A 72,089-nucleotide genomic window follows, 5' to 3' on the forward strand; every position below is an offset into this window, starting at 1 on the left:
CTTCCTAACTCAGGAGTCAAACCCAGGTCTCCCACATTACAGGCAGATTCTTTACCAGCTGAGCCACCAGGACAGCCCCTGGTGGAGGTACAACCAAAGCACTGAGTTTTAATGTCCATGAAAATCCTCCATATGATCTTCTAGTTATGGCTGTATGTCACTATACATTGATCCAAACCCACAGAATGTACAGTACCAAGAATGACCCCTAAGGTAAATGCCAACTTTGGGTGGCTGTGCTGTGTCACTGGAGATTCATACTTGGTAACAAACTTATGTAACATTTTCATGAGTGATGGTAATAATGGGCAAGATGATTCATGTAGGGAGTACTTGAGGTTATATGGGAAATCTCTGTACTGTCCTCTTAATTTTGTTGTGAGCTTAACTCTGCTCTCTAATACACCGTGTTAAGTGAAAGTAGCTAGCCTCAAAAGGCTACATACTGTATGAGTCCGTCTTAGTGTCATTCTGGAAAACAAAACAAGAGGGTAGGAAAGTGGCTAGAGATGGGGAGAGGGGTTGGTCACAAACAGGCTCAAGTGAATTTGGGGAGATGATGGAAATGTTCTATGTCTTGATTGCAGTGGTAGTTGTGTGACTGTATGCATTTATCAAAACTCATAGAACTGTACTCTATGGTGACTTTTACTGTATATAAATTATACCTTTATTTTTTTTTTAATGTGAAAAACAAGCTAAAAACCCTAAAATGACCTCTGACCGAGTGTTAGCATGGTCACTGTTGCTGAAGACTTCTGGCTCCTTAGCTCTCTAAAAATAGGGTCACCAGCTAATCCCATGAATATTTGTGACTCCAGGTCACAATAGTTGTGCAATGGTTTGTCTCTTATCTTGTAGAGAGTTGCTGACTGATGATGAAAGACAAGACAGGGAGAACTTTCTTTCTTTCTCTTCTTGTTCTTCCTCCATTTTCTGCTTTCCACTAGCTCTTTTCCTTCACTTCTTTTCCCTATTTATCAGTCTGTGTGTAGCTGAAAGGGATCTGCTAGAGGCTATGGTGAGTGGGACAAATGGAAGCATTTGCTCTGGTCAAAAGTGTATTAGTAAATGATTAACAACCAGCTTTGTGAAGCACACATATTAACACACATGCAGATTTATTTTAAACTCTACTGATATAAAGGGTATAGAACACATAGTTTGCAAATCCTAATAAAATTTACATCATTCTTTAGTGTCAATTCCATATAACCAGTTGATTTCCATCAAATGTTTCACTGATTTTTGCTGAACTTTGGTATCTGTAGGTTTCCCTAGTAGCTCACTTGGTAAAGAATCTGCCTGCAATGCAAGAGACCCTGGTTTGATTGCTGGGTCGGGAAGATCTGCTGGAGAAGGGATAGGTACCCAGTCCAGTATTCTGGCCTGGAGAATCCCATGGGGGAAATCCACGGGGCCGCAAAGAGCTGGACACGACTGAGCAACTTTCCCTTTCTTGTCTGTAGCCAACATGCCATTGTAAATAATAAACAAATGTGGTTTTGCAAGAATCTTGGCTGATATTTTCATTAACATTAATGATTGAGATGAAAGTGAAACAAGAAGAGATATGTGTTGGATCCTGACTTAATCAGGTCATTAATCAGTGACCTGAGTGACTTGGATTCATTTGATGATAGTTTTTGAGTACTGGAGGAATAGTTCCTTGAACTTTGTGCTGGTCACAGTGCAACAGTTATAGACACAACATTTTAAGAATTTTATTCTACATTGTTAACATTTTCTCTGTCACTATACAATCAACAAAAATATGTGAGCCCAAATTTGGAGCTTTCTTCTGTTTCCATGATTTAAATACTCTCACCCTGAAGGATTCCAGACTACCAAGGTGAAAACACTGGATGAAGAGACGTCCTCCAGCACACCATTATACCCCATTTCTGCAATGTAGATGCAGTAGACAGAAACAGCATCAGGAACACAGACGCCAGCAAAATGTAAATGATTAAAAATGATGACTTGTATGTATTTATGACCTTTGCTTTGAATAGAATTTATTTAACTGAAAGCGTACATCCTTTAATTTTTAATAATGACTTTGTTTTAGAGCTAGCTCACAAAACTCCTGAAATTTAACAATCAGTTCTCTGGCACTTCTTTGAGTTGGCTCCAGTTCATTAAGGATTCAAGTGCAAGGCCACGAGCCCCCCGCCACCCCCCTACCACACACACACAGATTCCACAGCAGCAGAGGCAGCGTGAAGGGAGAGCGCGTGCAGACATATGTTGCTTCTCTGAGCCCTGCTACCCTCAATGTGCTGCCAGGGCTGCTCCAGCCTTATGTGATATTTTCCTGAGCTACTCAGACTGATTGTCAGGGCTAAAATATCCATTGTCATAAGCTACACTTTATATGAAAAATGGATATGAATTTCAGTGGAATAATGGTTTGACATTCTTCATTAAATTTCATCCATTAAAATATTGTGTCCTTAATGAGAACTTGTTGTTGAAGGAAAATATTGTTATTCTGAAATTCCTCTTATTTTTAAAGCCAAATCTGAAAAGATTTTCATCAAAATGTGAACAGTTATCTTGGATGGTGAGATTTTATTTTTCCTTCTTGTGATTTTCTGTAGTTTACAAATTTTCTATAATAAATATGTAACACGATGGTAATATGTAAAAAGAACTGAGACAAATCTTTGTTCACTTGATATGCTAAAGTGCATTGATGTTATCCTTTTAAAGACCAAAACAATAAATCGCATTTTCAGTAAAAAGAATGCCCTGGGAAACAGACATTACTATGTTCAGTTTCATTTGAAAGCCAGATGTCCAGGAATTGGATATGGCTAATTATCAAATTCTACCCAGATGGAGTGTTTTCTTTTCTTTTTTTTTATCATCAGATGGAAAAGCAAGTATCTCTAGCTGCTTACTTTATTACATTTAATCACTTTAGTTGGAAAACTTTAAAGAATAGATGCAGCTTAGAAAAAGGGCAGTTTATTCTATCATGAATGAAAAGTTGAAATGGGTACAAGAAATAGAAGAAAAAGAATTAAAATGTGTAATTAGCTATGTGATAAAGAATTTTAAGCTTGTTCTTTGGCCAATTCCAGCAGTGTTAGAAATGAAATTGATCCCATCTCTTTTGGGGTTGGTCTTCCTGAATTAATCTATTGCTGTGTAACAAATTACTCTAAGACTTATCAGCTAAAAACAATAGCGATTATTTCACAACTTCTGTAGGTCAGGAAAATTATGACCAACCTAGATAGCATATTTAAAAGCAGAGACATTACTTTGCCAACAAAGGTCCGTCTAGTCAATGCTATGGTTATTCCAGTGGTCATGTACAGATGTGAGAGTTGGACAGTGAAGAAAGCTGAGCGCTGAAGAACTGATGCTTTTGAACTGTGGTGTTGGAGAAGACTCTTGAGAGCCCCTTGGACTGCAAGGAGATCCAACCAGTCCATCCTAAAGGAGATCAGTCCTGGATGTTCATTGGAAGGACTGATGCTGAAGCTGAAACTCCAGTACTTTAGCCACCTCATGCAAAGAGTTGGTTCATTGGAAAGGACCCTGATGCTGGGAGGGATTGGGGGCAGGAGGAGAAGGGGATGACAGAGGATGAGATGGCTGGATGGCATCACCAACTCGATGGACATAGGTTTGGGTAGACTCCGGGTGTTGGTGATGGACAGGGAGGCCTGGCATGCTGCGATTCATGTGGTTGCAAAGAGTTGGACATGACTGAGTGACCAAACTGAACTGAATGGAACTGATAGGTTGGGAAGTTGAGCATGGTTTATGAATTAGTTGGCTGCCTATGACTCAGGGGGCTTCCCTTGTGGCTCAGCTGGTGAAGAATCTGCCTGCAATGCAGGAGACCAGGTTCGATCCCTGGGTTGGGAAAATCCCCTGGAGAAGGAAAAGGCTACCCACTCCAGTATTCTGGCCTGGAAAATTCCATGGACTGTATAGTCTATAGGGTCCCAAATAGTCAGACACGACTGAACGACTTTACTTTCACTATTATTCAGGGTCTTTCTGTGAAGACCAGGGCTGTGGTAGCATCTGAAGGCTTGATGGGAGAAGATCCATTTCCAGGCTCACTCACATGATTGCTGGAGGGATTACATTCCCTGTGACCTGTTGCACTAAGAGCCTCAGTTCTTTGCTGGCTTTGGCCAGGAGCCTCCTCTGTTCTTCGCTATACAGACCCCTGCATAGAGCCTCTCGCAGCGTGGCAGCTGGCCTCCTTGGAGCAAACAAGCCAGAGAAACGTCTAAGGCACTTGCTTCCTACCTTTCAGGCTCATTGTCCTCCACCGCCAGGTGTCCAGCACCTCAAAACAAGCGAAAGGCCAAAACCATCGCTTCACACACTTCCCCAGCTCGGGGCTGTTTAAAGCTGGAGGGTGTGCCTGCTACTTGCTACTTCATCTTATCCAGAAGTGGAAGCGTCTGAAAATCACGGATAATTCTATCATAGTTCTCCGCTAGAAACAAAGTTAATGTCTCATACTTTTATTTTCATAAGCATAAGGTAATGTTTTAAAATTATTCTTATTGATTAAAGAAAAATTACTAGCACAAAAAGTCACATTTGTTAGAAATCAATGTTGAAATGAGACAGACTGGGGACATTAATAGAGCATTAATAAATGTTAAATTATTCTTTTGCTTGGCATTCAGGGCAATGAATCTCTGAGAAATGCTTGTTCCTCTTTGGTAAAGTGGTGAGAGAGCTATTGTGAAAATAAAGTTGACCAAGAACCAGTATGTATAAGTCAGGATGCCTTCTCAGGTAAATCAGTTTTAGAGAGAAAGTCATGAAATTTGGTGATCTGAGAATCAGTTTCTTAAAACCATGCCTTACATATACTATTATTTCCCACATGTGCCATGACATAAAAATGGTTGGGGAAAAAAAAATGGTTGGGAAACACTAGTGTTGACAGTGCTGCATCTCCCATTTCTTGTAACTATGACTAGCAAACCTGTATCTTTGCTAGACTTCTCCAGGAAGCACTAGCAACTACCTCTGCTGTGATCCTTCACCGCAGTCTTCCTGTCTTTCTGTTCTGGGCTGGAGTGTTTGCTCCACCTTGTTCTTCTCTCACTTCTTGTCTTACAGGTATCTGTCAACATCTCTCACAAACTGATGGAACACTCTCCCATTCTTAACATTCATGGATGTACTCCCTTTTATGAACACTTATTGGCCCCAGGCTTTATCTAGTTGCAGTGAGCAGGGGCTCCTCTTCACGATGGTTTCTCTCTTTGCAGAGCACAGGCTCTAGGGGTCACAGGCTTCAGTAGTTCTGGCACGCAGGCTTAGTTGCTCCATACATGTGGGATCTTCCTGGACCAGGGATCGAACCTGTGTCCTCTGCATTGGCAGGCAGATTCTTAACTACTGGACCACCAAAGAAGTCTTCTCCCTTTCTTTTCCCAGGGAATTACAGTGACAAGTTCAATTTCTTCAATGGTTATAGGGCTACTCTATTTCATCTTGTTTGAGCTTTGGTAGTTTGTAGAATTGGTCTATTCTAAGTTGTTGAATTATAAGTTTATGATATTCCCTTATTAAAGATTGCAGAAATTATAATGATAAGCCATTTCATTACTGATATTGATGATTTATGTCTTTTTATTTTCTATTTTGCAGTCTTGCTAGAAGTCTATTAACTAGTGTTTTATTGCATTTGTTTGTTTTATTTTGTTTTCTAATGTCATTGATTTCTGCTCTTTTTTCCTAACTTCTTGAGGTTATTGATATGAGACTTTCCTAATGTAATATGTCACATTTTTCTGAGCAATATTTAATGTGTAAATTACCTTCTTAGTACTACTTTAGCAATAACCCAGAAATTTTGATATGTTGTATTTTTGTTTTCATTCAGTTCTGTGGGTTTTTATTTTTTGTTTATTTTTAAAAATTTTCTTTCGGTCTTCTTTGACAAGGTATGTGTGTGTGTGTGTGTGTGTGTGTGTGTGTGTGTGTGTGTGTGTGTGTTTCGGTGTGGTTTGTGGGATCTTAATTCCCCAACCAAGGATTGCACCTAGGCCCTTGGCAGTGAAAGTGGAGTCCTAACCAAGAGACTGCCAGGAAATTCAAACAAGGTATGATTTTAAAGTGTGGTGTTTAATTTCCAAGTATTTGGAAAATTTCCAGTTGCCTTTCATTGATTTTTAATTCAATTCCATAAGGGTCAGAGAACATACTTATGTCAATTCTTAAATGTGTTAACATTTGTTTTCTGACCTAGCATTTGGTCTATTATTGGTGCTTGAAGAAAAAACATGTGCATTCTGCTGTTGTGGGTAGAGTGTTCTATAAATGTCCTTTAGATCCTACTGTTTGATTGTACTGCTTAGGTCTTCTATATCTTTGCTCATTTTATGATTTTTAGTTCTATCAGTTGCTGAGAGAGGGATTTTGAAGTCCCCAGTTATAATTTCAGGGGTCCATGCCTTATGGGAGATGAATTTTTCTGTCCCTATTAAGAGAAAAAATATAAAATGTGAATACAAATTTAAGTATGAAAGTTAAGTATTTCTTTAGAATGAGGAAAGAACCACAACAAATTACACATCTTGGAATGCTAACAGAAAATCAACAAACATCACAAAACCCAAGAAAGAACATAATAGGTTTATTATTTTACTACCTGATACAATTTCTATAATACTTTTTTCTTACACTTTTTGTCTAGATGCTCTTTTCTTTTCTTTGCATGTGACAGTTATTTTATCGTATTTGTATCAACTGAACAGATCATTCAGTTTTTCTTCAACTATGGTTGATCAAAAAAATTTTTATTGCTGATAGTTTTCATTTTTCCCCCCAGCTTGACAACTTGTAATTTTTTTTTAAGATTGTAGTCACATTTGGGGATGCTTCTATTAGGTTTCATTTATAGGAATTATAAAATTTGGAATAATTTCCCACAAATAGCTTCTGGCTCTATACATACTTCTGGTACAGATAACATAGGCTGTGTTCGTATTGCCACAGAACCTCTGGCCCTGCACCTTGGTGTTACAATCCTGGGAGAGCAGACAGTGGGCTGGAGGCAGATAGCTGGAAGCTATTCTTCTACAGCAATGGTTAACAATAAAATGCTACTTACATAAGTGACTGTGAATCATATAAATATCCTCCTACTCAATTCTAACAACTTGTATTTCAAACTAAACTTCCCTTTAACTGGAACCTCAAAATTACTCCAACCACTCTAATACTATCAGACACAAGGAGAACTGTGATAAAGGAGAACAATACAAACACATGAACATATTACTAAGGCACCTTCCAGGGCCTTGGAAAGGGCATGTGTAAATGGGGGGCTTTGAAGCTTAACCCTCATTAGTTTCATTGAAATTAAGCCCTGCTGCTGACATTTTACTGGGATGCATAGAGAAGGATGTAAACACTTGTACTTAGTTGGCTATCTTGAAGCAGAAGTTTCTTGGATGTCCTTTATAACACTTTTTATTATGAAAATTTCCAATTATACACCAAAGCAGTGAGAATGGTATAACAGATATTCATGGTTTACATCAAGTTCTAAAATGATCAGATTTTGCTGATCTTGTTTACTTGGGTGTGTCCAGTTCCAGAAATTTTTAGGGGATAGATACAAAGAAGAATGAGTCACAGGCTCTGCCCTCATGTATGTATCTGATGAGGAAGATGTGGCATGAGTCCAGCAAACCCTGTCACTGCCCACGGGAGACCTCAGATCTGGGAAGGAGAGAACACCCTCAACCAGGAATGACCAGTAATGGATTTGAGGAGGAAATAAGCTACTTAGCAAACAAGTACCAAGCTGAAACAGAATTGAAATATCTGAAATACATATTCTGGTTTTCACTCTAGAATCTTCCTCTCAGCTTTGGAGAAAAAGTTCAATCTCTTTGCTATTTACCTAAATCTTTAATACTCAAATTTATTCAGATGTAGAACTTCCCTTTCACTTTCATCAAGAGGCTCTTAAGTTCTTCTTTGCTTTCTGCCATAAGGGTAGTGTCAACTGCATGTCTGATGTTATTGATATTTCTCCCAGCAATCTTGATTCCAGCTTGTGCTTCATCCAGCCCAGTGTTTCTCATGATGTACTGTGCATATAAGTTAAATAAGTGCAGTGACAATGTATAGCCTTGATGTATTCGTTTCACTATTTGGAATCAGTCTGTTGTTCCATGTCCAGTTCTAACTGTTGCTTCCTGACCTGCATACAGATTTCTCAACAGGCAGGTCAGGTGGTCTGGTATTCCGGTCTCTTTCAGAATTTTCCACAGTTTGTTGTGATCCACAGAGTGAAACGCTTTGTCATAGTTAATAAAGCAGAAGTAGACAATTTTCTGGTATTCTCTTGCTTTTTCGATGATCCAGTGGATGTTGGCAATTTGATCTCTGGTTCCTCTGCCATTTCTTAAAACCAGCTTGAACATCTGGAAGTTCACAGTTCACATATTGTTGAAGCCTGGCTTGGAGAATTTTGAGCATTACTTTACTAACGTGTGAGATGAGTGCAATTGTGCAGTACTTTGAGCATTCTTTGGCATTGCCTTTCTTAGGGATTGGAATGAAAACTGACCTTTTCCAGTCCTGTGGCCAATGCTGAGTTTTCCAAATTTGCTGGTATACTGAGGGCAGCACTTTGACAGCATCATCTCTTAGGATTTGAAATAGCTCAACTGGAATTCCATCACCTCCACTAGCTTTGTTTGTAGTGATGCTTCCTAAGGCCCTCTTGACTTCACATTCCAGGATGTCTGGCTCTAGGTGAGTAAGCATACCATCCTGATTATCTGGGTTGTGAAAATCTTTTTTGTACAGTTCTTCTGTGTATTCTTTTTTTTTTCCTTCTGTGTATTCTTGCCACCTCTTCTTAATATCTTCTGCTTCTGTTAGGTCCATACAATTTTTCCTTTATTGTGCCCATCTTTGCAAGAAATGTTCCCTTGGTATCTCTGATTTTCTTGAACACATTTCTCGTCTTTCCCATTCTTTTGTTTTCCTCTATTTCTTTGCACTGGTCACTGAAGAAGGCTTTCTTATCTCTCCTTGCTATTCTTTGGAACTCTGCATTCAAATGGGTATCTCTTTCTTCTTCTTCTTTGCCTTTAGCTTCTGTTCTAGTCACAGGTATTTGTAAGGCCTCCTTGGACAACCATTTTGCCTTTTTGCATTTCTTTTTCTTGGGAATGGTCTTGCTCCCTGCCTCCTGTACAATGTCATGAACCTGTGTCCATAGTTCTTCAGGCACTCTATTAGATCTAATGCCTAGAATCTATTTCTCACTTCCACTGTATAATCGTAAGAGATTTGATTTAGGTCACAGGAGTGGCTGCAAGGAGATACACCACGTCCAGGGTCAGAGAAACCCCCATAAGACAGTAGGCGCTGGAGCGGCTATGAGGAGATACCTCACGTCGAAGGGCAAAGGAGAAGCCCTAGCAAGACAGTAGGAGGGGCAAATTCACGTTTAGAATCAAACCCCGTTCCTGCCAGAGATGCTCAGAGGGCTCAAACAAACCTTGTGCACACCAGGATACAGGGATCCCACAGAGACTGAGCCAGAACTGTGTTTGGGCGTCTCCTGTGGAGGTACGGGTCGGCAGTGGTCTGCCGCAGGGACAGGGGCTCTGGGTGTGGGTGTGGTGTAAGCCCTCTTGGAGGAGGTCAGCATTGACTCCACCACAGAGCTGTCAGAACTCACACAGGACTGGGAAACAGACTCTTGGCGGGCAAAATAGAGCCTTGTGCACTAGAAACCAGGAGGAGGGAACAGTAACCCCACAGGAGACTCTCCTCTGGGTGTCCCGGAGTCTCTGACAGAGGCATGGGTTGGCGGTGGTCTGCTGCAGGGCTAGGGGCATGGACTGCAGCAGTGCATGCATGAGATTTTTTGAGGGAGGTCACCATTATCTTCATTACCTCCACCATAGTTTGGCCCCAGGTAAATAGCAGGGAGGGAACACAGCTCCACCCATCAACAGAAAATTGGATTAAAGATCTATTGAGCATGGCCCTGGCCATCAGAACAAGACCTAGCACCCTCTCAGTCAGTCTATCCCATCAGGAAGTGTTCATAAGCCTCTTATCCTTCTCCATCAGAGGGCAGAGACTGAAAACCACAATCACAGAAAACTAACTAATTTAATCACATGGACCACAGCCTTGTCTAACTCAATGAAACTATGAGCCATGCAGGACCATTCATGATGGAGAGTTCTGACAAAACGTGGTCCACTGGAGAAAGGAATGACAAACCATTTCAGTATTCCTGCCTCGAGAACCCCATGAACAGTGTGAAAAGGCAAAAAGATAGGACACTGAAAGATGAAGTCACTGAGTTGGTAGGTGCCCAATATGCTCCTGGAGATCAGTGGAGAAACAACTTCAGAAAGAATGAAGAGACGGAGCTAAAACAAAAACAACACCCTGTTATGGATGTGACTGGTGATGGAAGCAAGGTCCGATGCTGTAAAGAGCAATATTGCATAGGAACCTGGAATCTTAGGTCCATGAATCAAGGCAAATTGGAAGTAGTCAAACAGGAGATGGCAAAACTGAACATCGACATTTTAAGAATCAGCAAACTAAAATGGACTGGAATGGGTGAATTTAACTCAGATGCCCATGATATCTACTACTGTGGGCAGGAATCCCTTAGAAGAAATGTCATAGTCAACAAAAGCACCCGAAATGTTTGGGCGCAGTCTCAAAAATGACAGAATGATCTCTGTTCATTTCCAAGGCAAACCATTCAACATCACAGTAATCCAAGTCTATACCCCAACCAGGAATGCTGAAGAAGCTGAAGGTGAACGGCTCTATGAAGACCTACAAGACCTTCTAGAACTAACACCCAAAAAAGATGTCCATTTCATTATAGGGGACTGGAATGCAAAAGGAACAAGTTACTCCAAGTTACACCTGGAGTAACAGGCAAATTTGACCTTGGAGTACAGAATGAAGCAGGGCAAAGGTTAATAGAGATCTGCCAAGAGAAAGCACTGGTAATAGCAAACACCCTCTTCCAACAACACAAGAGGAGACTCTACACATGGACATCACCAGATAGTCAACACCGAAATCAGATTGATTATATTCTTGGCAACCAAACATGGAGAAGCTCTATACAGTTAGCAAAAACAAGACTGGGAGCTGACTGTGGCTCAGATCATGATCTCCTTATTGCCAAATTCAGACTTAAGTTGAAGGAAGTAGGGAAAATCATTAGACCATTCAGGTATGACCTAAATCAAATCGCTTATGATTAAAGAGTGGAAGTGAGAAATAGATTTAAGGAGCTAGATCTGACAGACAGAGTGCCTCATGAACTATGGACGGAAGTTCATGACATTGTACAGAAGACAGGGATCAAGACCATCCCCAAGAAAAAGAAATGCAAAAAGGCAAAATATCTGTCTGAGGAGGCCTTACAAATAGCTGAGAAAAGAAGAGAAGCCACAAGGAAACAAGAAAAGGAAAGATACACCAATTTGAATGCAGAGTTCCAAAGAATAGCAAAGAGAGATAAGGCAGTCTTCCTCAATGATCAGTGCACAGAAACAGAGGGAAACAATAGAATGGGAAAGACTAGAGATGACTTCAAGAAAATCAGAGATACCAAGGGAATATTTCTTGCAAAGATGGGCTCAATAAAGGACAGAAATGGTATGGACCTAACAGAAGCAGAAGATGTTAAGAAGAGGTGGCGAGAATACACAGAAGAATTGTACAAAAAAAGATCTTCACAACACAGATAACCACCTTGGTGTGCTCACTCACCTAGAGCCAGACATCCTGGAATGTGAAGTCAAGTGGGCCTTAGGAAGCATCACTATGAACAGAGCTAGTGGAGGTGATGGAATTCCAGCTGAGCTACTTCAAATCCGAAAAGATGATGCTGTCAAAGTGTTGCACTCAGTAGGCCAGCAAATTGAGTGGCCACAGGACTGAAGAAGGTCAGTTTTCATTCCAATCCTTAAGAAAGGCAATGCCAAAGAATGCTCAAAGTACTGCACAATTGCACTCATCTCACACACTAGTAAAGTAATGCTCAAAATTCTCCAAGCCAGGCTTCAACAATATGTGAACCATGAACTTCCAGATGTTCAAGCTGGTTTTAGAAACGGCAGAGGAACCAGAGATCAATTTGCCAACATCTGCTGGATCGTCATAAAAGCAAGAGGGTTCCAGAAAAACATCTATTTCTGCTCTACTGACTATGCCAAAGCCTCTGACAGTGTGGACCACAACAAACTGGAAAATTCTGCAAGAGACGGGAATGCCAGACCACTTGACTTGCCTGTTGAGAAACCTGTATGCAGGTCAGGAAGCAACAGTTAGAACTGGACATGGAACAACAGACTGGTTCCAAATAGGAATAGGAGTACGTCAAGGCTGTATCTTGTCACCCTCCTTATTTAACTTATATGCAGAGTACATCATGAGAAACCCTGGGCTGGATGAAGCATACGCTGGAATCCAGATTCCTGGGAGAAATATCAATAACATCAGATATGCAGATGACACCCTCCTTGTGACAGAAAGTGAAGAAGAACTAAAGAGCCTCTTGATGAAAGTGAAAGAGGAGAGTGAAAAAGGTGGCTTAATGCTCAACACTCAGAAAACAAAGTTCATGGCATCCGGTCCCATGATTTCATGGCAAATAGATGGGGAAACAGTGGAATCAGTGGTAGACTTTATCTTTCTGGGCTCCAAAATCACTGCAGATGGTGACTACAGCCAAGAAATTAAAAGATGCTTACTCCTTGGATGAAAATTATGACCAAGCTAGACAGCATATTAAAAAACAGAGACATTACTTTGCCAGCAAAGGTCTGTCTAGTCAAGGCTATGGTTTTCCCAGTAGTCATGTATGGATGTGAGAGTTGGACTATAAAGAAAGTTTAGCACCAAAGAATTGATGCTTTGGAACTGTGGTGTTGGAGAAGACTCTTGAGAGTCACTTGGACGGCAAGGAGATCCAACCAGTCCATCCTAAAGGAAATCAGTCCTGAATATTCATTGGAAGAGCTGATTTTGAAGCTCAAACTCCAATACTTTGGCCACCTGATCTGAAGAGCTGACTAATATGAAACGACCCTGGTGCTGGCAAAGGTTGAAGGCAGGAAGAGAAGGGGATAACAGAGGATGAGATGGTTGGATGGCATCACGGACTCAGTGGTCATGAGTTTGAGAAAACTCCAGCACTTGTTGATGGACAAGCATGCTGCAGTCCATGGGGTAGCAAAGATTCGGACATGACTGAGCAAGTGAATTGAACTGAACTGAGTGCTTCCTTGGTGGCTCAGATGGTAAAGAATCAGCCTGTAATGCAAGAGACCTGGGTTTGATCCCTGGGTTGGGAAGATCCCTTGGAGGAGGGCATGGCAACCCACTCCAGTAATGCATCACTAGCTGCATTTCAGCGCCACAGGCTTAAATGATATTTTGGATGCAAGTGTACCTGCTAAGTCATCACTTAGCAGACATCTCAGACTCTTTTGTACGCCATGGGCTATTGCCCATCACGCTCCTTTACCCATGGGGTTTTGCCAGAAAAAATACTGGAGTGGGCAGCCCATCCTCATCTCTTTCCTCTGCTTCAAGCACTGACAGTTTCTTTCCTTTACTTCACGGCCTCACACACACACACACACACACACACACACACACACAGAGACACGAAGAGAGAGTGGGGTGTATTAGACTTTAAGGCCGCTATAACAAATTGCCATGAACTGAGTAGCTTAAAACAATGGATATTTATTGTCTCACAGTTTTGGAGCCTCTACATCTGATATCAAGTTGTTGACACGACTGTGTTTCCCCTGAAATCTGTAGAGAAATCCTCAATTGCCTCTTCCTCAGTTTTGGTGGCTGGCCAGCAGTCTTTGTTGTTCCTTGGCTGCAGCTGCACGACACCAATCTTTGCCTTTGCCATCAAACAGCCTTCTCCCCGTGTGTCTCTTCCTCCATTTGGCTGACTTCTTAGAAGGACCCTAGTTATTGGATTAGGGGTCCACCTACTCCAGTATGGCCTCATTTGAACTTAATTACATCGGCAATGATCCTATTCCCAAATAAGCTCATATTGTTGAGTCCTTGAGGTTAGGAATTCAACATATCTTTTGAGGAGTGGGAGAATATTCAACCAGCAAAAGATGGTAACCATGAGGAGGGCATCCCACAGAAATCAAAGACATTGCCTTGATTAAAGAATTTATTCCAAGAAGGGGTCCTACAACAGTGGGGGTAGAAGATCGAAAAACTTTTGAAGTATGTATTCCCACCTACTATTTGGTTTGCTTATGGACTAACTGGGTTTGATTGACAGGTGTATGCTATCATGAGTTAATGATATTAAAAAAACTGAATGCCTTCATATAAAGGCTGAATGACCCTGGATACAGGATACCAGCCCTATCCTTTCTCGTAGTTTCCCCCAGCTATCCTGTTTGGAGGGAAATGATGGTGTATAATTTTGATGAGCAAATGGGATAAGTGATTGTTGTGATGAGGCTGTCACTCTTTGCCAGAGAACTGTCTTTGATGTCTAAAGTATTACTTGGGACCTAGATGAAAGAGTCATAAAATAACAAGCCTAACCAAGGGGATGCAGCTAGCATTTAGGAAATGCACCCATTTCTCTGTATCTCCTCTTTTCCTTTGATCAAACGTGTACACATTATTAATAAAAAGAAATACAAATTTTAAAAAGACATGAAGAGTGAATGGTAAAATGAACCCTGCCATAGTGCAAAAGAGAAACAAAAATCACAGCAATTTCACATCAGGCCCTCTGTTGAGATCCTATACAAGAACAGCAGTATGATTGGGATTCTTAAATGACAGTGGCTGAAATGGCTAATAAAAGCCTGCTAATGACACAGAAGCAAATCACCAAACAAACCCATCTCAAAATCCAGTTTCTCTTGAAGGGAAGGGCATGAACTTTATGGTTTGCACTGTCTCTTAATGTCGGACCTTAGGCAAGTTACTTAATCTCTCTCAAGTTTGCTATGTATAAAACTAAGGATAACTACCTAGCAAGGCTGTAGTGACCATTAAGCCAAACGCAGGACACATGTAACAGGTGCTTCACTAAATCGAAGCCTTCCACCTCCCAGCCCTGCAAATATATGCAAAATACAATCTTTGCCCACTACCCCTCACCTACTCTTCATCTCATTCTCTTCCTCTCTCTCTCTCTCTCTGCCAAAGATCTTATTTATAGTCTAGCAGAGGGTATATAAACAAGAGATGACTTGCATTTATTTTTAAAAACCAGTGTAAAACAATGTAATATACCACTGACTACTTAAGTGCTGACAAACTCGACATTCCTAAAAACAGCAAACACATATTGAGTGATCATTCATGCCAGGCATGGTGCTAGGCAAGGAGTATTCACTAGTAAGTGAAACATCTTCCCTCCCTGGTGGAGTTCAGTTTAGTGAACTGAATGGTGAAGAAGCAATGAATATATAATTGAAAAATATGTTCAGTGCCCATAAAGAAATGATCAGGTGCAATGATGGAGACTAATGAAAGGGCAGGTGGGATACTTAGTTTAGGAAGGATGGCGTTTCTGAGGTGACATTTAAACTGAAACCTGAAAGATGAGAAGTAAAGAACAAGAGCAAGTGTCTTCAAGACAGTGGAATCAGCATGTCCAGTGAGGCAGTCAGGAGCTAGAAGTGTTTGAGGAGGAGTTCTGGCAGTGTCAGCAAGATGGAAGGGCTGCCATGAGGTAAAAATCCAGTTTCTTACCATGGCCTCAATGTCCCACCTAAACTGCCCCTGTCCCCCCCCCGCACCCTCCCACATATCCTCCCCAGGTGTCCACATCACCTAGTCTTTCTGTCCTTTATGTGCTGGTCTCACTCCCACCTCAAGAATGAGAGGTTTGCTGCATTTGCTGTTCTTCTGTCTAGAACGCTCTGCCTGGATGACTCTCATAGCTTCTGGCCCCCGTGGTCAGTCAGGCCTCAGATCAAGTGTCATCTCTGGAGAGAGATCGCTAATTACCACCCCTCACCCAGCATAAACTTTTGGTGGTTTTTTCCTCTTCCCATCCCTCACCACTATCAAACGTTATTTCGATAATTTTTTGAAGTTTGTTTTTTTGTTTGTTTGTTTTATACTCTCCCCTAAAATAGAAGTCCCATGAGTTTATATTTCTTATTGCTATAACCTAGAACCATATCTAGACTATAAATGAAACTGAAATAGTACTTGTTGAATTTACAATGAATGAAATAAAGCTTAAAGAGGTAAGGCGAGGTATTAGAAAAGAACTAACCAAATTGTGTGAGAGTAAGGACTTCCTGGAAGAGGTATGTTTTCAGTTATTAAAATCAAAGGGGCAAGAGAGCGAAGGTGGCATGCAGGTAACAAACAAGAATTGTGGAAATCACTCGTTCATTCCCGTCCTTTTTCACTAGATTAGGAACACCTTTAGCACTGGACGGAGAAGGCGATGGCACCCCACTTCAGTACTGTCATCTGGAAAATCCCATGGACGGAGGAACCTGGTGGGCTGCAGTCCATGGGGTAGCAAAGATTCGGACATGACTGAGCAACTGAATTGAACTGAACTGAGTGCTTCCTTGGTGGCTCAGATGGTAAAGAATCCGCCTGTAATGCAAGAGACCTGGGTTTGATTTCTGGGTTGGAAGATCCCTTGGAGGAGGGCATGGTAACCCACTCCATTAATGCATCACTAGCTGCATTTCAGTGCCACAGGCTTAAATGATATTTTGCATGCATGTGTGCCTGCTAAATCATCACTTCGCAGACATCTCAGACTCTTTGGTACCCCATGGGCTATTGCCCATCACGCTCCTTTGTCCATGGGGTTTTGCCAGAAAGAATACTGGAGTGGGAAGCCCATCCCCATCTCTTTCCTCTGCCTCAAGCCCTGACAGTCACTTTCCTTTACTTTACGTACACACACACACACACACACACACACACACACACACAAAGAGAAAGTGCGGTGTATTAGATTTTAAGGCCCCTATAACATATTGCCATGAACTGGGTAGCTTAAAACAATGGATATTTACTGTCTCACAGTTTTGGAGTCTCTACATTTGATACCAAGTTGTTGACACGACTGTGTTTCCCCTGAAATCTGTAGAGAAATCCTCACTTGCCTCTTCCTCAGTATTGGTGGCTGGCCAGCAGTCTTTGGTGTTCCTTGGCTTGCAGGTGCACGACACCAATCTTTGCCTTTGCCATCAAACAGCCTTCTCCCCGTGTGTCTCTTCCTCCATTTGGCTGACTTCTTAGAAGGACACTAGTTATTGGATTAGGGGTCCACCTACTCCAGTATGGCCTCATTTGAACTTAATTACATCGGCAATGATCCTATTCCCAAATAAGTTCTTATTGTTGAGTACGTGAGGTTAGGAATTCAACATATCTTTTGAGGAGTGGGAGAATATTCAACCAACAACAGATGGTAACCATGAGGAGAGCATCCCAGAGAAACCCAAGACATTGCCTTGGTTCCAGAATTTATTCCAAGATGGAGTCCTACTACAGTGGGGGTAGAAGAGCAAAGAAACTTTTTAAGTGTCTTTATCCAACTACTATTTGGTTTGCTTATGGACTAACTTGCTTTGATTGACCGGTGTATGCTATCATGAGTTAATGATATTAAAGAATCTGAATGTCTTCATATAAAGGCTGAATGGTCCTGGATACAGGATAGCGGCCCTATTCTTTCTCATAGTTTCCCCCAGCTATCCTGTTTGGAGGGAAATGAAGGTGTATAATTTTGATGAGCAAATGTGATAAGTGATTGTTGTGATGAGGCTGTCACTCTTTGCCAGAGAACTGTCTTTGATGTCTAAAGTATTACTTGGGACCTAGATGAAAGAGTCATAAAATAAAAAGCCTAACCAAGGGGATGCAGCTAGCATTTAGGAAATGCACCCATTTTTCTATATCTCCTCTTTTCCTTTGATCAACCGTGTACATATTATTAATAAAAAGAAATACAAATTTTAAAAAGACATGAAGAGGGAATGATAAAATGAACCCTGCCATAGTCCAAAAGAAAAAAAATCACAGCAATTTCACATCAGGCCCTCTGTTGAGATCCTATACAAGAACAGCAGTATGATTGGGATTCTTAAATGGCAGTGGCTGAAATGGCTAATAAAAGCCTGCTAATGACACAGAATCAAATCACCAAACAAACCCATCTCAAAATCCAGTTTCTCTCGAAGGGAAGGGCATGAACTTTATGGTTGGCACTGTCACTTAATGTAGGACCTTAGGCAAGTTACTTAATCTCTCTCAAGTTTGCTATGTAGAAACCTAAGTAAAACTACCTAGCAAGGCTGTAGTGACAATTAAGCCAAACGCAGGGCACATGTAACAGGTGCTTCACTAAATCGAAGCCTTCCACCTCCCAGCCCTGCAAATATATGCAAAATACAATCTTTGCCCACTACCCCTCACCTACTCTTCATCTCATTCTCTTCCTCTCTCTCTCTGCCAAAGTTCGTATTTATAGTCTAGCAGAGGGTATATCAACAGGAAATGACTTGCATTTATTTTTAAGAACCAGTGTAAAACAATGTAGTATACCACTGACTACTTAAGTGCTGACAAACTCGACATTCCTAAAAAGAGCAAACACATATTGAGTGATCATTCATGCCAGGCATGGTGCTAGGCATGGAGTATTCACTAGTAAGTGAAACATCTTCCCTCCCTGGTGGAGTTCAGTTTGGTGAACTGAATGGTGAAGAAGCAATGAATATATAATTGAAAAATATGTTCAGTGCCCATAAAGAAATGATCAGGTGCAATGATGGAGACTAATGAAAGGGCAGGTGGGATACTTAGTTTAGGAAGGATGGCCTTTCTGAGGTGACATTTAAACTGAAACCTGAAAGATGAGAAGCTAGATGTGTAAAGAACAAGAGCAAGTGTCTTCAAGACAGTGGAATCAGCATGTCCAGCGAGGCAGTCAGGAGCTAGAAGTGTTTGAGGAGGAGTTCTGGCAGTGTCAGCAAGATGGAGGGGCTGCCATCGGGTAAAAATCCAGTTTCTTACCATGGCCTCAATGTCCCACCTAAACTGCCCCTGTCCTCCCCCCGCCCCCCCCACATATCCTCCCCAGGTGTCCACATCACCTAGTCTTTCTGTCCTTTATGTGCTGGTCTCACTCCCACCTCAAGAATGAGAGGTGTGCTGCATTTGCTGTTCTTCTGTCTAGAACGCTCTGCCTGGATGATTCTCATAGCTTCTGACCCCAGTGGTCAGTCAGGCCTCAGATCAAGTGTCATCTCTGGAGAGAGATTGCTAATTACCACCCCTCACCCAACATTAACTTTGGTGGTATTTTCCTCTTCCCATCCCTCACCACTATCAAATTTTATTTCGTTCATTTTTTGAAGTTTGTTTTTTTTTGTTTGTTTGATTTATACTCTCCCCTAAAATAGAAGTCCCATGTTTATATTTCTTATTGCTATAACCTAGAAGCATATCTAGAATATAAAGGAAACTCAAATATTACTTGTTGAATTTACAATGAATGAAATAAAGCTTAAAGAGGTAAGGCGAGGTATTAGAAAAGAACTAACCAAATTGTGTGAGAGTAAGGACTTCCTGGAAGAGGTATGTTTTCAGTTATTAAAATCAAAGGGGCAAGAGAGCGAAGGTGGCGTGCAGGTAACAAACAAGACTTGTGGAAATCACTCGTTCATCCCCGTCCTTTTTCACTAGATTAGGAACACCTTTAGCACTGGACGGAGAAGGTGATGGCACCCCACTCCAATACTCTCATCTGGAAAATCCCATGGACGGAGGAACCTGGTGGGCTGCATTGCATGGGGTTGCTAAGAGTCGAACAGGGCTGAGCGAGTTCACTTTCAGTTTCATGCATTGGAGAAGGAAATGGCAACCCACTCCAGTGTTCTTGCCTGGAGAATCCCAGGGACCGGGGAGCCTGGTGACCTGCCACCTATGGGGTGGCACAGAGTCGGACACTACTGAAGCGATTTAGCAGCAGTGGCAGTTAGCGCTGAAGCCGCGTTTTACTAATCTTTCACCAGCGCCTGTCCCGGGACCTGGCACACAGATAGGGTTTTACACAATGACTGACTGTGAGGTGCGCAGAAGGGTCTATTAACTCGGCTGCGGTGCAGTTTGTGGCTGGCCACTAAGCCTGGCAGCACCAGTGCGAGGGAGCAGACGGCTTTGCGGAAGACGGCCTCGGCGGGTGGGGGTGGGGGGTGGGGTGGGAAGCGCCCCCCGCGCCTGCGCGTTATGGCGGGGAGCCGGCAGCGTCGGCGCGCGCCTGCGCAGTGCGGTCTTTCCCGCCTCCGACAAGATGGCGGCGGCCGAGTAGCGCGGGGGCGGGTTGTGGCCGCAGGAAGCCCGGCCGCTGCAGCGGGCCGAGGCGGGATGCTGTTCCCAGGGAGCGCCGTTGGCCACCGGTGAGGAAGGTCAAGCACAGAGCTGCCTTCCCGAGCCCCCCGGCGCCCCCTACGTACACCCCCGTCTGCTCGAGTGCGGTCGCCGCTTTGCCTACTTCGCTACCGCCCTGTGCTGTCGGGTCCGGAGCTCCGGCGGCGGCAGGGGCTGTGTCCGGCAGGAGAGGAAGCGCCCGGGCTGCGTCCGTGCTTCTGTCCGCGGGGCGAGCGTCTGGCAGGTGGGTGAAGCTGCAAGCTTCGGTGTCTCCTCTTGGGGCAAAGCTTTCTCGGCTTTGCCCCGCCGTGGCTCAGACCCTGGTGGTGTTCAGCCGGACTCCACCGCTGCTTTGTCTCCACGTCCCGCCCCCTCTCCGCGCCCCGCTCCAGGCCTCCGGCTGGCCCCTGACTTTGCGTGCCCTCCATTCCCACGCAGGGGCCGGGGGTCGCAGCGCCGGCCGCCCTCCGCAACCTTTCCTGCCTCCTGCTGAAGCGTCAGCCCTGGCAAGCGGTCCCTCCTTCACGTTAGGTGGGTGGGTCGTCTGCCTGTTTTAGTCACCTCCCCATCTTCCTGGTCTCGACCTTTTGCTTCCTTGAGAAGTCTTTTTAACTGTCTGGAAAGCTTTCCCAGGCTTATAGACTTACAAAGAAAAGCTTGCTATCCAGACGCCAGTGGATTTTGTTCATCTTGTCGGGGGGATCCAGCCCCCAGGAGACTTTGATGGTTTTGAGGAATGGTGCCAGTGACGGCAAGTGATTCTTCATCTAAATTAATCCTTTTCTTACTACAGCGAGTCTTTGGTCTCTAAACTTTTTTTTTGGGGGGGGGGCGGGGCGGACGGAGGGACATATGTATACTAGATCCAGGGAAAGAATTGAGAAGTGGTCCTGGTTTTAAAAGAAGGCTTTGTGAGGGTAAGAAATGTAATAGCCCAAGAAAGGATAAGCGATTTTAGTGATTCTTTTATTCACTGTTAGGCTAAATCGTCCGTTGAAGCTTCACAATCCTGTGTTGTCCAAGCCCTTTGTTTTATTTGGAAAGGACTGAAATAGAGAAAACGCTTTTTAAACTTGAAACTTCTCAAATTTCTTGGGTTCTCAATTGTTATTAGTACTACTTGGCAATCTTTCTTGTACTTGATATTTTCTGCAAAATTTAGATTGTGCCAGTGTCATTTCTTCTTCATTTATTACTAGGGCAAGAGTAGTCAGAATTAATGGTGTAAAAAGTGCAAACTGAAGGAGGGATGTGGTAGTGGAGGTTGCCATGTCTGATTTTTCCCAATTTTTTCCTGTAATTGGATAATGTGTCAAGAGCAGCAGAATGGTGAAAAATGAAGCTATGAGTATAAATGGTAGTGTATCCACTGAGATTGCAATGGGTGGAGCTTTTAAAATTAAATTGAGTGATATCCTTTTTTTGAAGCCATGCTAGGTGCTCTCCAGAGTTTCTAAAGCACAAACTGTTGTTGCCTTATTGGAAATTTATGCTAAAAGTCTTTTAACAGGTGGGTTACAATTGGCCTGACAGATTTAACTTTTTGTTCTACCTCCTGACACACATCTGCCTTAACCTTTATTGTAGACTTTTAGCCTCTTGATGAATTTCTTAAATTTGGAGATAGAATTGTTCATTTTAAAAGGAGAGGAGATATTTTAGGTGTTTGATTCCTGTACGGGCAGATTCATTCACTTGTTTGTTGCTGTGCTATGCTAAGTCGCTTCAGTCACGTCCATCTCCTTGCAGTCTCCACAGGACAGCCAGACTCCTCTGTCCATGGGACTTCTCCAGGCACGAATATTGGAGCAGGTTGCCATTTCCTCCTCCACAGGACCTTCCCGACCTAGGGATCAGAGCCACATCTCTTCTGTCTCCTGCGTTGGCAGGTGGGTTCTTTACCACTAGCGCCACCAGGTAAGCCTGTTTGTTTCCTGCACCCGAGGACTGCGTGTTTTTACAGGCACTTGTCTCTCAATTCTGTGCTTTTAGCTGACGGGGTAGTGCTCAGCCCTAGGTAGTAGCTCATTGCCTGAGGCATTGTGTCAAGACCTGTCTGACCACAAACAAGCACTCTTCCACACTTATGGAACCCGATTTCTCTCTCTCTTTCTTCCCCTCTTCCTGTCTTTAGGAACCCTCCCGTCTTTGTGTCTATTCATTCAATTCTTTAGCCTACTGCTCTTTTCATTTGCCTCCCCTAGTCACCAGGATCCCATGGTCATCAGTTTTTACCAGCCCATCATTGATACCTTAGAATACTTAACTTTATGTCAATTTATCTTTCTAGTGCCCAGTTCTGAACAGGCCTAATCACTATCTTGATCCCTGAAGGATACAAGAGACAGTTGTGTGAGGATTTTGGATTGTTTTCATACCAGTTAGTGTTCTGTTATCCTCCAGATCTATAATGTCAATTGTGAGGGGTTTTTTTGTCTTAATTCATGAAAGTGTTTATAGCAAATAACTTGATCTTTTCCTTTCCTGAGAAAAATCTCAAGCATCTGAGGTATAATCTTTTCTATCCTGATATCATTTCTTTATTTACTCTTCTCTGAAAAGAAGGAATTGTCCTTCCTTTTCTTCAAGAGCAACCTTCTCCAGATGTGTCCATGATCATCCCTCTTTATCTTTCTTTCTCAGTAATTATCCATGATCACTCCTTTTTAAGTTTTGCCCTCTCTAGCCTCCATGCATGCTTAAATATACCTTTGCCAGGGCTGCCAAACACCGTGCTGTGTGCCGTGCAGCTCACAGAAGCCAGTCTGAATTTTGAGCCTGCTGTGCCACTGTATTTTTATTCTTTAATCCTAGGAGCCTGGTGTAGTTGTTGTTCAGTCGCTCAGTTGTGTCCAACTCTTTGCAACACCAAGAACTGCAGCATGGCAGGCTCCTCTGTCCTCCATTACCTCCTGGGGTTTGCTCAAATTTATGTTCATTGAGTCGGTGACACTACCTAGCCATCTCATCCTCTACCACCTCCTTCTCCTTTTGGCTTCAGTCTTTCCTAGCATCAGGGTCTTTTCCAGTGAGTTGGCTTTTCGCATCAGGTGGCCAAAGTATTGGCACTTCAGCTTCAGCATCAGTGCTTCCAGTGAATATTCAGGGTTGATTTCCTTTAGGATTGGTTGATCTTCTTGCAGTCCCAGGACGCTTAAGAGCCTTCCCCAGCACCACAATTCTCAATTCTTTGACACTCAGTCTTTATGGTCCAACTCTCACATCCATACATGACCACTGGAAAAACCATAGCCTCGACTCGACGGACCTTTGTCGGCAAAGTGATGTCTCTGCTTTCTAGTATGTTGTTGAGGTTTGTCATAGCATTTCTTCCAAGGAGCAAGCATCTTTTAATTCCATGGCTGCAGTCACCATCCACAGTGATTTTGGAGCCCCCAAAAATAAAGGTCTGACACTGTTTCCACTGTTTCCCCATCTATTTCCCATGAAGTGATGGGACCAGATGCCATGATCTTAGTTTTCTGAATGCTGAGTTTCAAGCCAACTTTGTCATGCTCTTCTTTAACCCTTATCAAAAGGCTCGTTAGTTTCTCTTCACTTTCTGCCCTTAGAGTGATATCATCTTCATATCTGAGGTTATTGATATTTCTCCCAGCAGTCTTGATTCCAGCTTGTGCTTCATCCAACCCAGTGTTTCTCATGATGTACTCTGCATAGAAGTTAAATAAGCAGGGTGACAAGATACAGCTTTATTATAACTCTTTCCCAGTCAGTTGTTCAATGTCCGATTCTAACTTGCTTCTTGACCTGCATACAGGTTTCTCAGGAGGCAGGTAAGGTGGTCTGGTACTGGTGTTTCTTTAAGAATTTTCCACAGTTTGTTACGATCCACACATTCAAAGGCTTTAGCGCAGTCAATGAAGCAGAAGCAGACGTTTTTCTGGAATTCTGTTGCTTTCTCTATAATCGAACAAATGTTGGCAGTTTGCTCCCTGGTTCCTCTGCATTTTCAAAACCTAGCTTGTACATCTGAAAGTTCTAGGTTCACATTCTTTTGAAGCCTAGCTTGAAGGATTTTGAGCGTAACCTTGTTAGCATGTGAAATGAGTGCCGTTGTATGGTAGTTTGAACATTCTTTGACATTACCTTTCTTTGGGATTGGAATGAAAACTGTGACCTTTTTCAGTCTTGTTGCCACTACTGAGTTTTCCAAATTTGTTGACATATTGAGTGCAACACTTTAGCAGCATCATCCTTTAGAATTTCAAATAGCTCAACTGGGATTCCGTCACCTCCACTAGCTTTGTTGGTAGTAATGTTCCCTAAGGCCCCCTTGACTTCACGCTCCAGGATGTCTGGCTCTGGGTGAGTGACCACAGTGACTGGTGTACTGTTCTCTGTGTATTCGTGCCACCTCTTCTTGATATCTTCTCCTTCTATTAGGTGCGTACCATTTCTGTCCTTTATGGTGTCCATCCTTGCATGAAATGTTCCCTTGATGCCTCCAGTTTTCTTGAAGAGATCTCTAGTCTTTCCCATTGTGTTGTTTTCTTTGCATTGTTCACTTAAGAAGGGTTTCTTATCTCTTCTTGGTATTCTCTGGATCTCTGCACTCAGTTGAGTATATCTTTCCCTTTCTCCCTTGCCTTTCACTTCTCTCCTTTCCTCAGCTCTTTCTAATGTCTCCTCAGACAATCACTTAAGCTTCTTGCATTTCTTTTTCTTGGACTAGTTTGGTCACTGCCTCCTATACAATGTTACGAACCTCTTTCCAGTGATGAACCTCGTATATAAACTCATATAAAACATATGAATCTCTTTCAATAAACTCATATATGAACCTCTTTCAGTTTTACGAATCTGGTAGACACTTTGTCTACCAGATCTCATCTCGAATCCATTTGTCACCTCCACTGTATAATCATAAGGGATTTAATTGAGGTCGTATCTAAATGACCTAGTCGTTTTCCCTACGTTCTTCACTTTAAACCTGAATTTTGCTATTAGGAGCTCACGACCTGAGCCACAGACAGCTCCAGGTCTTCTTTTTGCTGTCTGTGTAGAGCTTTTCCATCTTCAGCTGCAAAGAACATAATCTGATTTTGGTATTGACCATCTGGTGATGTCCGTGTGTATAGCTGTCTCTTGGTTGTTGGAAAAGGGTGTTTGCTATGACCAGCGTGTTCTTTTGACAAAACTCTGTTAGCCTTTGCCCTGCTTTTGCCCTCCAAGGCAAAACTTGCCTATTATTCTGGGTGTCTCTTGGCTTCCTATTTTGTATTCCAATCCCCTGTGATGAAAAGGACATCTTTTTTTTTTTTTTTTTTTTTTTGGTGTTTGTTCTAGAAGGTGTAGTTCGAGAACTACAGCAGTTCTACTTCACAGAACTGTTCAGCTTCAGCTTCTTTGGCATTAGTGGTTGGGGCAGAGACTTAAGATAACACTGATATTAAACAGTTTGCCTTGGAAATGAACTTAGATTATTTTTTTTTCCCTGAGGTTGCACCCAAGTACTGCATTTAGAACTCTTGTTGACTATTAAGGGCTACTTCCTTTCTCCTAAGGGATTCTAGCCCACAGTAGTAGATACAACAGTCATCTGAATTAAATTCGCCCATTCTCATCCATATTAGTTCAGTGATTCCTAAGATGTTCATTCTTGCCATCTGCTTCACCACATCCGATTTGCCTTGATTCATGGACCTGCCGTTCCAGGTTCCCATGCAAAAAAGGAGCAATAGCTCTTTACAGCGTCGGACTTGACTTTAACCATCAGACACATCCACACAACTGAGCGTCATATCCGCTTTGGTCCAGCCACTTCATTCTTTCTGGAACTAACGACTGCCCTCCACTCTTCCCCAGGAGCATATTGGACACCTTTTGATTGTGGTTCTCATCTGCGGTGTCTTATTTTTCTGCCTCATGCTGTTCGTGGGGTTCTCGCAGCAGGACTGCTGGAGTGGTTTGCCGTTCCCTCCTCCAGTGGGCCACGTTTTGTCGGAACTCTTCACCAGGACCCGTCTGTCTTGGCTGGCCCTGCACGGCATGGCCCATGGCTTCACTGAGTTACACAAGCCCCTTCACCACGATGAGTCTGTGATCCATGAAGGGGTATAGTAGGAAGGACATTTACTTTTAAGCTTCAAAGATCTGATTTTGAAGTCTACTGAAACCAGTTACTGTCTTTGTGGCTGTGGGCAACTTACTACTCAGGCTGTGTTCTTTGTCTGTAAAGTAGAATGTTATACGAGGAAGACATGGCAACCCAATGCAGTATTCTTGTTGGAGAGTCAGCATGGACAGAGGAGCTTGGTGGGCTATAATCCATGGGGTCACAAAGAGTCGGACAAGACTGAGCGACTAAGGACACCACAGAATGTTATACTTACCTCACAGAGTTGTAATCGACGGAGTTTAACACACGTTACATGTCTTTCCAAGGGTTTGGTGCGTTATGGAGTTCTTAAAAGTGTAAATTATTCTTTCCTTTGCACTCTGACTTCCCTTACCATCACAGCACCGAAATTGGTTTTTAAAAAGTCATCTTGATGATCTAATTACCAAAGCTAACAGCCTTATCTCAATCATCCATGGTTGTCTTAGACCGCTTCTGAAATATACTCCATAGGAATGAAATGATCTGATTTCTTGTTTCTTGACTTTATAGTTCCTGATTCTCTTATGTCTGAAAGTTTCTTTACATTCCCTGCAGTGTCTCGATTTTGCTGTTTCCCCTAAACATAGCTGTTTCCTGTATCAGTTAGGATGCAAATAGGATTTAAAAACAGAAGAAGTGTATTAGCTCAGGTAATTGGCAAAGGCATAGGTAGGATTAGTTTAAAGGGCAGTTTGTGCATAAGCTTGGCTTTGCTCAGTCCTCAGTCCTCAGTCAGCACAGAGGTTCTGTGTTTCCGTTTCCTCTAAACTGCCCTCCCATTTGGGTTCCTGCTCAGACTGGCTTCCCCTCTAGATTGAATCCAAGTGCTTTCCATCTTTATCTGTAGTGTGGCGACCTTTGTGCTCAGGTTTATCCTTTCATAGTTGCATGTTTCTCTTTCTGCTCCAGGCACCACATTCTGACACAACCACCAAAGACGGGAGGAAGTTTGCCCTCTCATCTCTTGATGAGGCAAGTAAACCTTTTACAGAAAGCCTGTATCAGATTTCATTTTGGACTAGCATTTCAGTCTAGGAAGAAATTAGATGAATGGCTACAGGGAAGATAACCAACATTGTCAGTGACATATATTGATAATATTGTATGGAGAAGTAAGCTTAAATGAATGAGAATTTTCAGATAGTAGTGGCATTCTTAAAGCACTGCTTATCTCAAGAGCGGGTATAAGCTGTACTTAGGACTGAATCAGTCATTTAGATAGTCATGAATGACTAATTAAAATGGATTACTATATAAAATTAGTATATTTGAGTGGTATATCCCAGTTCTTTTAAGGTTGTTGTTAAGAACATTTACGCGTGCACTGTGAGGAATGGATACAGGTAGCAACTAACAGGGAATAGACCTGTGGTTCTTCTTGAAGATGAGTGGTGTTTGGAAATCTGTGGGTCTGGTAGAGACGAGATATACCAAGTGTCCTGTGATGTTTGCCAGCAAAACAAGAATTGTCCCTTCCAGAATACCAATAGTGCCCCTGTACACTGAAAAAACAAATGCTTTGGTTTTTTTCAAAGAATTCGCTGAGATTCCTCTGTATACTTATATTGCAAGTGACAGAAAACCAAATTCAGACTGGCTACACAGTAAAGGGCATGATTAGGTCTTGTCCTTGAACTTCATCTGGGGCTTCATCCAGTCTGAAATCATCAAGGACTTGGCTTAGTTTCTCTGGTCCTGCTCTGGCATTCCTCTTGTTTTGGTTTCGCTCTCAAGCGAGCTTATCTCATGGTAGCAAATTACTGTAACACTTTCAGACTTAATACTCTCATTTCATATGTAAAGTAAAATGAAGCATATCTTTTGTTATTTGGTTTTGCAAGTGTTTGTTGAATGTCATCACTGTTGAAACTTCCCTGAACACCTGCCCCTAAAAGTGGATTACTTCCTCTGTTATGTTACAACTTCACAGAACTCTGTTGCATGCCATGTTCTATGGTTATTATGCTCATATGTCTCATGCATTAACTTGCCTTAATTGTCTGTGTGTTCTTAATGTGTAGAATACTCTCTGACTAACCATTTATGGATGAATGAGAGGAAGGAAGGATATGGAAAGGGGCAGGGAATCATAAGAAGTCCCCATTCCTTCCTGTTACTGAACCCTGAATTGTGAACATTGTACTCCTACCACCAAAGTATGTGTGTAATGCTCTTGTGATTGAGAATGAATTCATTTGAAAGCTTTACTGAATTCTAGTAGTGTTCCATCATTATTTTCTCAGCAAAACTAAAACCAGTTACCATCTTTTGTTCTTTCAACAAGTATTTTTGAAAGCCTGCTATTGGCAGGTCATGTGACACAATGGTAAACAAAGTAGAGCTGTGCTTCCTGAGCTTAAATATCAGCGAGGGGCATAGACATTATTCATGTGTGCACACTCAGTCGCACACACACGTCAGGTAGCTCACAGGGTTTGAAGCAGAATAAGATAGATTCAGGGGATTAAAAAGTAACAGGATACTGTAACACTTCAGGTAGTTTGGTGAGAAAAGGCTTTTTGAGAAGCCCTTTTCTGAGTGAAGTGGATTAAGCCATGGAACTATCTGGAAGGAAATGTTCGGGTAGAGCAAGCAGCAGCTTCTAACGTGGAAATGTCCTTGGCATGTTGGAAGAGCAGCATGTGGGAGGCCGTGGCTGAAGCGGGGGTGGGGGGTGTGTGGCAGGGCAGGTCAGAGGGTAGGTGTGGGCAGGGTAGACCAAGGGGAGTTCTGAAGGTCATTTAAAGACTTGATTTTATTAGCTAGAAAGTCTGGAGAAGGCAATGGCACCCCACTCCATTACTCTTGCCTGGAAAATCCCATGGATGGAGGAGCCTGGTGGGCTGCAGTCCATGGGGTCGTGAAGAGTCAGACACGACTGAGCGACTGCTCTCTCACTTTTCACTTTTGTGCTTTGGAGAAGGAAATGGTAACCCACTCCAGTGTTCTTGCCTGGAGAATCCCAGGGATGGGGGAGCCTGGTGGGCTGCCGTCTATGGGGTTGCACAGAGTTGGACACGACTGAAGCGACTTAGCAGCAGCAGCAGCTAGCTAGAAAGTCACTCAGTCGTGTCTGACCTTTGTGACCCCATGGACTGTACCAGGTCTCCCACATTGCAGGCGGATTCTTTATCAGCTGAGCCACAGGGAAGCCTCAAGGGAACTTCCCTGGTGGCTCAGATGGTAAAAGCATCTTCTTGCAATGCAGGAGACCCGGCTTTGATCCCTGGGTGGGGAAGATCCTCTGGAGAAGGAAACAGCAACTCTCTCCAGTACTCGTGCCTGGAAAATTCTGTGGATGAAGGAGCCTCGTAGGCTACAGTCCATGGGGTCGCAAAGAGCTGGACACAGCTGAGGGGCTTCACTTTCACTTTTCACTTTCTAGCTAGAAAATTGGAGTTGATATATGTTTGGAAATCTAATTATTATTCTTAAGTTATATTATTTTAAGTACTAATTATGATTAGAAGTTCTCTCTGTGCTAAGTAACTAGCATATGATAGACTTAACACAATTTAAATGTTAAATAATTTATCTGAATAAAATGGTACTGAGATAAAAGTTGAAATTTTAAAGTTACCCTTTGAAGGAACTTTTTAAAATATTTAGGATACTTTACTTAGGTTTGTGATTATTTTCTTCAGCTCTTATGTACCCCATTACTAAAGTTTTCTGTAGTCATTAAAGAAAATTCAGGAAATACAGAAGTACAGATGACATTCATAAGCTCAGCATATGAAGAAAACCAGTTCAGTTTTCGTCTCTCCCAACCCTTCCCTCCCGCTTTCAGTACCCTCTGTCCCTCTCTTCTTCCCTCTGTCTTTCACTTTCTTCTTTGTGCCTATGACTTTTTCCCCCTGTTACAGTGTAAACATGTGTATATGTCTAATTTTTTAAAAATTAGGTTATATTCATTTCTTGGAATATTTGATAAATCTTATTTTTATTGACTGTATAATCCCATTGTAAAAATTATTTTTCTTAATTGTTTCCTGGAGTTGGTTATTTAGTTTAGGTTTTCTATTTTATCATCATGTGGGCAGTGAATGTCTTAACACATGGATTTTTTTCTCTTTGTCTTTTTCCTTAGAATGGAATGATTGGCACTGGAGTAATGTAATGGAATAAGGTTTCATCTTAGACATTGTTAAGGTTCATGATACATGTTGCCACATTGTACCGTGTCTTGTAAGCCCAATAAATGTTAACTGGTTTGAAAGTAACGGTAACTGGGTGGTGGTGGGGAGGTGAGGACCTACGGAGTTGCCAAGCTTGAGTGATAGGCTAGGTTAGCCTTTTATTTCCAAATATTTCTTTCTTTTTTATCTTTAATATATATTTCAAGGTGTATATAAAAGCACCATGGAGAACTTTACATGTTACTGCAAACACACAAACACACATGAACTTATTGCTCAGGTCAAGACGCACAGTGCTGCCGCCACCCCAGAGCTCCTGCCCTTCTGGTTCCCGGTCTCCAAGAGGAAGCTTTCAGCATTTCCCTCCAGGCCTGTTTGCTCAAGTTCGTTTTGTTTTGTTTCTGTGAAACCCTTCGTCATGTTTAAAGACGTTCCCTTCTGTACCGGTTTACTAAGAATTTTGTGTTTTGTTCTGTATATTTGAACTTAATGCTTTTTTTGTTGTTGTTGCAGCTTTTCATTACTGTATGACTTTTCTCCTTCACTATGTTAATATATTGAATTACATATTATTTAAAATCTTAAACCTAACCTGATTTCTGAGGTAAACCTAATTTGGTTTTACAGTATTACTCTTTTTATGTATTTCTGGATTCAGTTTGATATTCTGTTAATAGTTTTGTATCAGTGAGGTGGCCTATATTGTCCTTGTCAGGAATTGAAATCAGCGGTTATCTCATACTAGCCTTATAAAATGAGCTGACCCTCATTTTCTATTCTGAAAAAGTTTAAGTAGGACTGAATTGTTTCATTAAATTTCTGTGAGAATCTGGCCGAGAAGCCATCTGGGCTGGTAATTTTCTTTGTGGAAAAATTTTTAATTACTCCTTTGATTTTTAATTTTTAACCTTCTCAGATTTTCTGTTGATTATTTTGGTAGTTTTCCCCCTAAGAAGTTGTCCTTTTCATCTAAACTTTTTAAATTTACTAGCATAAAATTATTTATAATAAATATTAGTATCCGTTTAATGGTTGCAGTAAAGAATTATCTTATTGTATCTGTTATAGGCTAAAACTACCTTCTGTTTTTCCTCATTCAGTCTCCCTGGGAATTTAGTAGTCATTCAAAGGAACCAAATTTTGAATCTTGCTGATTCCTTTTCTTTTTATTACGTATTTGTTCTCTATTGCATTGATTTCTGCTCTTTATTTCCTTCCTTCTACTTTTTGGGATTTACTTTTTTGTTCTTTTGCTAACTTCTTGTAGATCACTACTTTTCAGCATTTCTCCCTTTTAAATATATGCATTTAAGGCTGAGCATTTCCCTCTAAGTACTGTTTCAGCTAGCAACATTACTCAAATTTTAATATATAGTACTTTTATAATTCACTTTAAAATGGTTTCTAATTTTCACTGGTATCTACTTTAACACTTGGATAAGTTGAATGTATTATATTTCTCGATTTCTGAACACATGGAGATTTTCTAGTTGTTTTCAAATGTCTTTTATTTCTAACAACATAAGATATGTCATCAGAGAACTCTTAACAACATAGCAATGTCATCAGAGAACAATCTCAGTGTTTCAAAGGTCTGTGATTTCAGACCTTTAACATTTGAGATCTGCACTGTGGCCCCAGTATATTATTTTTTCCCTATAGCTATTGAATGTGGTGTTCTAATATATTTACATTGGATCTTGCTGGTTAATCCCGTATTTCAAATCTTCAGGGTCATAAGTGACCTTTTGTTTGCTTGTATCAATTACACAGACAAGAGTGTATTAAAATATCCCGTTTACCACTGTAGATATTTCCCCTTGTATTCTCTCAGCTTTTGCTTTATTTATTTGAGACATTGCTAGTAGATGAACATATATATACACTGTGCTTGGTTGCTCAGTCATGTCTGACGCTTTGCAACCCTTTAGACTGTAGCCCTCCGAACTCCCCTGTCCTTGGGATTTTTTAGGCAAGAATACTGGAGTGGGTTGCCATTTCCTTCTCCAGGGGATCTTCTCGACCCAGGGATTGAACCCACATCTCCTGTGTCTCATGCGTTGCCAGCAGATTCTTCCCCTGCTGAGCCATCAGGGAAGCCTAGTAGTTGGATAGAAATGTGTAATAGTTATATCTGCTTAGTGACTTACTGTTACGAAGTATTCCACTTTTATTCTGAAAGTGCTTTTTGCATGAAGGTCTAGTTTGTCTGGGATTGATATAACAACACCAGTTTTCTTTTTATTGTTTTCTAAGGCTGATCTACACACGTGGTTTTAAAAAATCATATTCTGCTTTTATGTTATCAAAGCCTGATTGTTTCTTGTCGTATCATCTTGGGTGTTTCTAGCATTGTAACATGTAACTTGCTTCAAATGTAGGCACTAATAAGATACTGAGATAATGTCTTACTTGGTTGAATTTAAAAAGTAATGAGCATGATTTTGAATAAGTACTGAAGTTGTTTTAGGTTTCTCTTATTTTAAACGTTAAAAAATGTAGTTTTGTCAGGAAGAGACTTAAAGATTTATATTCTTGAGCAGATATTACCGGCGTGCAGTATACATATCAAAACCTGCAAGAGAAAATGAAATGAAAATAAATATGCTGTCCCTGTCTCTTCCCTGGTGGCTTAGACGGAAGAGAACCTGCCTGCAATGCAGGAGACCCTGCTTCAGTTCCTGGGTTGGGAAGACACCCTGGAAAAGGAATGGCAACCCACTCCAGTATTCTTGTCTGGAGAATTTCCTGCACAGAGGAGTCTGGTGGGCTATAGTCCATGGGGGTCACAGAATCAGACACAACTGAACGACTCACACTTTGACTTTTCATCCCTGTCTCTTAGTTACACATGTCCCCTCCACAGAAGCAATCACTGTGTGATTAACACAGGTAACAGTGTAATCACTGTGACCAGTTTCTTGATTAGCTTTTCACACTGTAGTCCACAGAAACCCAAATTTTGCAAATTCAGCTTGTTAGGTGGGCAAATATATACACTACTGTGGTAAACTCTAATTTGTGTCTTCATCACAAGGTAGCATTCTAGAACATGCATTTTAAATCATAATGATAACTCTCATTCAAGCTCCAGAACAGTTTTTTTTTTACTTCAAAAGTTACAAAGCAGATACTGGAAGAGGATAAACAGCTTTCTGCTTCAGTCTGATTAGCCAGTCCTTCAGTTTCGAAATCCTACTGGTTTGGGCTTTAACAGAAGTGGTCCCGTGGTTAAGATAATTGGGGAAATTCTGACAAGGATGGCTCATTTGCTAGTTATTCAAGGGGGTGGTTAGGAGGAATTTCTGTTATGAATTACAGTAGGGTGAAAGAATCTGTGTATTTTGCTTATTCTCTGTCTACATGAGCAAGAAGTGCTGAGTAGGGCTAGAGGATCGGCTTCCGGGGTCATTCACTCACTCATCTGGCTGGCAAGTTGGTAGTCATTGTAAGGACACTCAGGTAACCTTATGGAAAGGCCATCCTGGGACCCAAAGGTTGACCTTTCCATAAGGTTACCTGAGTGGCCTGAGTGTCCTGATAACCCAGAGGCTGGCTCCACAGTAAGCAATCCAAGGGACCAGGGTAGAAGCCACAGTGTCTTACAGTGACGTAGCCTCAGAAGTCACACGCTTCTGCAATGTTTTATTGGTCACTCATGTGTGCTTAGTCATGTTCAATTCTTTGTGACCCTGTGAACAGTAGCCCAGCAGGCTCCTTTGCTCTTGGGATTCTCCAGGCAAGAATACTGGAGTGGGTTGCCATGTCCTCTTCCAGGGGATCTTCTGACCCAGGGACCGAATTCGAGTCTCCTGCGTCTCCTGCATTGGCAGGTGGATTCTTCACCGCTGAGCCACTGGGAAGCCACTGGTCACTCAGGTCAGCTCTGTTCAGCATAGGTGAACACTGTGCTAAAGCTTGCATATCAGAATTTAAAGATTTTTAAGGATAGTCTTTGAAAGTGGCTCTGGTGCCACTCCCCATTTAAATAAGCATTGGATCAGCGATCTTACAGCTGGTGCTTTTGGTAATCTCAAGGTGAATTTATTCAAAAAAGTAATGCTTTTCGGGTGCTGCATACTTTTCTATTATGCATTGCTCAGGAAAATGCCTGTTTGATTGCCAACGTTTTCACAGTGATTTATTTTTTGTTGTATTTGATGCCTGATAAGAACAACATTCACGTAATCTGGGAATATCTAAAGAATTAGTATTCTGGCTTCCTCTTAGAAATTGTAGAATACATCCTCGAGCTTTAATGTGGTGCTGAGATCTTGCCTGCCTTATCTATTGATGTTACTGCTTTAATCTAGGCATTGGATCCAGGTGTCATTCAGAACCCTCACTGTATATAGGGCGTTTTTATTCAGAAAATAATGAATTCTGACTATACTCTTCACAAAATAAGGTGGTGTGAGTGGTAAAGAACCCACCTGCCAGGGCAGGATATGTAAGATACGTGGGTTCAATCCCTGGGTTGGGAAGATCCCCTGGAGGAGGACATGGCAACCCACTCCAGTATTCTTGCCTGGAGAATCCAATGGACAGAGGAGCCTGGTGGGTTACTGTCCATAGGGTCGAAAGAGTCAGACGCGACTGAAGTGACTTAGCACATACATACTCAGGCTGCTGTAATAGTGTGGAAGAGCAAGGCTGCCCCTGTAAGGGAAGAAAAAAAAGTTGTCCCTGTATTCTTTGTGACAGAAATCTTCAGAGGAGTAGGTATTTGAAGATTTAAGTCTCATAGGGAGAGGGCCAGGAAATTTGTGAATCAGGTATCTGTTTATTTTAAATGTATCCAAGTGAAATATCAGATAGATAGTTGGATATTCACAGAAGAGGGTTAGGATTTAAATTCGAGATTTAACATCATTCAGTTCAGTTCAGTCACTCAGTCGTGTCCGACTCTTTGCGACCCCATGAACTGCAGCACGCCAGGCCTCCCTGTCCATCGCCAACTCCTGGAGTCTACCCAAACCCATGTCCATCGAGTCAGTGATGCCATCCAACCATCCCATCCTCTGTCTTCCCCTTCTCCCCCTGCCCCCAATCCCTCCCAGCATCAGGGTCTTTTCCAATGAGTCAACTCTTTGCATGAGGTGGCCAAAGTACTGGAGTTTCAGCTTCAGCATCAGTCCTGCCAAAGAACAGCCAGGGCTGATCCCCTTTAGGATGACCTGGTTGGATCTCCTTGCAGTCCAAGGGGCTCTTCAGGAGTCTTCTCCAACACCACAGTTCAAAAGCATCAATTTTTCGGCGCTCAGCTTGCTTTATAGTCCGACTCTCACATCCATACATGACCACTGGAAAAACCATAGCCTTGACTACGCGGACCTTTGTTGGCAAAATAATGTCTTCTTTTTAATAGGCTGTCTAGGTTGGCCATAACTTTCCTTCCAAGGCGCAAGCGTCTTTTAATTTCATGTCTGCAATCAACATCTGCAGTGATTTTGGAGCCCCCAAAAATAAAGTCAGCCACTGTTTCCACTGCTCCACCATCTATTTGCCATGAAGTGATGGGACCAGATGCCATGATCTTAGTTTTCTGAATGTTGAGCTTTAAGCCAACTTTTTCACTTTCATCAAGAGGCTCTTTAGTTCTTCCTCACTTTCTGCCATAAGGGTGGTGTCATCTGCATGTCTGAGGTTATTGACGCTAAAGCCTTGGGAGTAGGTGAGAAAACAGGAGAGAAAGCAGTCCTGGTACAAGTCCTCAGGCCCTCATGTTTTAGAAGATGCCTGAAGAGACAAAACAAACCAATAGAGGAAATCAGAGGGAGGAGGAAAGCCAGAAGAACAAGTAGAGGACAAGAGAAGACATCTACTTCAAGTAGAAGAGAGTGGTCTGCTTGGTCTAATGTTCCTGAAGAGGTTACTGTACTAAGATGAGGCAATGGAATTAGGCCGCTGGGTAGTCATTAGTGACCTTGACAATTGAGTTTCAGGAGATTGTTTAGGATTAGGGTGGGTTAAAGAGTAAATTAAAGGTGAGAAAATAGAGATAGGAAATGAAGGCCACTAGATGAAGAAGTTTTGCTGTGAGTAGAACAAAGAAATGGTCATATCTAATTGGTGGGGCGGGGGAGGTGAAGGGGAGCTGAGGTCAGGAGAGGAATTTCCTGGCCCAGAGATCGAACCCAGGTCTCCTGCATTGCAGTCAGATTCTTTACCATCTGAGCTATCGGGAAGTCCTGAGGAATTTCTTAAGATGTGTAATAATAGAGCACATTTGTTCATGATAGTGGTTCAGTAGAAGAGGAGAAACTGACTATACGGGAGAGAGAGAGGTTAGTCAGTGGTTTTCTTGCAAAGACAGGAGTAGTTGGACTCCATGCCCACGTTAGGGTATTGATCTTTGATAGAAGCAGTGCTGCTTTTTCTATTTTAATAGAAGAGAAGCAGTGTAGAAGCACTACAATTCTACCGATCTTACGGGACTTGGCAAAGAAAGTTTTTTTAAAGATTTATGAAGTAAATATAAGTTTCAGTTTTAAAAATATTTATCTATATTGAAAGAAGGAATTAAATTTGTTAGTTTGCCTTGATTTTCCTTTCTCTCTTTCACTTTTATAGTGTTAAGTGTTCGTGTTGAACTCTTACTGTGATTCATTCTCTCAACCCCTAAAATGAATCTGTGTATTAGATCTACTCTGAGTAGTGCAAGTGACCCAGAGGTTTCTGATTTGATTGACACAATCCAGTAATGCCAGGTAGATTTGGTTTTGTCATTTTACTTAAGAATAAATTTGGATTGTTTACCCTGTAATAGAAAACATTTATCTTCAGATACTCAGAAATGAAATAATTTTATAGGCTATACATTGCCTTACATGCTAAAATTCAGCATAAAGCAGGAGGGAGGGACGACATTAAAAAAAGCAGGAAATGGTAGTATAGAATTAGGCAATGCTATCTTCAGTATATCGGGTATTGAAAAGGTCATTGTTTTCTCATCCAAGGTAAGAACTTGAGGATACCGTGTAAGAATAAAAGTCTTGACCCAAGTATTTGGTTTGAGGTTCTAATAAATAAACATCATTGTTACGCCATAAATTTATTCTTGCATATACAGTAGATTTTGTCTTTAATGTCAACTTAAAAATTGGACTTTTTCTTATCAAATCAAATGTATTTCCAGGGCTCTTTTGTGTGCTATAAACTGATAAAATGATTGGCCAAGTGATCTAAGTATTTTAAATGTTAAGGTGATGGTAGTTTTAATTGTGTTTTGGAAAAAAGGCTATTTTTTAAAAACTCATTCTGTGTGCTCCTTTTTCTTGAATTCACAGTGATACCATAAACATTTGGTGCTGTTTTGGTAATTTAAGTCCCTGAACTCTTTAGTGTTGACATCTCATCTTTATGGAGGAGGGTTTCTAAGTTTGTATTGTAAATTGTACCTTTGGGAGCAGTGTTATAGCTGTTTTAGGTTTTTAGTAAAGATCAAAGCTGAAAACATTAAACAAGACAACAAGACATGATTTTAAAAAGACACATGGGGAGACATAAAATTCTGCTTTAAGCATTTATTAAAAAAAAATTAATCAGAATTTGATTTTTTTTTCCCCCAGACGAAAGATAGCTTAAAACATTGGATGACCAGAAAGTGGAATTTTATCAGATTAGAGCACATTAAGAATTTAGAAAAAACATTTCCTTTACTAACGAGGAGATGTTTGAATATTTGTTAATTTGGTAAAATGATTGTCAGAGGTGATTTTTTAGTTCTTTGTCTTATTAAAAACATAAATTAGTAAGTATGCTGTCAAAATTGTCAAAATAAGACTAATTAAAACAATTAAGTTTATTATAGAGTGTAAAATTTTGTGTGTTTTTTTCCTGTTGTTATGTTTTTCAGTTGAAAAAGTCTTTGGTCATTAGTTTTAACTATAAATTAGTAGTATATGCATATAATGCTTGGTTATTTCTTCTCTAAAGTAAGAAATATCAACTGGTTCTATTAACTTTTGTAAATCTTGCCATAATCATGTATCCTTCCTTATTTGAAATGTCCGTATTTTTCATTGCCTATAAGAAGATGTCTAAAGTTTTTATCCTACCAGACAAAATGTAAAACTGCCGTAAAATTCCTAAATATCTTTAAAGGCTACTTCTCTTGCTACTTTCTCTCTGAACTCATTCTTGATTGCCTAGCCAGAAATTATCAAATCTCTCATCCTTTGGTACAGATGTTACCTCGTATTAAAACTTTTCTTGTGCACATTTGTAAGTTGATATCTTACTCCTCTTTGTATCATCTACATTCATACATTCAGCAGTGTTATTGGATGTCTGCTGTGCCCCAAACACTGTTGTAGGTGTGAAGGCAACAGCAGTGCATGAGAATCCAGGTCCCTATCCTCATGAAATTTATGTTCTAGTTTGGGAATGATAATGAGGGAGACAAAATTAAATAAACAGATAGATGCCTAGAGCCTTTTAGATGTTAAATGTTTTGAGGAGAAAACAGTGTATATGATAGAAGGTTTAAGGAGAGTACCAGTGTTGATTTGATGGCGATGGAAGATCTCTTTGAAGATGTGACATTTATGCCAAAGCTGAACGATAACAGTGGAGCAGTCATTTGAAGATTTGGGAGCAGAGTTCTCGAACTGAAAGACAGACAGTGCAAAGGCATTAGAGAGAGGAAAGAACGGGGGAGGTGGGGGAAGAGGGTGGGAATGGAAGCAGGAGGTAGGTTATACAGTCTTGTAAGCAGAGGTAAGGGATTTGAAATGTATTCTAATTTAATTTCGAAGCCTGAGAATTGTTGTTTAGTCGATAAGTTGTGTTTGACTTTGCAACCCCATAGACTGTAGCCCATCAGGCTCCTCTGTCTGTGGGATTTCCCAGGCAAGGCTACTGAAGTGGCTTGCCATTTCCTTCTCCAGGGCATCTTCCCCACACAGGGATCAAACCTGCATCTCCTACATTGGCAGGCGAGTTCTTTACTACTGAGCCACCAGGGAAGCCCCGCATTTACGGGTTCATGTGATTACATTGGGCCCACTCAGGGCCACCCTCCCCCTCCTTTATTGAGAGTGTACTATACAACCAGCACAGTACTAGGCACTGATGTGTATTGCTGAGCAAGCAAAGATTTTAATCCAAAAGCCACATAAAAACAAGACGGAAGTGACCTCCATTCTCAAGGAAAGTCCATGTCAAAATGTCCAGGACCATAGTGCTCTGGAATTGGCCTACTTGAATCATAGGAGTTTGACTGTGGTTGTAAGAGTTATTCCTTACAAGTTACAAGGTAACTTTCTCATGTCTCTCAGTTCAGCTCAGTTCAGTCACTCGGTCGTGTCTGACTCTGTGCGACCCCATGAACTGCAGCACACCAGGCCTTCCTGTCCATCCCCAAATCCCAGAGTCCATCCAAACCCATGTCCATCGAGTTGGTGATGCCATCCAACCATCTCATCCTCCATCGTCCCCTTCTCCTCCTGCCCTCAGTCTTTCCCAACATCAGGGTCTTTTCAAATGAGTCAGCTCTTCACATCAGGTGGCCAAAGTATTGGAGTTTCAGCTTCAGCATCAGTCCTTCCAATGAACACCCAGGACTGATCTCCTTTAGGATGGACTGGTTGGATCTCCTTGCAGTCCAAGGGACTCTCGAGTCTCCTCCAGTACCACAGTTCAAAAGCATCAATTCTTCGGTGCCCAGCTTGCTTTATAGTCCAACTCTCACATCCGTACATGACCACTGGAAAAACCATAGCCTTGACTAGACGGACCTTTGTTGACAAAGTAATGTCTCTGCTTTTTAATATGCTGTATAGGTTGGTCATAACTTTCCTCCCAAGGAGTGAGCGTCTTTCAATTTCATGGCTGCCATCACCATCTGCAGTGACTTTGGAGCCCAGAAAAATAAAGTCAGCCACTGTTTCCTCATCTGTTTGTCATGATGTGATGGGACCGGATGCCATGATCTTCGTTTTCTGAATGTTGAGCTTTAAGCCAGCTTTTTCACTCTCCTCTATTTCAATTTCATCAAGAGACTCTTTAGTTCTTCTTCACTTTCTGTCATAAGGGTGGTATCATCTGCATATCTGAGGTTATTGATATTTCTCCCGGCAGTCTTGATTCCAGCTTGTGCTTCCTCCAGCCCAGCATTTCTCATGATGTACTCTGCACATAAGTTAAATAAGCAGGGTGACAATGTACAGCTTTGACATACTCCTTTTCCTATTTGGAACCAGTCTGTTGTTCCATGTCCAGTTCATTTTTTGTTTGTTTGTTGTTTTTTGGTTTTTTCCATGTCCAGTTCTAACTGTTGCTTCCTGACCTGCATACAGGTTTCTCAACAGGCAGGTCAGGTGGTCTGGTATTCCCGTCTCTTTCAGAATTTTCCTGTTTGTTGTGATCCACACAGTCAGAGGCTTTGGCAAGTCAACAAAGCAGAAATAGATGTTTTTCTGGGACTCTCTTGCTTTTTCGGTGATCCAGCAGATGTTGGCAATTTGATCTCTGGTTCCTCTGCCTTTTCTAAAACCAGCTTGAACATCTGGAAGTTCACGGTTCACGTATTGCTGAAGCCTGGCTTGGAGAATTTTGAGCATTACTTTACTAGCGTGTGAGATGAGTGCAATTGTGTGGTCATTTGAGCATTCTTTGGCATTGCCTTTCTTTGGGGTTGGAATGAAAACTGACCTTTTCCAGTCCTGTGGCCACTGCTGAGTTTTCCAAATTTGCTGGCATACTGAGTGCTGCACTTTGACAGCAAGCATCATCTCTTAGGATTTGGAACAGCTCAACTGGAATTCCATCACCTCCACTAGCTTTGTTCATAGTGAGACTTCCTCAGGCCCATTTGACTTCGGACTCCAGGATGTCTGGCTCTAGGTGAGTGATCACACCATCGTGATTATGTGGGTTATGAAGATCTTTTTTCTCATGTCACTACATGGTTCTTTATTGCATCCATACTGGTCTTAACTAAAGCAGATATTTTCAATGCCAGCATTGGATAAATGTCAGCCAAACAGAGCCAAAACAAACTTTGCCATTGTTCTGAGCTTTAGGGCAAGGGTCACAGTGCTCTGGGGCTCATCTTCCCCATGTAAGCTCATTCTTTAGAGTGTGTTCCTTCTTTAGGGTTGCAGGCTACCATATGGCATGCAGAGAAAGTGCCAAACGAGTGACAGTGAATCTTGTCTCCTTTTTTTTAAAGTCTGCTAATTAATAACTTTAGTTACATCTGCCAAGTCCTTCTTACCATGTAATATAGCGTATTCACTACCGTAACACCAGGGCATACATGTTTAACGTCTTTAATATCATATAAGAGCAGTGAAGTAGAATTAACTCTGACAGAGTTAATTTTTGAGTCATTCCAGTTTTTAAATTTCTTTTACCTTTACTTATATGCCTACCTTCAAGGATTACCTTGATAGTGACGCCTGATAGATTAGCCATACTCCATAAGACAACCCGAAACTGTTTATCTTTAGTTTTAGTTATTTAACTAACTGAACATAAAAATGTGGAAATGCCTCTTGCATTTAAAGAGATTTTGTTCTAGATATCTTCCAGAGAAAGCTGTGGTTACTCATTGATAAAAAGTTGTGGGTCAAGAGAATTTATTGATACTGTCTAAGCTGTTTGAGATTTTTTGTTTTCACTTATTCTGATTATTTAAGAAATGGATTCACTCAATAAATGCTTATTGAGCAGCGCTAGGTGCTAGGATGATAATAACTGAACACGTAACTTCTTTTGGTAATTAATTATTTCAATTGGAAGCTAATTACTTTACAGTGTTGTAGTGTGTTTTGCAGCACATTGACATGAATCAGTCATGGGTGTACATGTGTCCCCCATCCTGAACCCCCCTCCCACATCCCTCCCCATCCCATCCCTCTGGGTCATCCCAGTGCACCAGCCCTGAGCACCGTGCCTCATGCATCAAGCCTGTCCGGGTGATCTGTTTCACATATGATAATATACATGTTTCAATGCTATTCTCTCAAATCATCCCACCCTCGCCTTCTCCCCCAGAGTCCAAAAGTCTGTTCTTCACACATGTGTCTCTTTGGCTGTCTCGCATATAGATAGGGTCATCGTTACCGTCTTTCTAAATTCCATGTATATGCGTTAGTACACTGTATTGGTGTTTTTCTATCTTCACTCTGTATAAATAGGCTCCAGTTTCATCCACCTCATTAGAACTGATTCAAATGCATTCTTTTTAATCGCTGAGTAACATTCCACTGTATATGTGTACCACAGCTTTCTTATCCGTTCATCTGCCGATGGACATCTAGGTTGCTTCCATGTCCTGGCTATTGTAAACAGTGCTGCGATGAACATTGGAGTACATATGTCTCCTTCAATTCTGGTTTCCTTGGTGTGTATGCCTAGCAGTGGGATTGCTCGGTCGTATGGCAGTTCTATTTCCAGTTTTTTAAGGAATCTCCACACTGTTCTCCACGGTGGCTGTACTAGCTTGCATTCCCAACAACAGTGAAAAGACAGCCTTCAGAATGAGAGAAAATAATAGCAAACAAAGCAACTCACAAAGAATTAATCTCAAAAACATACAAGCAACTCCTGCAGCTCAGTTCCAGAACAATAAAAGACCCAATCAATAAATGGGCCAAAGAACTAAACAGACATTTCTCCAAAGAAGACATACAGATGGCTAACAGACACATGAAAAGATGCTCAACATCACTCATTATCAGAGAAATGCAAATCAAAACCACAATGAGGTACCATGTCACGCTAGTCAGAATGGGTGCTATCCACGAGTCTGCAGGCAATAAGTGCTGGAGAGAGTGTGGAGGAAAGGGAACCCTCTTACACTGTTGGTGGGAATGCAAACTGAACACGTAACTTTTTAGGAATCATGAGACTCTGAAGGAGAAACAAGCTGCTCTGGGAGATAACACAGTCATCGTTTAGTAACTGTGAGTGGTTGGTTCTGAGACCTTGGAGGATATCAAAACCCAGAGATGCTCAAGTCCCTTTTATTAATATAAAACAGTATAGTATTTACATATAGTCTACATATATCCCTCCCATTATACTTTAAGTCGTCTCTAGGTTTGTTATAATAACCTTGTAAGTGCTATGTAAGTAGTTGCCAGGCTGCTTGGCAAATGCAAGTTTTGTCTTTTGGAACTTTCCCCAGATCTTTTCTGTATATTTTTGACCCGTGGCTGGTTGAATCCACAGTGGTTGAATGGAGAACCCAAGGATACAGAGCACCTACTGTACATATATCTAGGTAGGTGGTCTAGCATGATCTGCTCATGAGGATTTGACCAACACTGGCTTGCCACTTCACTGTGGGTGGACCTGAATTAACCTTGAAATTTCTCTGAGCCTCAGTTTTCTATGTATGTGAATAGTAATCTTTAATTGGAGTTCCTGTGCCCTTTTGCAGTAGCACTAGCAATTTTGAATTAATTTGTATTAAGAAAGGCTCCCCCACAATTTATATATGTACCTGAATCTGCCTTTGGCTCCCTTACTTTTCTTCTCCTTCAAATGTGATGATTTCAAATTGTGTCCAAACTAGAGGTACTTAACTTTTGGAGGAAAAAATACAGAAATAATGTGTGTTAGTTGGTAGAAGTGTTATAAAATTTAGAAAAATCACGATTTTTATCATTTCTACACCCAGGGAAGACCCTTGACATTTTAGTGATCTTTCAGTCTTCTCTGTGCACATACATAGTTCATTTAAAAAAAGACAAGGCTAGTTGGCTAGATAGTATCATATTACAAATACAGTATGTATTTAACTTTAATTCATAATTATTATGATCACTGTAATTTAATAAATTTATATAATTATTAGATTATATAAATTATACAACTATCATAATTTATATAATTTAACAAAATATTTATAGTATATGTTATCTAGTTATAAATATTTGTGTATTAATAATTTGATAATTCTGCATTTTCACTTAATGCCACATGAATTACATAATACAATTGTATCTAATTATCTTCTATGACATAATTTAATTTTGTTAAGGTTGGAATGATGCATTTCTCAAATGTTTGGTAGAAGGTGTTTATAAAGCCATTTGAATCTGGTATTTTTGTGTGTGTTGGACAGAGGAAAGGGGAAACATTTAAACTCCTCTAGCTTTCAGTAGTTGTAGAACTATTAAGATTATCTATTTCTTTCTTGAGTCAATTCCCCCCACCTTTAAACTGTGTTCACTTTATATATTTGGGATCTTGTCTGTCTCTAATATTCAATCTTTTAAAGAAACTAACCTTTTGCTCTGATCTTCAAACTTTACAAAAACGTACACAATGAAAAGGAAGGCATCTTCTCAGCAGAGCTGAGACCTTTCCAGAGGCAGTCAGTGTACTTTTTCTCAATGACATTTTTATCTTTTTACAACCCTTTTATTTTTTACTAAAACAGGATGAACAGTATGAGACGTAGTGATCTATACTCTCTTGTTTTCTCTCTTCTTTTTGTTTGTTTGTACATCAACCTCATTTTTAATGCCAGTGTAATATTCCACTTCATGGATGTATCCTGTTTAATTAAAAGTAGTTATGCTTTTTTCCCAGTAAAAACCTGTCCCATTTGTTTGATATAACCTAAGAACTTGATTTATTAACCCTATTGTAGTAATAGACATAATCATTTCAGAGGTCCAACAAGCCTTCCATGTGCCTTACCCTTTCACAAATAAGTTGAAATTAAAATGTTCGTTGCTCTATAATAGCCTCCTTGGAAGAGGGTATGTTCCATTTAAGTATTTTTAATTACAAACACAACTCTCTTCTGTAATTTAAATGCCATGTGATGTTGTTAGCACTTGAACCCCTGTTTCTTCTATAACTTACCCTAATGTGCAGTTTGAGAGATAGGTGCCGTCTTATGCTTCCTCATGGCTGCCCTGCTGCCCTTGCCACTTATTTATTTATTTATTTTTCATTTATTTTTATTAGTTGGAGGCTAATTACTTTACAGTATTGTAGTGGGTTTTGTCATACATTGACATGAATCAGCCATGGATACACATGTGTTCCCCATCTCGATCCCCCCTCCCACCTCCCTCTCCACCCGATCCCTCTGGGTCTTCCCAGTGCACCAGCCCCGAGCACTTGTCTCATGCATGCAACCTGGGCTGGTGATCTCTTTCACCATAGATAATATACATGTGTCGATGCTGTTCTCTCGAAACATCCCACCCTCGCCTTCTCCCACAGAGTCCAAAAGTCTGTTCTGTACATCTGTGTCTCTTTTTCTGTTTTGCGTATAGGGTTATCATTACCATCTTTCTAAATTCCATATATATGTGTTAGTATGCTGTAATGTTCTTTATCTCTCTGTCTTACTTCATTCTGTATAATGGGCTCCAATTTCATCCATCTCATTAGAACTGATTCAAATGAATTTTTTTAATGGCTGAGTAATATTCCATGGTGTATATGGACCACAGCTTCCTTATCCGTTCGTCTGCTGATGGGCATCTAGGTTGCTTCCATGTCCTGGCTATTATAAACAGTGCTGCGATGAACATTGGGGTGCACGTGTCTCTTTCAGATCTGGTTTCCTCGGTGTGTATGCCCAGAAGTGGGATTGCTGGGTCATATGCTTGCCGCTTATTTCAAGTTCATCTTCTTACATGTCTTTGAGATGCTACCTTTACTATGACTAACTTTTCATATACTTCTGGAATTTAAAAAAATGTGTTCCCTTGGTTGATCTGCCAGTATCCTAGCTTTTTAAAGTCTTTTTATTTTTAAATGACTTTGTACTTATAAAAGAGAAAAATAAGAGAGTTCCTATGTACCCTTCAGTTAGTTTCTCCTAATGTTAACATCTTATATATCCATAGTATAATGATAAGAGCTAAGAAATTAGCTTACTGATACAGTACATTTGACTTCGTACTCTTTTACTTATAATGGCTTTGCAGCAATTATTTAATATGTCATAGGAATACTCTTGCTCTTCCCTTCATATTTTCCCTTTTTTTTGCTTGTTTTTTCTTTCCAGTTGTCTAGCTGTAGAAAACAAAATAAAAAAAAATTTTATATAGTATTTATTTGGGGACCATGTAAAATTAACTCAGGGAGAAAGGACATCATTATGCTACTGAATCTTTAGTACAGAAGCAAGATATGTCTATCCATTTGTTGAAATCTACCTTTGTGTCTCTCAGAAGTGTTCCATAGTTTTTCTCATACATGTTTTGAACTCTTTATTCAGTTTATGCCTGTTTTTTTTAAAATTATAGATAAGATCTTTTCTTTCATTTTATCGTTTATCTGGTTTCTCTTTGTACATAGAAAGGAAAGATTTCTTTATGTTTTGCACTTGACTAAACTACTAGATTATCTTGTTGTAGTAATATTTAGTTGGTTCTTTTGGATATTCTAGTTATTTAATTGTACCCCTACCAGTAGTATTCCTTTCTAATTTCATTCTCTGTGTTGACTGATAAAAATGAGTAACAGTGGTAAAAATGGGGCTTTCCCTGACTCTAGTAATATAGTATATCTAGTATTTCCTCATCGGGTGGTGCTGGCTTATTGTGGGTCTGAAATATATTGTGTTTAAAAAGTGTGCTTTTATATCCAGTATTTTCAATAAGAATGGGCATTGAGTTTTTAAGGCGTCTTTTCATCACCTTCGGCATGATAATATTTTTCTTCTATGTAGCTCTATTAATGTGTTGGGTGATATCAGTTTTACAACAGTGACTTTTGTTGTAAATTTTAGATTTTCCATCTCTTGCGGTTAGTTTTTATCAAAATAGTTTGTATCAAAAGTACACTTTCTAGTAAATTATCTATTTCATTTGGTTTTCAAGTTTGCTTTCATAGACTTGAGCAAAGTAGTCTTCTATGATTCTTTTGGTTTCTTTTTGTATTGATATTTTCTTTTTTTTTTTTCATTACCATCTGATAGTACTGACAAATACATCTTTTTTAAAATTCATTAAACCAAAAGAATAAAAGCAGTTTAACTAATTTTTTTAAAATCCCAAACTTCTTAATTTATAATAAAGAATCTTTCAGATTTAATTCTAATTGTGTATCCCTTACCTACCTAAAGTTTTCTGCCTCCTTGCGTTAATGTCTTAGGGTCCTTGTAGATTTGTTTCTAGTGACCATTTGGATAAAAGTCTAGGTAACAGTCCTTTTATAAAACTCTCTTCTCCCCTACCCTGCTCTTAAGGGGTGAGAATCCTTTTAGTGCACACCCTGTCTCCCTGGTGACTCAGAAAGAATCCAATGCTGGAGACCTGAGTTCTGTCCCTGGATCAGGAACATCCGTTGAAAAAGAGATTGACTCCCTTCTCCAGTATGCTTGCCTAGAGAATTCCGTCGACAGAGGAGCCTGGCGTGCTCCAATCCATGGCGCTCAAAGAGTTGGACAGGACTGAGCAGCTAACCCTTTCGCTTACTGAGAAGCATGTTTTAAAAATTCAGAGATTTTTCCCATTTCATCAGATAAATTTTGAGGTTTTTTTTTTTTTTTAAATGATGCTGGGTGAGTTGCATTTATGATATATTTGGTATGAAATTCTTGTGATTGTTTAAAAGGCTTTCTAAAACAAATTTATGATTTTTTAAATTTTGCATTAAGCAATTTTGACTTAGGTATGGCAGCAACATATTAAAAGGACATAAGGCAAAGTATTACCTCGAAACATCTTATTTTTCTCATGAAATTATATGAGAACATCCTGTTTTCTAAAGCAGAAATGACTTAAATGTTTTGATTCTGGAGGGAGAGAGAAAAAAAATAATGGTATGTTTTAATTGTCCACCTAAAGGGTTGAATTCTTTTTTGTTCCAGTAAAAAGCACTTTTAGTAGTCTCTTGCTCATTTTGTCCATCTGGCTCTTTTTGTGATTGTATGTGGTTATAGCCTCTGTGTCTAAACATAATTCCAGTAATTTTCTCTTTCCCTGTATTATTACTTTTTCTCTTATTTATACTATTTTAGTGGAAAATTGCCTGTTAGGATTTTATTTGGAGTGAGGAATTTTAGGTCTTACGTTACTAAATGCTGTCAGATTCCCACCTTTGTCACATGATTTTTAATGTACTGCCTCTTTGTAGGTAGAGCTGCTTCTTAGTGGTATGGTATAAAATAGATAGGGCTTCCCAGGTGGCTCAGTAGTAGAGAAACCGCTTGCCAACACAGGAGACTGGGGTTCAATCCCTGGGTCAGGAAGATGCCCTGGAGGAGGAAATGACAACCCACACCAGTATTTTTGCCTGGATCATCCCATGGACAGAGGAGCCTGATCGGCTGCAGTCCATGGAGTTGCAAAGAGTCAAACCCAACTGAGCATGCATGCACACAAAACAGATAAGTGATCCCACCTATGAATTTCTCCTTTGTTTCTCATGTACCTTCTCAGTCCTTTTTCAAAAGAGTGAATTACTTCTTCACCTCTTGTCGATTGGTCAGAGGACTAAGGCTTTTAACAGTAGATTAACTTTAGGTCTTACTAAGGAAGTTACATAGTAAGTGTATTTTCATGATATAACTTACACAGGACTTTTATTTTTAGACCATCCTTTTGTTTCTCAATTCTAACAATATCCCTGCAAATTATATTAGAAAAGGTAGTAAATGTCCATTTTACGAATGGTGAAATGAGTTAAAATTCAGGGGCAAAGGTGAAGGCACGACCAAGACTGAAACTGAGACCCGGATCCCCAAATACTAGTCTAGCGCTCACTCTTTTCAGTCATGAAGGTTTTTGAGGGTGATCCCCACCACCCAGGACTCTTGTTTCCTTCCAGATTTATTGTCCCTAGCTGTTGGAGAACAGACGGAGACCTGTGTCACTTGATTTCCCTTGTTAGGGTATCCCTTCCAGTTGCTGAACTACAATATTGTCATGACTAGCCAGTGTTGTAATTTGTCTGCCTTATTTCGTATAGTGGATTTTTACTGCAGAAACATTTTTTTTATGTCCAGATCTATTAAGTATTGCTTGAGTACAGACTCTGTTATACTTTTTAACTCTTAAGAGATAGGTAGAATTTTATTCCATAGAAATTAAACTACAAAGAGGATCTGGGTCTTTGGAACTTCGGTAGTCTGAACATAATTTCTAACATTCTCTAATTCTTCAGGCCAAGGACCTCTTATTACCTGACTATCATCTGTATCTTTCTTTTCTCCCCTTTTCTTTCATGGTAATGTAATTAATAGCAAGGCTGTGCTTCGCTTCTCTTTGACAGTCTCTACTCCTAAAATCATCTGTTTTCTTCAAGTGTCTTTCAGCCTCAATGTGAGCACAGTGGGTCCTGTGATACGTATGCCATAACATGGCCTATTGTATTCATCCTTTTGGATAAATGTAATATAATTTATATTAGCAGTTTTTATCATCTTTCTTTCCAAAAGAGTTGAAGTCTCAAGCCAATCCTCTCCCTTGTGTCTGTTTTGTTTAATGACCGCCTTTTTAATGAGGCCTTTTTGGAACTTCATATTTCCCCATGGATAATGTTTAAGACTAGCCTTTTATCAAATGAAAAGTGGTAGACTGCAATACCTAATCTCATTAATCTATTTGGGCTATAAAATTATGTGACTGTTGGGCAAAATCCAGAAATAAATTAATATGACCAATATATTTCTTATCAATAACTGCATTTCCCAAATCTTGTCTGTAAGACCATTTAAAATATCTCTGAAACCTCAAAAAAATTCTAACTTGATAGAAATCTTACCCACCTGTGAAAAGGCAGGTGTTTTTCAAACACTACTGACGTTCTCTTCTATGTTAACTCTTATTTGTCTTTCATTAAACCCCGGTATTTCGGCTTCTCAGAAAGGCCCTGCCACTCACACAGTGTTGTTTTGGTACTGAAACTGCTACATTAACACAGTTCTTGTTAAATGTCTCTGAGGTTTTATTTCTTTATCCCTTTCTTTGTAACAAGCAGCCACTCTATTTTTTCAGTAGTGAATTTCAAAATCCTTTTTAACCTTATAGGTCCAGGGGTAGCCAAGGATGGCTGCAGCTTCCTATGATCAGTTGTTAAAGCAAGTTGAGGCCCTGAAGATGGAGAACTCAAATCTTTGACAAGAGCTAGAAGATAATTTCAATCATCTTACAAAACTGGAAACTGAGGCATCTAATATGAAGGTATCAAGACTGTGACTTTAAATTGTAGTTTATCCATTTTTATTCCATGTTTCTTCCTGTAAACTTTGGGTTAGACACTTCACTTACTTAGAAGTGTATTTTTTAAGTTAAGCAGTAATCTGTAAACTCTTTCTTGCAAAAGTTAACATTGATATTTTCAGTCCAGATGTTTTTAACTCATCCAGCAAATCATATAAAGAAAATGATTATAAAACCACAGTGACTAAGTAGTTAGTCCTTAGTTATTTTTAAGCTTAAAAATGAGAGACCAACTTTACCATCACTATAGTGAGGCTGAGCATTCTATGTAATTCACAGAAACTAGCCTCACAGCTGCCAAATTTATCTTAAGGATTAAAACAAAGCATAGTCATCATCCCCAACCCCCTCAGATCTTGTCATCACTTAAGTGCTGCAGTGATAGATCGTCAAGAAATTTGGGGTGACCTAATGAGAAGAGTCCCGAAGTGAAGATTAGTACCTGATTCTATTTCTGGTTTTGCCATAAGCTGAGCTACAGACTGTCGGGTGCCCTTCTGGAATTAAATTGCTTTATTTGAAAAAGTAGTCATTGCACTAACAGAAGATGTCCATGACACTCAAGCCCTGAAATTGGTTTGCTGTATAGCATTGCAAAGCTGTGATAACCTCCATGAAAAGTTATAAAATATTCAGTGTTCACTGGGAAAATATGTTCTTATTTCAAAATAATTGCAGTCAAAACTTTAACTGTTTTAATTTCCAGTTAGGCAGATTTTCCTCTCACTGAATTTAATAGAACTGGAGGTCATCAACAAAACTGTTACCTCCTTCTCTTTTAAAAAAATCCTTCTTGCTACGTGTTTTTTCTGCGCCTTGGCCATTTTACCATCTGGGTTTCTGACCCTCTTCTTCCTGTCTGCTTACTACTCTTATTCCTTATTCATTTATTATTCTCTTCTATTTCTTTTTCCATGCATTTTGAGGTCTCTCTTATTCTTCAAGCTTCTGTGTATTACTGAACTATTGAGCTGCTCCTCTTTTGCCTTTTTATTCACTATCAAAGCAGTTTAGCCTTTTACTCATTTGAACCTTTCTTTCTTTTTCTCTCTCTCTTTCTCTTCTATGCATAAATCTTTTCTACTGTGTTGCCTATTTCTGTGGCAGTAGCAATGACAGATCTCCAAGATACCGATCTCAGATCCTTCATAAAGAAATATTTTTTTCTATAGACTATAAAGAAGCATTTTTTTTTTCTCACTGCAAACCATGAAAACAGCTGTGAATCAATTACCTACTAGGTTAAAAAAGCGTAGCTTGATATTTTAACACTGATCAGCATAATGTATCTAAAATTATTGTTCATGACACGTGGTTTTAAAAGTTTAAAGATACAAAATTTAAATTCCCCAGCAAGACTAATGGTTTATCTGCTTCAGAAGTATATTTTGTAGAGAATTCTTCCTAGCACACCTATCTGAATGTCTCTTGTGCAGAATTCTGAGTCCCTTTTTCAAGTTTTTTATTTTTATAAACTACTTGAGCAAATTGAAACTTCATTTTGGTGAAACATTTTAACATACCTTTAGATCTATCTCCATGGATGGAAATGCTGAAATGTGGAATGTCTCTCAGAGTAACACTATAAGGCAGATCCTTAAATTTCTGCAATGGAATACCAGGTTGGCCTCTTAGGAATGAGGTCATGAATATACATCATGAATATTAGTATTTAAGATATGTCTGAATTCAACCATGAATTGATTACTGCTCAGTGAGTGTTTTTACAGACATCCTTGCAAAGCCATCCACATATTTCTTCAGGATTTAGTGTATGGTATCATAGCAGTTATGCCCTTATACTGAAGTTATTTATGTATCTCCTTTCAAGAAGCTTTTTGAAAAAAAAGAAGCAGCAGCAGCTTTATAGTACTAACAGGAAACCATGCTCTGTTTATTTTGTCTTAAAATACTGATGTGTGAATGAAGACACTTGGAAACATTGGAATTAAAGTTAATCATTGGATTAAAGTTAATTGGAACATTGGATTAAAGTTAATCCGAAACAATGGTTATTTTTCAAAAAAATAACTTTTTAGACTTTGTAATACATCATATGATCTTGTATTATGTTTGCTGATCGTTCCTGTGTAATGTGTCCACCCTGTGGATGGCAAGGTGTGTCTCTTTCAACTACATTATTTCAGAATTTCTGAAATTTATACAGTAGTGCCATCTAGTGGCAAAAGAGAATACTGCTTTGTTATTGATTACATGTCATTGATAGTATAAAAATATTCTGTGTGTGTGTGACAGGGAAATATGTGTACAGCAGTTAAGGAAATGTGAGCATTGACTGTATTTGAGAATATTAAGAAAATGTTTATTTTGTAGTTCTAATGATGGCATTGTGGTTGTGTTTAGGAAGAATCCCTTTTTAAATATATATGTAGAATTTTTTTAGAGAAGAAACAGTATGATGACTGAGATTTGTTTTTCAAATAAATTTGGGTTGAGGGGGAATGGACGAAGTGGTTATAAGCATAGATGAAAGAAGCCCATGAGTTGATAATGTTTGAACTAACATGAGGATACATAGGAGTTCATTACATTATTCTCTACATTTATGGATATACTTGATGCTTCTGTGATTAAAATAAACTGCAGATTTTGTGGGATTTAGAATAAGAATGCAGCAATTATAGCTAAACTTAAGGGAAATTATATAGTATACTTCTTACTCCAGGGCAGGAAGTCAATGTGATTTACTTTAAAATGCTGAGCATCGCAGCATGATAAATATGGTGAAAAATTAAGTTAGTTGCACGGTCGTATCCGACTCTCTGTGACTCCATGGACTGCACCTGTCCCGCTCCTCTGTCCATGGAATTCTTCAGGCAGGAGGACTGGATTGGTTGCCATTTTCTTCTCCAAAATATGGTGAAGTATGAAGCATTTAAATTGAAAGATGGCATGGTGTAGAAAAATATATCTAGGTAAAATATTAACCAACCATTTATATCTCTTGTATTTTAGCAAAATGAAGTATTTATAAATTGTTTTAACTATAAAACCATGTATATGGAGAGTATCTTGTATTTTCAGAGTGTAAGAAAAAAATGAGAAGTAAAAATTCAAATTGGCACAGTTCATAATTTATTTTGAAGATTTAATTACCAAGTATACTTTTATCTAGTAATAAAAAATATCAGTAACTGTGACATAGTGAGGAAAACAGAAGTGGATCAAGTTGAAAACTCCCTTGAAATGACACAGTTACTCATTCATATTTTCTATTCACTTATATGACCACAGTATATTTGTCTGTAATAATTAATTCTCTCATGTTTCTAAAATCTTAACTTTTTAAAAATAAAGTTTGATTATATGATTAATTTTTTAAAACCAAACTTCCAGAATTTATAAATACAAATGAATATTCTCTCCTTTAAAATTACATATTTATTTTAAAAACTGTCATTTCTCAAAACATTTTTTGAAATATTTTGTTTGTTTGGAATTGCTTTGTAGTTGTGCTGCATCTTTTAAAAACCTCTTTGAAATTAAGGACTTCTTTTTAGGCTGTATTAAGTATGCAACCCCAAGCAATTGATCAGTCCTACCGCAGCAATTAGAAAACACTGGATAAAAACAAAAACCATTCTTTTAAGGACATTGGAGAACTGTGAAATCATCAAGAACTATACTAACTAAAATTCCTAAGAGGAAAGAGTCCTTTCTAGATGAGCTGAGATCACCAGTAATTTTCTTCCCCAGGGGTATTTACTGATTCTGTAACACACCGATAATTAATCATTGGCACAGGCATTGAGACTCCACTGGAGGAAGGAAACCGTTGGGCAAAGACGTGGACATGTGCAAAGCATTGACATTTAGCAGGGCTCCAAGTGTATGACTAGTGTCTCACATTCTCTCCAAATGCATGGGGTGTTAGCTGAGTCTTGTTGGGGGGAAGATGCCCGGGAGGGCTAGGAAGCAGATCATTAAGAGGCAGTGTCCTGCTAAAGCAGGTCTCAGCCTCAGTGTAAGAGAAGAGATACATTCAGAGAACTCAGCAAACCAAATCAGATGTGAAAGCGAAAGTCGTTCAGTCATGTCCAACCCTTTGCAACCCCATGGACTATCCAGTCCATGGAATTCTCCAGGCCAGAATACTGGAGTGGGTAACCTTTCCCTTCTCCAGGGGATCTTCCCAACCCAGGGATCGAACCCAGGTCTCCCACATTGCAGGCAGATTCTTCACCAACTGAGCTATTAGGGAATCTCATATGAATTTCACTTAAACTGCATCTGCAACCCATTTTCAGTTATTGGTTGAAGGAAATCAGACCCCAGTGGTGGAAAGGGCAAACTCTGTAAGGGAAACTCTAATCTCAAGTCTTTCCTGCTCTTGTATGTATAATGACTGGCATACGGTTAAAAGTTACAAGAAATACAAAGAAATAGAAAAATGACTGATAACCAACAGAACAAATAGTTAATAGAAGCAAATCCCAAGATGATCCACATGTTGTAAGCAAGTAACAGTCAAGGATTTTAACATAATTATTTTAAATGTTTTGATAAAAATGATGGATTAAGTGGATAAAGAGTCAGAAAATCTCAACAGAGAATTGGAACCTATAATTAAGAAGACTCAAACTTAAACCTTGCTGGTAGGAGTATAAAATGGCACAAACACTTTGAAAAACCACTCAGCAGTTTCTTTTAATCACTGTGACTCAGGGTTTAAACCTCCAGATATATATTCAAGAGAAGTGAGTACGTGTGTCCACCTGGAGATAAGTGCAAGAACGTACATAGTAGCATTCTTCACAATAGCCTCCAAACTGGCAACAACCCAAATGCCCATCAAAAGGATAAGGGATGTATCAGTGGAGATCTATTCATACAGTGGACAACTACACAGTATTAAATAACTGATACATACAACAGCATGGATGAGTGTCATAGAGATTTTGATGAGCAAAAACCACGAGACACAAAAGGCTGTATACTGTATAATTTCATTTATATGCAATTCACAAGGAGGCCAACTAACTGATAACAAAAATCAGAGTACTGATTACTTCTGGAGAATGAATACTGATTGATAAGGGGCAAAAGGGAACCTTCTGTGATACTGGAAATGTTTTGTGTCTTCCCTGGGTGGCACTTACATGGATACTTGGATTATATAAGAAATTTAAGATTGGCGTGCTTTTCACATGTATGTTCTGTCTCAGTAAAACAGAAAAGAAATGAGCTTAATTTTTATTATGGAATAGACACAAACTGTTCACAAGAAAATAGTAATGTAGTCATGCTGGGTGGTGTCATCTTGAGACAAAGTAACTGGATCTATAAATTAACTGCGTATTTTTGAGATTCATAACTCAGAATTTACAAGAATAATTTAAGAGAACACATTGGAATAAGTAGCTTTTCCAAGATAGATGCTTTGAAATTTTAATTTTCTAAACTTTATAAATTTCCATAATTTTATTTACTTTATGGTAATTGCTTTTATCAATAGACTTCTAGCCATATGCACAGAAACTTAAAACTTACAAGTTATGTATATTCACTCTCTTTAAAATTTAGGAAATACAGACAGAAAGAGATCAAGCTCACCCATTTAAAAACATTTTTTTAATGTTGGTAACCTTTGATAATGTGTATATTTTTCTCTCTGCATTTTATGCAAGCATGCATTCAATGGGATCATATTTTGCAGCATGCTTTTTAATTTAATATAGCTATCATTTCATGTCATTAAGTATTTTATAGTATTTTCACAGATGTATAATATGCCGTTGTTCGGCTAATGCCATAAATTTATTTAATCCTTTATTGTTGTACATCGCCTTTTCATTTCTGTTGTTGGTGTTATTTTAATTTTTCCTTCTTTTTAATATGTTTTTTAAAAACCAATAATGTGCCATTAATTTTCAAAAATTAAGTATATGTCCTATGACATATATACTATGACATATAATTTTCAAAAATTAAGTATATGTCCTATGACATATACAGGGATTTCTTTTAATTGTTGCTTTTGAATTCTTAAATGCTTGTACTTTTTCTGAAAACAGTATTGTTTTGATAATATCTGTTGTTTTAAAATGAGGAAACCCAAACCAAAAATTGCTTGTAATCCCAACTTCTATAGAATACTCACTGTTAACACCTTGATGATAGGCTGTAGAGAAGGATCATCTATAAAGAAAGACCTGATCAGAGCTGTGCTTTAAAAGTCTTATTAATCTGTTAGTTCTATGCAAGGTAGGACCATTTAGGAGATTATTTTAGTAGTTTTGGTGGGGTCAATAGTCAGGATAATGACATAAAAATAGAGAAGAGATGGCTAATAAGAGATATTAAGCCTAGAATGCATACCACTGATAGTTCCTTGAGAAAGGTAGCTGTTGAATTGTGAGCCTGCGAATTGTAAGAAATAGGATAAGATTAAAAGATCTTTGAATTACAAGCTGCAGTGGATGGAAGGAGACCCAGGATCCTGAAAACTGCAGGTAGTTTTCAGTGGTAATTCTCAAACTTTGTGGAAGAGAATTGTGTCCTGATGTTTATAGTAATCTACATTCATTCAAGAAAGACATCCCTGTGCAAATTTATTTCCTATCCCACAGTTGTGATACACTGACACAATTTCTGACTATAAATAACAGTCACCTCCACGTTCCCACATCTACTTATCTAAGCCTTTTAACTTCCAACATGGTCTTTATTTGAAGGTCAGATCATTAAGGTCACAGGCTATTTCTTATTGTTAACATAGGAATTCTTTTCTTAATGCTTCTAATGTCACTATCAAGGTAAACCACTGACATAGTCTTTACTATATTTACTCTTTTTGACAGATTTTCTTTTCAATCTATTTATGGATCCTTTTTCACATAGAGGAACACTGCCCATAGCTATAGGATTGTAACTGTTCAAATACATTGTTTTGCATTTGGAATCCTACTTGGCCAGCAAAGATTTTGCTGTGAACTAGAGTGGGATGCCTCAGAATATGTAAAATGTAAAAATATGTATAAATTATTGTTAAGGAATATACAGAAAAACTAGTAGAAAGTGAAAGTTTTTGACCTCCTCTGACAAAAATTTGTTGAGAGAAGGCTTTAGATGGGAAAGGAAGCAATGGACCAAAAGTCAGGAGACAGCATACAGTCACTTAACTGCTGAGTATAAATCAATGTAGTAGAATGTATATAAATTTAGTATATAACTGCTTGGTATTTATTGGGGTGTTAAATGTGTTAATTTGCTGTCTTTCATGGCCATGTTGGTACAAGCTTAGTTTTTCTGTCTTCAGCAAATCTTTTGAGTCTCAGTTGGTCTGTCTGAAAAATGAGAGTAATCCACCTTGTTATGTTATTTCAGAAGTTACAAATATCTTAACTATTCCGTGTATACTGTATGGAGACTATTTGTAATCACCATCACCACAAAGTATCACTGTTGTTGTTGGGCTGTAATTTATTATTTATAATTAGTAATAGGTAATATATGTAAAGTACTTTGCATTTTATATGTTTTCAGATAGATCTGAAATAACATTTTTCCCCCAGCAGACCTAAATGCCAAGAAAGTTAAAATCATATCTTCAAAAAGTCATTTAGAATTTCGTCATATTGAGATACTGTGTTCTTTTTTACAGGAAGTACTTAAACAACTACAAGGAAGTATTGAAGATGAAGCTATGGCTTCTTCTGGACAGATTGATTTATTAGAGCGTCTTAAAGGTAAATTTTTAAAAAGTGTTTTAAAGTAATTTTTTTAAGCTCCAGTTGTCAGCTTTAGGTGTGTGTGTCCAAATACAGCTTCTCTTGATTAGAATGTTGGTGTTGGATTTTCTTAGCCTCATGCATTAGGATGTAATTTTTAAAGTACAAATACGTAAAAAGTCTATTTGCTTGTCATTTTTTCAGTTATAACATTTAACTGCCTTTAAATAAACTATTTTAGATACCTTTCTTGACAATTTTCAGCTCTTTCTAAAACGCATTGCTCTTTTGCCAGGAGTCAGTGCCCTTCTTTGTTCCATTCAGAATAGAAGTGCTTTATCTTTGCACTTATATACACACAACACTGATTTTAAGCCATTTTAAATAGAATTTTAAAAGAATGTCTTTCTTGTTTTATCACTTAAAAATTCAAATGTCAAATCAGTAAGTTTTAATTGTAATTGAAGATGGGCAGAGAAATTACTTTTGGATCCCCAAATATATTATTACTTAGTAGGAATCTAAGAAAGCACATTCTGTCTAATTTTTCTTTAACATACTTTTTCCCCACCAGACTGACTCAAGCTATCTTGGAGGGAAAGTTTAGCTATTCTGTTCATAAATAATTGTTCATTCACTCATATACATTTGTGGCTTTCTCTGATAGAAATCTATAGTTGCAGGCCTCTAAACCAAAAGATGAACACTTTTTATTTTTTAATGACCCAATATTTGTGTATATTGCAAGATGGTCACCACCACAAATGTACCCTTTTATAAGTGCTTTGACCTGGTGTTTTTTTTGTTTTTTTTTTTTTTCCAGGACGTTTCTGTTTTAGAACCAGTAGTCAGTGAATTTTTCTGGTCATCAGCATTTGAGATAAGGATTTCTTCTGTCCCTGTATAGATCTGCTGCTCAATAACTGCAATAATTTAGTACTCCTGCATACTTTATGTGATATATATATAATGTATTTCAATTATAAAATGGTTTAAAATTTGAGGGCTAAATGTGAACCTAAGGTTTCATTATTAAAAGATAATATAATACATTAGCAATATTTTAGATCACTTAAAGCAGTTGTTTTATAAAAACTTGTCTGTATTTTATTTAGAACTTAACTTAGATAGCAGTAATTTCCCTGGAGTGAAACTACGGTCCAAAAATGTCCCTCCATTCTTACGGAAGCCGAGAAGGATCTGTATCTAGTCGCTCAGGAGAGTGCAGTCCCGTTCCTATGGGTTCATTTCCATGAAGAGGGTTTGTAAATGGAAGCAGAGAAAATACCGGTTATTTAGAAGAACTTGAAAAAGAGAGGTAACATTTCTTCATTAAGTAGTAAACTTTTATGCTCCAATTTTTGCTAGATTTTGTCGTTTTGTGGCAATACAGAATAGGAGTTATGAAGCGTGTGTTGGAGGATCACAAGCAGCACTTAGAGAGCATTTTCCATTCATTGTCTCAGAGTGATGAATTACTGGGCGTCCTTACCTTACACCTGAAAACGTGAAGGAGGCAGCTTCTTGGGACTCCAGTGCTCAGATGCTCTGTACAGTGAATAATGTACGAATAGTATGCATAATCACAGTGGCTAAAATATGTAATGCGTTTTGATTGACTTTTTGGTTATCTTTTCAAATGAATTAAATGACTACCAGATTCAGTATAAGGTGACTGGTTTCCATTATTAAAGACCTATTTCAAGGAGTCACAAATGAAGCAGTTTATCAGTTTTGGTTTCTTAAAAAAATGTTGCCTGATAGAGAATCAGTTCTCCTTTCTAAGAGCTAGTGTGTTAATTCTTTTCTTCTTGAAGTTAAAATCATCACACTACAAGTATCAGAATATATAGTTACCAAGCACTTGGTCAAGTATTTTTGTACGTCCTATGAGATTATAAATTCCTTTTGCATGATTAATACCATATTATATTGATATTCCTAAAAGTTCTATTAGACTTTCAAGAAATACTCAAATGTATAAATGTTAATTTGCATAAATGTCCAAATGTATAAATTCTCTGGGATCTTGGTCAAGTCTTTAAATTTTTGTGTCATTTCCTTCTGTAAAATAGGAATATGGTTCTACCTTGTGGAGTTATGAACAATGGATATTAACATATGGAAAATACCCAGCATATCTCATTGAGAGTCAAAAGACCTTTTACTACTTTCTCTCTGGTTTTAGATGTGTACATCTCTAAAAATAACAATAATCATGGGCCAGAAATAGTGTTAAGCTTTCTTTAATCTCTTGAGTTTCAGTGAATCTCTGTTTCATATCTTGAACCAGGACTCTTTCTGAGAGTCTAGGAAACAGTGTCCTGAAAAACCAGAAGCTAATTGGAGTGTACATTCTTCCATCGCTTTGTCCCCTTTGAACTCTGTCAAGAGGCATGTGAGCATGCCAGTTTTCCTAAGAACTTGCTTTGCTTTATGTGATAAAGGCCTAATTTTATTCACAAAGAGTGTGTGTGTATGTAGTTGTCAATACCCTGTGTCCTCCTGGCTCCCACCGTTGTTTGAAGGTAGATTTAGCCCTTGTTTATGGGACAAAATCTGTGTTTTGCTCTTGTACTTGAATGATAGTTTGGCTAGGTCTAGGCTCAAACTCATTTTCCTTCTTTATAATCAGTGTCACTGATGAGAAATTGCATATCAGTCTTAATTCACGTTCCTTTGCAGGAAGTCATTTTTCTGAAGTTTTTAGAGTACCTTGATATGTGTTTTCTTGATTCATCATACTGGATACTACTCACTGTGCCCTTTTGATCTGGAAATTTATTTTCTTCAACTTTTGAAAATTCTGTTATTTCTTTGATGATTTTACCCCCTCTGTTTTTCTGTTCTTTCTTTCTAGACATCCCTTAAGTCAGAGAACTACCTCTGTATCTTTTTTTCCTTGTTCTCTGTATTACCTATAGATACAGTAAGTTTAAGTGACATAAGTGTTAGAAAACACTCAAGCCAGAACTCAAGCCCAGATGCATACCCTTTTTTTTTTCTTAATTTATTTTTGTTTTTGACTGTGTTGGGTATTCCTTGCTGCACAGGTGCTTTCTCTAGTTGCAGAGAATGGGGTCTTGTTCTGCCACACGGGCTCTAGGGAGCACAGGCTTCAGTGGTTGTGACGCGTGGGCTTAGTTACCCTCTGGGCATGTGGGATCTTCCAGGACCAGGGGTCAGACCTGAGTCCCTGCGCTGGCAGGAGGATTCTTAATCGCTCTGCAGCCAGGGAAGCTCCATGACCTTTTTGAACCTCAGTTTTCCAGTTAAAAGATGCTGTGAGGATGAAATTAGATATTTTTTAAAAACTCCTTAGTACTCTTGTCTGATACACCCAAATAGTTATTGTCACATTAGCCAGTAATACTTTTTAACAAATATTTAAATGCCTGATACATGTGCCATGTTCTTCTAGATGATCCTGAGTTAGCTAGAGGACTAAGAAGACATGAAATTTATGTCAGATGAGTTTATTTATCTTCCTTGGTTCTTGTCTCATTGCAGCAAAAATTTGGAGCAATGGACCAAAAGGTATAGAACATCAGGCAAGTTACAGCTCAGTTCAGCTCAAGCGGACAGACCTTTTATTAGTAAGATACTCCCAAAGGAGCCCTCCTCATCTTCCCTGTGGATCCCTCTTGGTCCTCTTTTATGTGTCCAGTCTCCTCCTTTTGGACATGCCTGGTGCAGAGTAGGGCTTGTACCCGCCACCAATCAATGAGAGGAATGCAAATGGTCAAACATTCAAGGCCGATTGACAGTTTCAAGTTATATAACAGCAGGCTGTGTTGTTTATGCCTTCCCATGTGTCTTCGCCTAATGCCATCTTATAATTAGATGTAGAATATTCATGAGCCCTTAATGGTCCCCTAACTGCCTAAAGTTACTTGGAGAAGTCCCTATGGTGGTTTTCTGTCCACTGTGTGCCCAGGGCCCATGTGTTGAAAAGTCTCTGTGGTTATTTTGTAGCATCTGTGAGCTCTCATGGGTGTGTCTGGGATGGAGGTCAGAGATCAGTTTGCATCCCTTTCAGCCAGGCCTCCCCTTGTTTATGTCTAACTTCCTAGCTAACATTTACATTTTAAAGAAGACTGTTGACAGTCACTAAATACGCCTTCAATATGCTAAACAACAAAGACCCACCAGCTTCTGAGTCTGTGCCTTGTTTCAGTTTTGAGCCTTAAATACAGTGATTTGAGTTATAAGATCAGTTCCTATCAGTTAGCCACTTGTTACCATGTTGGCTCTTGACTTTGGCTTCCCAAGAGTATTTTGCCAGAGTTCAGTCTTAAAACTTGATAGCAACAACTTGGCCCTATTCTCCTTAACGTTTTTCTCACTCCAGTACCATCACTAAAATTAGCTTATTCATTTGAGCACTTTTAGCACCAGATCTTGATTAAATAGGCCAATTTATTGAAGATTAATCAGAAGAAATAGCATCTCCCTCTGTCCCTTGTTCCCTTGCCTTGGTCCTGGTGGGTCCTGCAGGTGCTCACCAGGGATCATTAAAAAAATAGGATCAGATCTCATGTTTTTGCTAGTGGTAATACCCAGCCTGTGGAAGGGGTTCAGGATTTCTGCACTGCTTTCTCCTGCTCCTGTTGTCAAAAATGGAAGGGAGAGGGCAGCTTCTCAATGGTCAGCACCTCTGCCCCAGGTTGGCACATCGTAACCAGGAGCTGGCTTCTTCCCATGAATTCCCCCACTACTGAGGTTGCCGCAGCAAAAAGTGAAGGCTTATTCTTATTTTTTAAGTTGCTTCTCAGTAAAGAATGGAAAGTTTAGCAAGAGTAGAACCTTCCACATACATGCATACTTATTCATCAAGAAAATACAATCAAATAGAATTTTAAAGTATTAATAACAGAGTCAGAGTGGGGAATGACTCGGTAAGAGTGAAGCCCAGAAGCTGTAATAAAAAATATCCTCATATTCAAGTGAGTCACTGAGAAAATATATTTATAACTGACAGAGTACTATCATTCTTAATACAGAAGAGGTCCTATAAATAAGAAAAAGTCACAGAAAAGGAAATAAAAATGGGTTTTAAACTTGGAAAAATGCTTACACTTACCTATACTAAAAGAAATCAAATTAAAACCATAGTGAAAAAAAAAAAAAAAAACAACAAACAAACCCATAGTGATAGGGAATTCCCTTTTGGTCCAGTGGTTAGGACTCTGCACTTCTAATGCCATGAGCTGGGGTTCCATCCATGGTCTGGAAACTAAGATCCCACAAGCTGTGCAGTGTGGCTGAAAACAAGGAAGTCCATAATGATATACCATTTTTTAAACCCTAGAAATGTAAAAGAATCTAAAAGGTTTGATGAAGCATTTATATTGTCAAAGGTGGCAGAAGCATAAATTGGTACAATATCTAGTAAGGACAGTAAGTTAAAAGTTTACATATCCTAGGAATTTGTCATCTACACATGCTTGCATATTTGTACAATGAAGTTATATATAAGTATATTCAATGAAGCACTGTTTATAATAGCAAAAGATTAGAAAGACCCTAAATGCCCTCTAACATAGAACCAGTTATTATTTATTCTTTTATGGATTCATAAATATCTTTGCAGCTAGCAAAAAACCACATAGGACCTTTTTATATTCTGGTACAAGAATGATCTCCAAGATAGACTTTTAAGTGGTAAAAAGTTGTAAGACAGCACAGATAATAATATGCTATTATTTATGTTTTAAAATGTACATGTACATATGTACACATATATTCTTTCATTTTTATAGAATGTCTCTGGAAATAAATATAAGAGAATAATAGTGGTCGCTTAGGGAAGGAGTCACAAAAAAGGACATAGATCATATACTTCTTGTACCTACTGATTTTTTCCTCTTAACCCTTTATTTTGCATTTATGTTTATATTGATCAGATACAGAGTATTGATATAGAATATTGATATAGGTTGTTATTGAGGACATCATCGATTGGGTTGTCAGAAATTATGTAACAAGTTCATCTTCAGATTCCAAGCCTAAGAAAATGTCTCTCTCCCTCAGAACAACCTCCTGTTACCACACAGTGATAATATATTTCTTATTTTGACTAATAAGAAGCTGAAAGCTACGTGCAATAGTTCCCTATACTCTAAATTTATTTTTTGCATAATTACTGCTTTTCTTTGCTCCTTTATTATACTTTTTATTCTTATATTTGAGTTTTATTAAATCTATACTTTTAACTGTATACCAACATCAAATTCGTAGACTCTAAATGTGAAGAAAGCATTTGGTTGAAATGTAAATATTCTAGTAAGAATGGTTGCCATCTTATTTAGCTGAAAAAGTTTAAAACTTTTAATATTCAAATTTTAATGACTGTAATCTAAGTCCCACCTTCAGAAATCTAAAATTAGTCAAATTCTCACTTATTTATTATATTACTTTAAATAGAAAACATTACAGTTATAGCTTATGAGAGTTGCTGTTATGTGCTCCATATTAGCATTGTGTAAACTTAACTTTTTTTTGAAAAACAGATCATTGCTTCTTGCTGACCTTGACAAAGAAGAAAAGGAAAAAGACTGGTATTATGCTCAACTTCAGAATCTCACTAAAAGAACAGATAGCCTTCCTTTAACTGAAAATGTAAGTAACTTGACAAAATAACTTATTTTTATATCTGAAAGTGTATATAAGTTTATAACTATATAGTTATTTGTAAACTGTAATATGTTTTATCCAACTTCAACATAAATATATAGTCAATGAATTTTGTATGTAGAGATGATAAAACTAAAAGATTCAGGATTCAACTAGGTGTTTTATTATTTGACGTGTTGAATTACCAAAGATACTCTGTAGAAATGTTTACTACCATCTGTCTGTTTTTTGAACTATATTACAGGACTTGTGCCAGATGGTTTTTGCAGTGAAAGTATCTTTGAGATAACCTGAGTCCTATTCTAGTTATTGTAAATGACAGTAGCTGTTGGCACAGATGTTAGAGCTTTTTGCAAGCACTAAAAGTTGTTTGTTTTGCTAATATAACTATGTAAAAAATAACTTAATTCTGTCAGCCTCTCCCTCCCCACCCAAGCTCTCCAAGTCAACTGTTCTATTCATGGGGTGACACGTATAAGAACATTTCTGAAATACATTAATAATTTTAAATAAGACTTTATTTTAACTGTTACCCATAAATTTTAAAACAATTTTTTAGAAATAGGCCAGTTAAAATTAATCTTCAACTCTTAGCTTAGATTTTTCATTTTCTAATAGTTTTGAGAGGACATTATAAAAGAAGAAGTAACAATGAAGGAAAAACCTTTTCCAGAACACGCAGTTAATCACATTCCTGCGTGGGTGGGCATTGTCTGGCGGGAGCTAGAACTAGAAACTTCAGTGGTCAGCCTCCTGAGCACAAACTTATCCAGGTTGTGAGAGGGAAAGAATCTCCCTTCCTGACAATGTCGTTAACATCATTTTGGGAGCTAAGGAGACACCACAAGTGAAAGAACAGTTCATAGAGAGTGTGGACGTATGAGGATTAGGAACTCAGTAGGGTTTGAAGGGATCGTTGCTCTTAATATTAAAGCACTGTTTTGCTTAACATTCACTTTGGTAATTAAAATGTACAGTATTTAGAGTCTAGCTGTCTGCATGCAGTTGTGTATGAAACAGTTCAAGAGCAATTGGTTAATACCTGAAACAAAGATCAGTTGTCAGCTCATTCCCATATTAATTTACCATATAGTCAGTCACATTTATTTAAGAGGATATGTAAGACATTATAGACCATTAGGCAACATTAGCAAATGTAAATTGCTTATATTTCATAAATATTTTTAAATTCACAAAATTTTTATTTTATATTGGGAAGGCAGGTTAAGAATGCTTTCATATAGAAATACTTATCAGGTTACCAGGCATTGCTTAAAACATCAAATATAAACCACGTTATTGTAATATAATGTGTCATCTTCAACCTTTTGCGCAAGGGATTTTTGGAAGTGGAGGACAAAAAGTGTAGTTATAACATGACTCACAGCATGGAGACTATTTCAACTGTGTTGCAACACATAATGTGGATATGCCTATAGGAACGCATCCTGCATATGTCGTCTGTATATTGCAAGGGGAAAGGGTGAAAGCTTCTCTAACTTAACCTGACAACACATTTTGGGATTCTTAGGCCTACAGAATGCTCTTCTGAGTCAGACACATACACATGCAGCTTTTGTCTGTCTGTGTGTGTGTGTGTGTGTGTGTGTGTGTGTGTGTGTATGTAGGATCTTAGTTTCTGATCAGGGATCAGACCTTCACCCTTGACAGTGAGTGTGTGGAGTCCTAACCCCTGGACCTCCAGGGAATTGCCCACATGCAGCTTTTTATTGGACTTACAGAGCATGAAGAATCTACAGCACTTCCTTATTCCCTTCGTGGTCTGTTATAACTGTCACTCATTATTTTGTCCAGCTGTTCTTTTAGCCTTGGAGCATGTCTTTGTAAGTTTCTTTGCCTTCTCCTTTTTTCATTTTTTATACCTAGCAGTTACCACAACATCTGGAATTGTAGTTAAGAGGGCTAATAAAGTTTTGAATGCACTAACACCCACTCCATGAAGAAGTACTTTTTTTGGTTTGTTTCAACTTTGGTTCATATTTATATTTTTACCAAAAAGTTTGTGCTATCTTGCAATTTATTTTTATATAAAAGCTTTTCTTTATTCTGTCTTCTTTACTTTACATGTGGGAAAGTTCTCTCTATTTAGTCTCCATGTACATAAGAATCCTGAAGTGAGGTATAAACTTAAGGATGATGGACCTGATCCTTGATTTTTCTATTTTGTCCACATTAATATTCTAATTTTTAACAGTTCAAAGTAGTGCTTCTTCAGGGCAGAAGAATTGTAAGGTAACTGAAAATAGGCTTACCTTAACTGGATAAATATATATATTTTAAAGAGCTAGTACAATTTAATTAAAACTATTTGTGACTGTGGGGCAGTAAAAGTGTTTCAACTCTTCACTTCACATCAGAAAGCCAGGCTGAGCCTAGCAGTGATCATCAAGTTTTAGGACTTCTTAGAGTAAAAAATAACTTTCTTATGATAACTTATGTATTTGTTTATTCATTTTCTTTATGGATACTTATATGCTTTTTTATTTTTACTGATAAACACAAGATATTAACATTTCCATTTTACTTGTGGTTTTAGTTTTCCTTACAAACAGATATGACCAGAAGGCAGTTGGAATACGAGGCAAGGCAAATCAGAGTTGCAATGGAAGAACAACTAGGTAGTTGCCAGGATATGGAAAAACGAGCACAGGTAACATATTTATTATTAAACTATGAAACAGTAGTAGCTAGATTTCTATGAAGAATCTAATGAATTACAGCTCTGTTAACTTTGGTTAAGTTTTATTCTTAAAGATTTTTTAAAGTCTATCTTTACTTTGGCACTAGTTCAAAATAAGAATAGTTTACTATGGCTGCTGGGAAGCATAACCAGTATTCACATAATTCTGCCTTCATATTTCAATTCTCGGATACTGTTCTGCTATGCCTTGGAATTATAAGAGGGAAGAAGAATTCAATTCTGGTCATCTTATTAGTTGCTAGCTAACTTCAGTTATCCTTTGAGATTTTTACTTCTGTGTTTGTGTAATGAAAAAAGGAAAGTCTCATTCGAGGAGAGAAACATATAAAAAGAACCTTGGGAAGAGAAACAAATTGAATGGAGAACATTCTCATGTTTCTACCCTCAACTATGTAAAGAAAGAATATTGGCATAAGAAAGGATTTCTTAAGACATTAGACTAATTATAAAGACTGGTAAAATTCTACTATTTTAAAATTAAGAATTTATCTTATATTAGGTACCTTAAAGAAAATGAAAAGGGGAAAAAGCATGTTTGGGAATTCCCTGTCTGTCCATTTGTTTGGACTCAGTGCTGTTACTGCCAGGCCCTGAGTTCAGTCTGTGGTCAGAGAACTAAGATCCCGCAAGCCAAAATGGCACGGCCAAAAGAAGAAAATAAAAAGGTGAAAAGATAAGTTACATATTGGGAGAAGGTATTTATCACCATATAAGTGGTATGGAATCAAGAATATATAATGAATTTCCAAAGATACTTTAAATTATATGATACAATTAATACAGATTTAGTATTTGTAACAGTTGGTGTTTTCATGAAATTATTTTAAAATACCAGGCAGATTTTGTTTGTTGATAGAAAAACTATGAGAAATTTTACTCTGGTTTATATGAATTTGCGTTTTTAGAATGTGAATTTATGGAATACTGTATACATGTTTTTCTATATCTGTTAATGTGTTTGCTTTTAGAGGTTCTTAAGAAATGAGATGTTGATATGAAAATGTCTGTATTAATGTATAAATATAAATAAGTATATTCCAGACAGCTTACTCTAGAACAGGTTAACTTGAGTTCTTTCTTGGCCATTTTGTCCAGATATGTGCAGATGTATTCATTTTAATTTTGTTCTGGAATATAGTGTTCTTTTGCTAGTTAATATTCTAAGGAATTTTTAGTCCATATTTTATAAATACAGCAAACATTCATTTATTCTGGAAATATATTAAGCTTAGGGCTAAAGAGATATTGTACACAAAGCAAAAATGGAAGTATTTGCAGTACATATGAGGAGTTACTATCCCTAATATACAGGGAGCACCGACAAATCAATTGAAAACAAGACAACCAAAGAGGAAAATAATCAGAAGGTATGAGTAGTCCCATCACAAAAGTACAAGTGGTTAATAAATCATTGTTAAAATATACTTAAACGTCACTAGTTATCAGGGAAAAGTAACATACAATAATGTTGTTTTTTGTTTGTGGTGGTGGTTTCTTGTTTGGTTGGTTAATTTTCTGCCTATCAGGCTGGCAAAAGCTTTAAAGTTTAGTGTCATGTAATACTGGTGAGATTTTGAGAGATTGTAATATGAAGCATCGTTGTCTGCCTGTTGTAAGAATAAACTGGTACAGTCCTGAAGGACTCTGTAGCACTACCTGTCAAAGTTAAAATGTTTGTACCCTCTGACATAGTAATTCTGTAAGACTCTCAGAATATGTCCTCCAGGAATGTCGAGTTAAAGCAGCAAGAATATAAGTATGGATTTTATGCTATTCATCACAACACTGTAAGACAGAGAGAGAGAGACGATTGCAGTGTCCACCATTTGGGTAGTTATTAAATTATTACATTAGTAGTATGCAACTCTTACAAACACTAATAATTAGGTAATGGGAATAATGAAAATAATTGTCCATAGTAATTCTCTCCCTCATAACTCTGCTTGAGTGACTCAGCACGTAAGACTAGAATGGTCAGCTAACGAACATGAAAGTGAATTCCAAGAAGGCCTGAGGCCATGAGAAAAAAATGTGTTACCTCCTTTGCAAGGAAAAGATGGATAAAAATTCCAAGTAAAATAAAAATAGAGTGAAAGTTTTTTTTAAAAACAATTATGTACCAGAAACAGAAGCCAACATTATATTAGATTGAGAAAATAGAGAAATAATTAGATTATTACCTTTGCAGTCATTAACATGGTTTGCCGCTTGCTCTCATCACTATTACTTAACTTTGTTTGGAGGTTCCACTAATTCAGGTAGAAAGAAAACAAATTGTTTAACTACTGCACTATTTTCCAACTAGAAGGGAAGAGAGCAAATAATTGTCATTTGTAAACTACATTGTTGTCTACCTAGAAAAACCATGGTGAAGAGCCAAAAAGTTTTTCAGCTAATGAGAGAACTCAGTAGGGTGGCTGGAGTTAAGATACATTAGGGTTTCTCTATTAGCAATGACTACCATTTGGAAATGGAAATTGGGTAGAATGATCTCTTCATAATGACAGGAAATTTTAAAATACCAAACACAGACCACATGAAGAAAAATATAAAATTGCTAAAGGACACACTATGGGGCCCTAGAAGTAGAAAAGCCTGTGTGGCTCTCTGCATTGTATTTGTGTTATCTGGTTGCAGCGATGCCAGGGATATCACAGAAGAGGGGCCAACTAAGATTGTAAGGTCCTGCAGGGTATGGAGGAGTGAAGTGAGTAGTCAGACCACTCTTGCTGTCTGTACATCCTGTGAATGCCTGCTTCCCCTGCACCCTGCATACAAGCCTGACCTTCCCACACACTTGCCCCTGGCCCCAGCTATTGTCTGTGCTGATCACTGGGGCAGTGAAGGGCATTCCCCCTCTGTGGCTTTCCCTGGTAACTGATGAGCCAGCCTGACATCACTGTGTAACTGGCACTCTCCCCTTCCACCCAAGAGGGAAGCCTGCTGCGTGTCCTGCCTGCCATCCGTCACACATGGTAGGGTATCACTCCAGGACTTTGTTTCAGGTGTGTAAGATCCCCCTTCCATTAAACCACTGATGTCTCTGTTGCTAAAAATAAATAAGATCCCTGGGTGAGAAGATTTTAATATCCTAATAATGTCTTTCTTTAAAAAGTTGATATAGAAATATAATATGATTCTAGTCATAATCTTAATTTTTTTAGAGCCCGGAAAAATGATTTTTAAGTTTGTAAAGTAAGAATTTCCAAAAGTATTTAAGAAAATTATAGTGAGTGAGGATTTGCCTTACCATTTGGTAAAATTTGCTGTAAAGGTGTTGCAGTAATCACAGTATGATATTAATAGCACAGGAATAGACATAGGCAAATAGAACAGAATAGAGACTAGAAAAAGATGTAAGAAAATCTGGAATCTTTTAATGATAGAAGTTGCAAGTTTGGGTGGGGGGGAATGGTAAATAACTCAGTGAGAACATAGATGATAACTGGGAACCTTTCTGGTGGTGGTTGTTTTTTAGTCACTAAGTCGTGTCCGATTCTTTCGTGACCCTGTGAACTGTAGGCCGTCAGCCTTCTCTGTCCATGGGATTTCTCAGGCAAGAATACTGGAATGGGTCGCCATTTCCTTCTCCAGGGGATCTTCCTGACCCAGGGATTGAACCCACATCTCCTTCATTGGCAGGCAGATTCTTTACCACTGAGCCACCAAGGAAGCCCTATCTAGTACATGAAGAGTTACAGGTGAGTTAAATATCTAAATGTAAAAAATAAAATTAATAGAAGAAAATATAGGACAAGAGAGATCTTAATTAAGAATGGAAACTCAAAAGCAATAGGAGGGGACAGGATTTATTTTGTAAAATTTTAAAGCATTCATCCTGCAGGAAAAAAAAAATACGGGAAACTATTTGTGACACATCAAGGGGGAAAGGTTTAATATCCCTGTACTGTAAGAATTCTACAAACTAAGAAGAAAAAGACAACTTTTTATATGGGCAGAGGATGTAATCATTCAGTTTATTGAAAAGAAAATGCAGATGACCAATAAAACACATACAAATGACTGTGGAACAGTTTTGGGGAAATTGAAACAAAATCCACTCTTGCCCATGCCTATTTGAATTAGTCTCTGCCTGTCTCCATTAACAGTTTGGTTATTTATTTATTTGTTTCTTTATTTGTTCAACACAAATTTGGGCTCATAGTATGGTGCTCCCTACTCTCCTCTATGCGTGTAAGA

The 72,089-nt window shown here is 38.9% G+C and overlaps 1 long non-coding RNA gene across 1 annotated transcript; it reads left to right on the top strand.

The window, feature by feature from the left end:
* The first annotated feature begins 20,363 nt into the window (after nucleotides 1–20,363).
* LOC136165535 (uncharacterized) lies at nucleotides 20,364–51,373 on the top strand. Its single transcript, XR_010662569.1, has 3 exons — nucleotides 20,364–20,674; nucleotides 22,180–22,319; nucleotides 50,649–51,373. It is a non-coding gene; the product is annotated as an uncharacterized lncRNA (long non-coding RNA).
* Nucleotides 51,374–72,089: the final 20,716 nt, after the last annotated feature.

Source organism: Muntiacus reevesi, chromosome 3 (genome assembly GCF_963930625.1).
Source record: "Muntiacus reevesi chromosome 3, mMunRee1.1, whole genome shotgun sequence".
NCBI lineage: Eukaryota > Metazoa > Chordata > Mammalia > Artiodactyla > Cervidae > Muntiacus > Muntiacus reevesi.